Below are 70982 nucleotides of genomic sequence, written 5' to 3' on the forward strand. Positions count from 1 at the left end.
CCACCACTGCTCCACCAGTGTGGAGCAGGAGGGAGAGCAAACGTGAGATCAACCTCCAGAGCAGCTGCTGGAAACCCAAACAGAGCAATCCAGCAGCTCCACAGAGAGCTGGGCTGCTCTCCCCATCCCTCCTTTCCAAACCCAGGGGACGCTTCTCCTGCGAGCCACCACCAAAGCCATGCACCAGGTCCTCTGCTTGCAGAAACCACAGCTCCCATGCCTTGCACGTTCCATCCTCTCGTGGTCGCTCGCCAGACACTGCGGCTTGGCCCATGCCCCGCAGACTCAGAGCAAGTGCGCCTGTGGCCCAGGGTAAACAAACAGCCTTTCCTCTGGGGCTGTTGCCTCTTGCCACTGCAACCGCCTTTGGGCTGGCCTGGCTGTGCCGGCAGCATGGCTTAGAGGTTTAGCAAGGTCCACCCCCGTGGCTGCTGTGGGCTCGGCTGCCGCTGCTCCCTGCCACCACGGCTGGCGGAGAGCAGGACTGAAACAACAAACAAACACGAAACATGCATGGTTTGGCTAGGCCTGCACATTGGAAACAGAGATAAGCTGCTCCAAAAGCCGAATCCCAGTGAGGCAGTGGAGTGGGGAGGAGAGGACAGTGGAGCTGCCACGTGCTGGCTAGGGAGCAGCCAGCCAGCTCCCACCTCTGGCTGCTGGGGAAAGCAAGCACCCTGAGGTGTGAGCAGGAGCACCCAGCCATGCTGTGGCTGCTGGCTCTGCTGTACAGCACCCAGCTCCAGCCACGGGATGGAGGGAGGTGAGGCTGGGCTGGAGAGCAGAGTCCCGTCCCCTTGCACTGCAGCCAACCCTGCCAGAGGTCACGTGACCGAGCACACGTGGTGACGGTGGCAAAACGAAGAGCAGTAAATCATTAAGCTGCTGTGGCTGAGCTGTTAAGACCCTGCACTGGAAGCCCCCAGGCACCGTGACTTGCCTGTGACTGCACAATGACTGGAGTCAGGATCTGCTCACGCAGCTCACTGCCCTCTCCACTGCACAAAGACCCTTGTGCTCTGCCCTGGCAGGAGCAGCAGCCTCACTCCTTGGGCTCATATTTTTCTAAACAACCAATCTTGCAAGTGCAGTTTGGAGCAGAATGTCTGCTGTGAAACGGACTGGGTTATTTCTGCAGCCCTGATTCTTTGGAAACTGCTGAAGCAGGCGAGAGAATAGTTCATGGTCCCCTCGAACGCACCCGACCTCCCCGGAGGAGCTGGCTGAGCTAGTGGTTTTAGCAGGAGAAGACTTGTGCTTTATTCCCAACTCTGCCACTGACTCACTGGGTGGCTTTGAGTGAATCACTTCCCTCTGCATGTGTTTTCAGCTGGGAAGTGCCAGCTGGGGCAGGCGGATGCACCTGGCTGTCTGTAGGACAGGCAGCAAAGGCACAACATGGTGGAGAAAGGCAGCTCTCAGCTCCATCAGAACCAGCCTCTGCCCTGAGGACCAGGTCATCCCTGTTAAGGGGCACAAGGTAAAGCAGGCTGACACCATGAGCTGTACCCAGCCTGCCTGAAGTACAGCCCACTGCAGGCAGAGTGGGGACACCACCACCTATGCCACTGAGGCGGTTTCCTTCCTCTCTCCCCTGTGCCCCCCTTCACCATCCCCACACCCTTGGAACCTGACTTTGCCTTGGACAGCCTCACATGCTCCATCAGTCCAGGGCAGATGGGGCTCCCCTACCCCCTCCCCAGTGCCATGTGCCTGGTCAGAAAGATCCAGGTCAGACCCAGCAGTGGTGTCCCCAGGATTTCAGATGCTTTGGGAAAAAGAGGCTTGTTGCTAGAAATAAAACTTTAAATGTTCTGGACCATCATGATGATTCAGTGCTGCTAATGCTGTGCAAGCTCTGCATCTTCTGGGCTTGCACTAGTACAGATGCACACCAGTCAGGGGGCTGCACCCACAAGCCTGTGAGGTGTTGCTCCCACGTCTGTTGTGGCACTGGTAGGGATCACTGGGAAGAGCTTCCGGAAGAGTGGTCTCTGGGACGTTACAAGGGGATGAAGTAAGGGTAAGAAATGCAGAAAGTGGTGGGGAATGTGGGAATGTGGATGGGTGTTCCAGGCCAGACGTCCAGGGGAGGTTGGGAGGTGCAGTAGGCACTGTTGCAGTTTTCTGGAGAAGAACAAGGGTCACTCCATGAATGCGAATCCCCCTAATGAAACTGGCTCACAGTTTCCTTCCACATGGCATTACCGAGGGACATGATGTTCTCTGCATTTTACCAAAGAGAAAACTGTGCCAGTGAGAGGCAAGTCAGCTACAGAAGTCAGCAACGGTATGAACTCAGAGACCAAGCTCGGAGCACCTCCCCCCCACACAGCCTTCCCATGAGGGCAATGTTCCCCTCTGCAGGGCATGTGGGTGCCCCAGACATGCAGCCAGGCACCTTCCCTGCCACAGTGCAGGATGAACAGCCACAGAAACAGAGAGAGGAAAAATACATGCATCAGAACACAGGTATCTTCCACAGATAACACAGCTCCTAGGGTCCCAGGGGAGAAACTGAGAGGACGGGGAGGGACTTGCGAAAGGGAACACGCAGCAGTCCCCCGTGGCCAGCTTTGTCCCCAATGCTGCAGATGTTTGAGATCAGCTCCCTCCCACCACAGACTGTGGTGTGGCCCTGGGCACATCAGTCCCAGTGCCCACGAGGGCACTCCCCTGTGGGGGGATGCTCCCACAGACTGGCAGGCGAGCTCTCTGCCAGTGAGTCTGCAAGCAGCTCCCAGCACGGCCAGCTCACAGCAGAGCCAGGTGAAGGCATGAGGGCTTCTCCCAGGGTTCCACGGGCCTGCCCGGCCACCTCCAGCAGATCCACTCCTGAAGCCTAAACAGTTTGTTTCCCTCCACTTCCCAGCCGGCTCCAGGCAAGGCAGGGCTGCCTGTGTTTTGGGCAGGCGGCTCTGCCTGCCTGCAGCCGGCTCCAGGCCAGGGGAAGAGCACCCTCTGCCGCTGCTCTGACAGGTGCTGCTGCAAATCCAGCACCCAGCTCCCAGCCTGGAAAATGAGAGAAACTCCAAGGTCCTGGCTTGTTACTGGTTTAATAGGCACAGCAAAAGGAAGTTTATAAATCCGGTTCGCTTCTCTAAATGTATTTGCATTTGGCATCTCCTTCAACAAGGGTAATGAAAACAGACTTTGATATCGTATGCTATCATTTTACTAATAAAAACAGACCACAGTCACCAAATGCATCTGAGCATCTCAAAAGTGCTCTTTGAATTAAAGAGACATTGCCAAATTTAAAGTGCATGTTCTTAGTTTAGAAACTAGACTGCATCAATTAAACACGACTATACCAACAGAGACAAAGGATGCAGACTGACTACACCCAGTATGTTCCTAGATACATCTATATGTGCACACAGCTGCTTGCATATATACATGTCTGGCCTCTACTTTGCTTCTTCAGCAGTAGCATCCCTGGGCGCAGAGCAGACATCCTGGGCCCGCTCCCTCACGCACACCTGCCTGGGAGAGCAAGGCTCCCACAGGAACTGGGAAAGCAGCACTGCAGGAAGCCGCAGCAGCGCGGGCAGGCTCCCGACAGCCAGCGCGGGCTGCAGCTGGCCGTGGGCAGAGCAGCTCGCCTCGCCGGGAACCAGCACTTTCCTGCTGCTCTCCCACGGCTGTGCGGCCTTCCAGGCTGCTCCCACCTGCAGAAAAACCTGGTGGGTGAGATCACCTCGGGATCAGCTGGCCGCTGAGGTGAGTTCACAGCACAGAGCTGAGAGCCCTTGGGTTTCAGAGGGGACCTGCACTCAGGTGGGAGCCAGCAGCTTTCCAGCCCTGTAGCATCTCCTCCAGCATGGCTGCCTGCAGCAAGACACAAGATAAGGAGAGCAGCCCCCACGCTGCTATTGCCTTCACCAGCTAGCTGGTCAGGGTTCAGCACGCATGCAGGGTTGTTGATCAGAGTATAGGGGCCCTGCTTTTGGGGGAGAATGGGGGACCATCAGCTGGGATGGTTACAAAGCCTGTCCCTGCAGATTTCTGTCTCTGAGTCACTGGCTGATGCTGGCTAACAATACAGTGAGTTATCAAAAAAGCAGTTGTCAAAAGGGGTAAGTCTGATTGTTCTTGTCCCTGTCTATCTAAACCTGTCTGCATACCTTCATATGCCATGTTGACACAGTCCCCAAGGCTTGGAAAGGCTCCCACTTCACAAAAGTCAGCAGTTCTGAGAACCGCTTTGAGAAGTCCCAGCCTTTATTCAGCATGCAGGAAGATGCATGGGGACCAGCCATCACTCCTGCTGGCCATGTCCCCCGAGGAGACGGGACTTCTGTGCCAGCTTCCCTCTGGAGATGCCCAACTCTCTCCATCCTAGGGCTCCCAATCTCAGCTCCTCAGGAAAGGGCCTAAAATTGGGAAAGGTAAATCACCCCCTTCCTCGTCCCTAGACAAAGCTGGTCAGGAATTTTCTGTCATTGTCATTTTCCTAAAGGAAAATCCACTCGTGCCCAGCCATGCTTCTCAGCTCTGTGACCTTTAAGACTGACTGTCTGCTGGGAAAGCAGGAAACAAACAGATTTGTTTGGTTCAGTTTGATCCGACTCGAAATATTTTTGGTTGTGGTCCTGCTCCAAAGTGTTTCATCTCAGATCAGTTCCACATTAATCTGTAATTCCCTGGCAGGCTGCGCTGCCAGCAGCGCTGTAGCTGGGATGCTGCTCCCTCCTGGGGCCCCACTCCTATGCCAGAGTGGATCTGTGTGGCTGCTCCAACCAGCCCTGGCCAGGTGTGCCATGAGGGTCACACGCAGCTCAGCTGGAGCGCTCTTCAGAGGTTGCAGGCCCCTGACTGTGAGTGCAGGTCTGTTACAGTCCCCCTCACCACTGTCCCTGAGCAGTTCAGTACGCGCATCTGTTCACTGGCTGAGAACTTGGCCTACAAAGCATCAGACAGGCCTTTGTGGCTCAGCGGGAGGCTCCTCTGAAGCAGCTCCTCACTGTCTTCTCTGCAACTTTTATTCACTTCTCTCTGCTCTAGGACTGTCCCATTTCTTTCCAGCATTTGCCCCATCACCAGCAATCCTTGTCTTCTTGACACTGCACTCCTGCCCTGCTCATAATGCTGCGTGTGAGCATGGTGGGAACCCAAGCTTTCTGTGAACAGACAAAAAAAACTTTGCTGACTCTTGCTGCTGACCTGATCTCATCAGTGTAAGTCAGTTAATGTTTCAGGACACAGAGACATGGGGGTGGAGGCCAGCACTGCCAGTAGCAAAGTGAGGGCATCATGTCAGGGGCGGCGGCAAACAGAGGCTGCAGACAACCAGTGGCTGCGTGTGCTTGTCCCACACCAGCTCCCTCGGGCAAGCCTGGCTCCAGGCAGACGCACTCCCAGTGCAGGAGGTGTTGATGGAGCCGCGGGCCTTCATGGGGGCCTGCTCACAGGCAGTTGTGTCTGAGACAGAGGGTTGCTGCGACCAGGTGAGCAGCCACATGCAGGCAGAGTGCTCAGCCAGGAAGGCAGGGTCAGGTCCTGATGTAGCATAAACTTAGGATGCCACATGGCACAACTGTGCTGCCCCTCTATTTCAGCCCTGGTTGTCCTCAGCCCCAAGCAGAAAGGATTTGCAAAGCCTAAGGATACCGTCCTTCCCTTTGGCAGGGTGCATGTGTAGGTGTGCATGTGCAGAGAGCTGGTCTGCAGCAGGGTCAGCTACAAGAGTGTCTCTGCTGGACGTGCACACAGCTTGCTGTGCTCCGCCCTGAAATTGCAAGGGAGGACTCAGGCATCACTCACCTCACCTTGCTGCTTACTGCAGAAGTTTGTCCAGACACCAAAACATCCCAGCCAGCCTCAGTGGCTCTATCCGGAGGGTAGGAAGGAGCATCTCAGTGAACCTCTGTCCCATTAGTTACAGTCTCCTTCCTCTACCTCTTACAGAGCAACTGCAGGTGATGTAGGAGCCAGCTAGTGTATGTCCTCAGATGGGAGGGAGCAAAAGTCATACTGAACCTGAGGACAAGTCAAGGCAGCGGCCTTGGGTGGAGCCACTGAAGAGCAAGGACCCTGATAAGCACTGTGAACCTCTGTGGTCCAGCACAGCCTACAGCCCACAGCTGGGGCAGTGCTTTCAGAGGGAGGACATGTTTCCTCCAGCAATACCTGTGAGTTACCTCAGCATCTCTGTTTCCCACAGCCCTGCAAAATGGTTTTATAAACGGATAGTTCTTGGCCATGGGAGGCTGGTGTAACACAGCCTCCAAGACAGATTTTCAGGTTGGTACTGCAGAAAAATGTTACAGTGTCTGGGTGTTTCAGCCTGGCCGGCTGAGATAACAGGCACACACTATCACCTCAGGCAGGCCAAGGCTCCCAGGAGCAGCATTACGAAGGCAAATATTTGGAAGCTTGGGATTGAGCTCCATGGCCCCTAGGTCCATCTTTGCTCTCTTGTTTGTTTCTGAAGCACTCCTGGTCTCCGGGTCAGCTCCTGCACAGGGGCACAAGACACCCGCTACACACTCAAACAGTTTATCACTTGAGTACCCAGATCCCTGAGTTCATTTCCTGGTAAAAGACTCGCTTCAATTCTCCTCTCTGACTCTCAATACTTAAGACTGCCAGCCGCACCAGGGTAGCATCACTTCACAGATACAGCTTCCGTGTGCCACCCCACCTCTGTACTGGCACATCCTCCCCTGCGGAGCAGCAATCCTTACTTCATAGAATCACAGAATGGTTGAAGCTGGAAGGGCCCTCTGGAGGTCACCTTGTCCAACCCCTCAGGGTGGGCACTTGGGAGAAGGGAGACCCACACGGAAAAGCACGTAGTTCTAGGGCAAGGCTATTCTGACATGTCCACAGGCAACCACCACAGGACTATGCTGACGTGCTCACAAGCAACTGCATTACTGCTGCTTAGCACATTACTGCCAGCTGCCATCCATGACTATGCGGGTGCTGCAAGCAGTGGCAAGTGCATGGAGAGCTGTGACTGTGAATTGACTCCAGAAACAGCTGCATGACCGCAGTGCACAGAGCTGCCGTGAAGGGACTTGTGCCAGGAACTGCACAAGGAACCAGACAGCTGACAGACAGTGTCAGCGTTGCAGGAGCCATGTCCATCCCTGGCAGCATGTCTGCTCTCTTGGCATCACAGCACTAGGGAGGCTACAGGAGTAGCCTTTCAGTTCTTCAGTTCTTTCAGTTCTTCAGTCTTTCAGCTCTTCATCTTTGCCACCTCCAAGGGTTTCAGTGCTGGGGACTGAGAAGTATGAGATAGTCCAGAGAGACAGTAACTGTGCCTAAACTGCAGGACCCAGGAACACCTTTCAGCACCACTATTTGGTGGGAATCTAGTCACATCACAGCTCCACAGCAGAAGGATAACACAGTCATCCCTCCCACTCTTGATGCCAAAGTAAATCAGTCAAGGCAGCAGGAGCTGAGCAGTCAGCACACTGTCCTGGACTCACATACAGCCCTAAACAGCGATAGACGCTGCCGTTAGCAAGACCTCAAGGTGCTGGGCAGACATTTGCAGAGTATCAAGAATGTGAAGATGATGTGCTGGGGAGCTGTGCCAACTCACCTTCTTCAGGCTCAGTGGAGGTCACAGCCTGCCCAGTTGCTCGTGGTTTCTTTATTCTGGCTCCCTTTTAAAATTTTTGCAGTTCTTTGTCTAGAAACACCTTTGCTGCTCTCAGCAGTTGTTATTCTTCCTAACTCAACTGTAACTTGCTTTGTTTTGTTCCATTTATCTTTCCAAGGACAGTTTGCCTGGTTTTCCTTACCTCCTTTGTTCTTCTTAAAGAGCCTTGAATCACACCAGAGCAGCTACTCTGCTCACCGTTTCTGTGGTTCATAGTATGTTGCTTGTACCAACCATCACTCACACCAGCTACAGACTGTTTGACCTGCCCTCTCCCTTGCTGAGTTTTGTGGGAAGGAAAGCTGGACACGCAGCCTGGAAGAGAACTGTGACATGCTCTAATCCTGCAGATTAGGCACAATTTATTGACATAGGGTGAAGAACCAAAGCATAGTACTGTGCTGCAGGGGTAGGCTGGCCTCCAACTTCTACTTTACTGCCACAAACAAAAATCCCAGGTAGCCAGGAAAGCTGAGCAGACCAAAAACTACTTGGATCACCTCTCCCAGCATCTTCATCCTGCTGCTGGCTGGCTGGAGTCCAGTGGGAAGGACCTGTCTTGAGCAAGGCCACTCCACCAGGGCCAGCATACCTCAGGCTGCTCTGCTCTGCTGTGACTCACTTTGAAAGACTCCAGCACCTGGGAAAATGACTGGTCTCACTTCTGTGTCCCCACTGTGTTCAGCGGGGCTTGCTCTCTGTTGGCAGAAGGCCAAGATCAAAATCAAGCATTTCTTAACCCAGTTTTCTCCCCTGGCTACCTGTGCGTGTCTTAGCAAAGTTCTTTGAAACCCCAGTGCAGCAGGATCTGCAGTTTCAGGTCAGCTGCTGCAGATTAGCATCTGTCAGTTGGTTCCAATGGCACAGAACTACCTTACACCAGCAAAAGATCCTGTCCAGGAACTGGGAAGCATTGTTCTCATTACCTCTGCAATGTTTTCGGTTGCAAGCTAGCCCATAGGGAATGGTGGAGCTGGCTGCTTCAGCCTGGTTTCCAGTAGAAACAAAACTTAAGCAATCACGCCATTTGCGTTTGTTCACCCATCCCCAACAGCTTGGGAACCCATCGACAAGTTTCACTCAAATGTGACAGAGGTCTCAAGAAGCTAATGGTCTGACTCCATTTGTGACACAAGGTCCCTCTCTCCTACCAATTGCATGCGAGGAACCCACACAAAAAGCTGCTATGAGAGCTCAACTTCTATCAGACACCAGAAAACAGTACACAGAGCTTCCCCAAATGCCCTCCTCATGCAGAAGCTTTAGGTAGGACTCACACTTTCCAGAACACCAGAGGATCCACCAGAGAAGACAGAGTCCTGGGAGAGGAGGTTTCCTTGAGCTGGCTGCTCAGACTTGCTGCCTCTGGTTTTGCACTGAGGCTGCACCACCATAAAACAGAGAGTTAATGCTGAGAAACAGAACAACCAAGAATGCGAGTACCTGATGGAAAGAAGCAGCACCCTGCCTTGGGAGACCAGCACCCAAAAATGCCAGGCAGCATCAACCATGCCCAGGCCCCAGAACAGCAGGAAGGGCCACAATTTTCTCACCCTTCCAGGCAGGTTTTAAAGAGAATGGTGTCTTTTCTCCAGGCTTCACCAAACACTCAGAACAAAATCCAGAGGAAACAATTGATGTCAGTGACTAATGTGCCCACTACAGCACTTGAGCTGTTCATAGGAAGAAGCACAAAAATAATACAAGTTCACTGTTTATCTAACACCAGCCAAGGGCAAAGTCAACAAACAGCCTTGGTATCTCTCAGGAGACACAAAGCTCTCAGCCCCAGCCTGCCCCAAATGGACACGGGATGCATTGATTTTGGCAGCGCTGACTGCTGCATGCTGTCATGTCAATAAACATCCCCACACAGATATCTGAAGGAGGTGAATGGTCGTGGGATGTGGAGAGGAACAGTGTTTGCTATAAAGAGACAAGGGAAAGAGAAAAATCAGTCTTATAAATAATAACATTTCACTCTATGATATGCCCATGAAAGTAGGAGTGCTGATGGGGGAGGCTGTCCCAGATACTGGCCAGAAGACAACAGTATTGCTTATACTGCTGTGCAGCTGCGTACAGCTAAGGAGGTGGTGGTGCTGATGATGTGCTCTCACCATCCTTGCTGCTGCTTTCCTGTGTGCTCCCAGAAACACTTTACCTCACCACACAGTGTGGACCTCTTTGGTTACTCCTTTCTCAGAACACGGTCCCCATGTGCCAGTTTGCATGGAGAGTTTGCATGCCAGGCTATGGCTGGAGAGCTAACCTGTGGCAGGGTTCCTCCGAGCCCACACCTCCTCTCAGATCCAGCCCCTTTCCCACCTCACGGCTCATAGGGAAGTCATCAGCAAAACTACATTAGGCTGATACAGTAGCTTACACATGGCTCCTGGTGATGCTGTTACTGTGGGAAACCCACAAGCATGAAACTATGGCTCACTGCAAATTTCACTCACTGAGACGTGAGTCTAACACAATCCCTTCAGCTGCTTACTTTGAGAAGGGAAGCTTGTTTCCAACATCTTCAGGGAAAGAAGGCTGCCTGAAATGGAACCAAGAAGCAAACGCGCAGCCCAGGCAGCAGGAAGAAGCCAGGCTATCAGCCCTGAAATGCACATCACAGCATAAAACAGACAACAGCTTGTGAAGGTCCCTCTGAATAGCATCTGTGCCCTCCACTGTATCAACTGCTTGCCCCCAATCTGGTATCGTCCACAAGCTTGCTGAGAGTGTACGCTAAGCCATTAATAAAGACACTAAACATTATTGGTCCCAGTGTCAAAAGAGCATTGAGTATCTCTGCCTTTCCCGTGTCCTTTGTTTCTAGGTCCTCTTTCCCTGTAAGCAGCAAGCCCACACTTTCCTTAGCCTTCATTTTGCTGCTGGCATACTTGAAAGACGCCCTTCTTGGTGTCTTTCACATCTGCTGGCTCCAGCACTGCTGAGCTTTGGCTTTCCTCACTCCATTCCTGAAAGCTCAGGTAATGCCTCAATGCCCTCTGCAGGTAGCCTGTCCCTGCTTCCACCGCCTGTTCAGAAGTCCCCTCTTGAGCTCCTCCCCAAAGCACTGCTCTTACATCAAGGAAGCTGGTCCCTGTCCAAGATGCTGCTATTTCAGTGGCTCCAGGATGAAAAGGCAGGCAAAGCAGCCTGCCAGTCTATCCAGGAGGAATCAAGGGTGAAATTCCACCCTTCCCAAAACATCTAAGCTGCACATACAGTACAGAACCATTTTAAGAGCAACAATGCCCCCTGCCTGTCTCCATCCCAGTGCTCTCTTCCCATTCCTTTGAACTTCCTGGCTGCAAATCAGTTGATTTAGATCTCTTCCCTTCTCTCATACCACAGCTAGGACATGCAACTCCAAGTTTAGGGGAAATGGGACTGAAAGTCCCAATGGACTGGATTCTGCTTCAACATGGTGTAAAGTAAGGGTGGGTTCACTGAAGTCTCTGCTGTTCAGCACGAACCAGGGCTTGGCCATGGACATGTCAGGTCACTTTCAGAGGCCCACATCCTCAGGAGCATCCAGAAACTCAGCTCCTTCTGTTTTCAGTTTCATAATCCATACTGGTAACTTCATCATGCCTCTCCTTTCAACTCCTTCACCTTTTCCAAACTCCCACTGTGCCAGAGAGAGATTATTGCCCAGATCTTCCCAATGACCTCACTAGGGTGCTCCGTATCTTCTTGCTCTCTAAGGGTAGCACCTTGTCTTGACTCACTGCTTTCTCCATCTGGAGAGAACAAGCAAAGATGGAGGAGAGGCAGGTCATGGTGCCAAAGGAGGCCTGCTGGGCTGGAAAGGGACAGGCATTTGTGGAGTGGGGTGATATGCTCTAAGCCATGACCTGAGTCCCCACAGGGAGCTGGTTGCCTGAGTACCCTTGGCTGTGAAAAGGACTAGGAGAGCCCGTCCCTGGAGGAGATTGTTGTGACTCCATGGAGCAGGGCAGGAGAGCTGCCAAAACTACTCTCTGGAGAGACAAGGGGCTGGGATAGGATCACAGACATCCCTGATGCAGAGGAAACCGGGTACTGGGAACCTGGAACAAGGGACTGAGAAGCACAGCAAGGGAAGAGTTTGGGGCAATGAGTCACAGACTGAACGCAAACACAGGAACAGGCTATCACGCGGTAACCAGTTACTGCATGTGAGCATTACAATCCATGTGCATTCGCTTAGTCCGTGCAAATAATGTCATTTCAGCCAGCTTAGTGCGGTTCTGTCACGTTGGCTAACTCGAATTGGCTTACATGTGCCATGGATTAAGGGTGTGCACACAGATGCCCCCCACCGTCAGCTGATGTACAGCAGCATATTCCTCTGTGATAACTTGTCCAGTCTGTCCGTGCCTCCAGCTTCATAAAAGCTTCATCAGTGGGACAGGGAAGCCTCAAGAAAAAGCACCTGGGGCATGTGAAGGTAGCTAAGGAGGTCACACAAACTGGGCTGCCAGCAGGGTTATGTTCAAGCACAATGAGGATCCATCCCATTCCATTTCTGCCTTCCATCTTGGGCGTGCCTTCTCCAGGACCACAGCCTCCCATGTTCCTCTCCTAGGCTGGAGCCTACTGGGCTTGGAGATGGCTGCTTGACAGAACTGCCTCATTAGGAGGTTTCGCAACAAGTTCCCTGTGACTGTATTAAGTGGCCTGCATCATCTGTTTTGACTTTGCTGGATTTGTCTGTGTTCAATATATTTCTCGCAAGGGTCCCAGTTCAGCCCTCATTGACGTCAATGGGAGTCAGTCCATTCCCTTCAGTGAGAGCAAAAGCTGTCCCTTGATGCTTGTATCTCGGCTGTTTCATTTCACTGCCCAGCTCCATACACCCTCCTACCTTTCCCATCCCTTCAACATGGCTGGCAGCTCTAGCCTGTCCCTTCTGGCTGACTAGCAGATCCTGTCCTGAACTCACTCTTTGTTCCCTGACACTGTACCACTCTCATTTGTTGTTCACCACATATCTTGATTTTCTGAGCACCTTCAGCATCATATTTCCTCAGCTGGACCCTCAGCAATGTTTCCATTTCTTAAACATAGACAAAGCAAGTTTTGTTGGTTGGCCTCTCCACCTGGGCAATATCCTCCTTCTACAGCACAGTCATCCACCTTGACAGAAAGGAAGGCTTTCACTTCAGTTAGTTGTATTTCTGCATTAGCTCCTCAACAATCAGTTCCCATCCTAATTTGGATCTCTGTGTGGGCAATTATCAAAGAGGAAGGCTGGACAGTCACAGGAGTCCAAGAATCTGGTTTCAACACCACACTCTGTTAAGGATTCTCACTGAGATTTCGGATAAGCCTTTTAAATTCTTTGCTCCCTCCTGTAAAACTGGGAATTGGCTATCCCTCTCTCCAGTCTTTTTTGATGGTGAGATATGTCCTCACAGTACTTTTGAGACCACTACTAAATCTCACGCAGAGAACTTTACATCCCCAAGCCTTTCTGAGTCAGCACCATCACTGCTTCTAAAACACTTAAAAAATGGACAAAGAAAGATGCAAAATATTAGCTTATCACCCACTAGATAAACCTTTCATCACATCCATGGACTGCCAGAGAAGAGGCAGGACAACACATGCCATGCATGCATTGTTTTAAGCCCTTTCCTAGAGCACTCACTCCAGCAATGCTGGGAAGAGGATCCGGCACTAGACAGCTCCATGGTGTGACCCAGTACAACCTTGCTTACATTCGCACGTTCATCCTGGAGCCAAACTGTCTGTCTGATTTACATTATCCTAAGGAAGATCCTGAGTTAATGGCACTAAAGTTCTTCAGAGAAGACCCATCTCATGGAAGAGAGAAAAAGATAAGGAAAGAGGGAACAATGGGAACTCTTCTCCTTCCACATCCCAGCTGGGCTTGGCTGGAGCTGGCTCCAATTATGCTGGTGGAGCCCAGCGCTGCGTGCACTTCTGAGGCTGCCCCAATATCTCCCAGTGCCAGAGACACACTCTCAGGCAAAGCAGGAAGCAGATGGGCTAAATGCAGCACCCCCACCTCCTGGTGGCAGGCACAATTTTTGATTGTTTTTTCAATAACAGATACTCTGCTGGAAGGGGGTAGGGTTCCTGTGAGCTACGGCAGCAAGGTTGGAATGGCAAAGCACTCAAAGAGCAGTCAGCCATAGTTCCAGGGGAACACTTTCAAGATGTGGTCTGTCCCACTGATATGCAATCACAGACAATTCATCCTCAAGAGCAACCCTATATCCCACTGGATTTAGGGATGAGAAGGAGGAGAGGCAATGCCCTGCACATCGTCTCCCTGAGTATCTGCTGAAGCACATTAACTCTGTTGCAGGGAAAGCTGCTCTGACTGAGGCACTCATACCCGGCTCCCATCTCACAGGCAAATCATGGGAAATGAACTGTCAAAGCCAAGGCCAGCCAGCATCGCACTTCCTCACTTCATCTGCACAGCACTGGTACCAGAGATGGGCAGGGGATGAAGACATGCAGTGACACGGCTGTCGGACTAAGGAGGAACCAGGAATATGAGGAAGGGGAAGGAGGAGGGATGGAAAAGGTGAACATGGGCTGCCAGAGCCTTGCTCAGGTGGGAGCTGGGCAGAAATGGCAGCGAATCCACTATTTATGAGGAGTAAAGTGTTACAGAGCACAGCTGGGCCTGGACTACCTTCACCGACACCACGGCCTGCCAAGCTGCTAATAAAACCCAACACAGGTTGACTTGGGTTCTCGTGGTGCTCCAGAGCAGAAGCTTCCCCCTCCCACCTAGGGCCCCCATGCACTGTGAAGCAAGCACTTCCCCAGCATCTCACCACATCCAGGGCCTCCAGGGCTTCCCCACCCACCTCCACAGCCAAGTGGAGCAGCCCAGGAGTGGGTCCATGCCCTCACTGCTTAACCTGCCCTCCGCAGCCCCACCTTGCCACGCATGCCTTCCCGCTCCGAGTGGGGATGGAGTACGCCCACAGTCTGTTGTTGTTGGTTTTGGCTCAGCAGTAGCAGGCTGCTTCCAGCAAGAGTGGTATGAATAATTGCCCAATTAACTGGAGGAACTTCCAGATGTGTGTTTGCTTTCATACCCATGCAGCCCGCCTCAGTCCCACGTGCCTAACACTATGGAGAGCAGTGGGGGTGGGAGAGCCAAGGCTCTGCTAGCGTGTGCAGCAGTGTGGGCAGGGCTAGCCGGCTGCCTGGCTTAGCTCCCCTTTCCATCCCCACCTCCCTCCCGCTCTTTAAATGGGGAAATGGTCTTTTTTTTAACAACCCCGGGGAGAAGGAAATTTGCCCTGCCTGCCAGAGCTTGGTTACACATGCCAAAAGCCAAACAAGCAAAGAAGAAAGCTGATCCCATGTTATGATTTTTTTCAGGTGCACATACAGTGAACTCTCTTTAAGACAGGTATTTTTTGCCATTTCCCCCCACTTTTCCCATTGAATAATCTCGCACTCAGCAGAGGTTTTGTTATCAGCCAAACTGCTTTCACCCTGCAGGACACACTGAAGCATTTCAAGATTGTGGTTCTTCTCTGTTATCAGAGAGATCCAGCCTTAGCATTGCCACCCATCCACTTCACACCATCTGAGAAAGGGGGGCTCTTTCTAGGATCCAGGTGGAGATTTGACCTGGGCACAGGGTGTCTGGAACTTGGTCAACAGAACAAGGCCAAAAGGTGGCTCAGACCCCAGAGACAATGTGAGCTTCCCACCATCCCTGGCTCACAGAAAAACTGCAAGGGATGGCTTTCAATTCCTCTGATTTTAGCACCCAGTTCAGCACCTGAGTATCTAAGCTCCAGTGAGAAGAAACAGAAGCAGCTCCAGAGCGACCTGTTCCATCCAATAGACAAATGAGCTGATTCACCCATGGGAGGCTTCAGTCTCTCCCCACTGTACAGCACAGATGAAGCTTAAAGGACAAAATTACACCAGATGGCAAACTTCTAGACAGCTACTGTTTGGGGGAAATGAATGCCATCCAAAACACATGCTCTGCCCAAACACAGCATGAGTGAAGCAACTGCAGCTCAAGGCATTCTCCCAGACCAAAAGCTCAGCCTTGGGACCCTTTGGACAGGATCTCCAGAAATAACAGCAGCTAGGGGTGATGACTGTGTTTGGAGGTGGCATTAGCTTGGTACTGTGGGCATCACACAACTCCTTGTGTCATCCAGCTCCCAAGGTTTTATCTTGCAAACCTTCAACAGCAACTGGCAGAGAGTAACTGGGACTTATGCACCAACACAACCACAGCCAGAACATCTCCTTTAGCACCAGCACACGGATACACATACAACACTGTTGAAGCAGAAGGCTCGTAAGACCTGCTTTTCACTCAGCAGCTGGCAAAGACTGAACCCAAAGAAAGAGGACAAACTGCCATGCTATCCTTCCTTGTAGTATACAGAGAGCCTGGCTCACTGCAGGCCAAGCAAACGTGAGAACGTTTTCTCTAACTAAGCAGCTTCAGGCAAAGTGTGCTCCTGAAGCTGGCAAAATGGTTTGGACAATGCTCTGCTTCCCCATCCTTTGAATCAGGACAACTGGACAGGGCAGATAGCCAAGCTCCAAATACCTTTAAAAGATGAATGATGATGCTTTCCTGAGAGAAGCTCAACAGCCAACACTAACTTTTCAGTAATCAGCAAATAGCCTAGTGTCAAAAACACTTTTCCATGACAAATTTCCGTACCACACACACATATATATATGGTATAAAGTTCCATTTCTCACAAGTCTCTCTTCAATCACTGGAAAAGTCACTGCTGCCAGGAATGACTTTCCCTTGCCCCCTAGATTGCTATTCAAATCCAGCCCACCTACAGCAATGACAATTCATTTGTCCCCTACTCTCCACAGCACATTTCCAGGTCAATTACAGATGTGGTGAACTAAGTGATAGGGTTGTTTGCGTCAGACAGAGCATGAACCTGGTTGCTAGAGAGCAGCTGACCTGCTGTAATGCCTTCCTTTAGGCCGAGTTATTCACAGCTCCTGTGCTTGATCTGCTGCACACGGGGCAGCTGAGCAGTCTGGCATTTGTTCTTCCACAAAAGGACAGGGTGTTGGAGCCTGGCGAGGAAGGAGGAGGTGCCTCATGTATAAGGAACAGGAGGAAAGTAAGGTCTGAGATCCTGGCCTGAGGGGTGAGACTGCACAGGACCAGAAGCAGTAAACATGGGGAATTCAATAAATGCCCAGAGGGAGACAAAATTGTGTGTTTCCTGAGGACAACAAGGCCTTATGTCTGTCCTGGGCACTGGTGTCTCAGCCTGGTCTGACATCCATGGGGCCGGGGCACTGAGCCTGCCCGCCCAAAGCATTGCTGTCAGAAGGCAGAGGAAGCTTTCAGGCTGTGCAGTATTTTGCAAGGGTGGAACAACTGGCTTGCCCTCCGCAGCCATCGCCCTCCCCACCACCCCGCAGGGCTCTAAGTAGGCCATAAATGTTTTCAGCATGGCATTTTACCAAGCATACACCATAAATTACAGTCCCGTGCCGATAATAAGTCAGGTAATAGCACCACTTTTTTGTCCTGCCAACTGCACAAAAGGTGGCAGAGGGGAGGGAGGAAGGCGGGGGGAGACGCCTATTAGCACCAGGCTGGATTTTACACATGATGGAAAGTGTTTGTTCAGCTGGAAGTGAGAACGGTCCTTAACCCAAGAGCACACACTAATGAAAACAGTGTGCAGTGGGGGTGAGGGGCACCGGCACAGAGTGGCAATTCACATTCCAGTGCAGGTGCGAGGGCTGCGAGGACCGCGAGGACCAGGCATGGGTCAGAGCACCCACCAAGTATGCTTTTGCTCTGGCTCTATTTCACACCTTTTGGAAAAACTAATTGCAGGTTCTGCTTTGCCCTAAGGGAGAACACAGACAGGTCTGAGAGCACCCAGTGCCATGGATTTTGGTGCAAAGCCCACTTGACAGGCTGAGTTAGGGACCTGCCCTGGCCATTTGGCTGGGACAGTGAGCAACCCACTCCAGCCAGAGGCCCTCTGGGCACCACACCCTCTTCTCATCCTTCACCCAGGTGGGTTTGGCCTATTCTCAGGTCTCCAGAAAGCAAAGCCATGGGATCACAGCCTGGTTTTGCACATGTTTGTCCAGCCACCTCTGCTGTGAACTCTGCAGGCCCCTGGCTGTTCCCACTCCATCACGCTACGTGGTAAATGCACGCAAGACCCAGAGCCAGATGCCCAGGCAGAGGCACAATGCTATGAGGGACATCACTGCCTGAAAAATCAGACCGTTCTTTGCATGGTGAAAGACAGTAAGTCCCCTGAGAAGATGCAGTGCTGCATTTGGGCTGTTGCAGAGGAGTACAGGGGGAAGGAAGGGACCAAGACAACATAAAAGACAGCACAGTGTATAAATCAAGCAACATTTAGTTATCCATCCATGTCTGTAGCAAGTGACCCTCAAAAGTCGCTGGAACTTATATGATACACCTGCACTTGAGAATAAACCAAACTCCTTCAAAATCACCCTCTCAGGAAAAGCCCTGGGAAAATAAGCCATTCCCTAAGACTCCGCAGGTCATCAGGCAGGCACTCCATGGGTGGAGGCAAACTGACACATGCAAGATCCCTCTGCAATGAACTCTCTTCCTCCAGGTAGTCAGGAGCTGGGAATTGTGCCCCAAAGGTGCTCAACAGCCAGAGGGATCTCTGTGGCCCTGACCCTACCGGGTATCTAATGCAATAGCAGTACGTGCAGCCAAAGCCAGATGCTAACAGGCAAATCATCACACATTTTGGAATACCTGATGCAATATGCTGAGAGAGTACTATACATGTCACCACACAGCTATATCCTGGTCCCCTCATGGAGGAGGGGGATTAAAGTCATCCAGAAGGGAGGCTGCTAATTCCCTCCTAAGAAATCCCCTGTCCACACCAAGAGGATCACCCAGTACCAAAAGTAATCCTTCCCATGGTGTTCATGGTATGACAAGATGACTGCCTGGCCCTAGAAGGCAGGAGGTACCGTAGCTGGGGAGAGGGAAGGGACAAAGAAACAGGAAAAGCTGGCTGCAACCCATCCAACCAGATGAAAAACATAGCATCCGCAGAGCACTTCTAGGAGCCACAGACAAACACCTAGCTGCCTTCACGACAGTGTCCCTTTTAGTGTCATTAAAACATCTACTGGCACTCTCCCAGTTCTGGCACCTTTGGCTTTAGCCTCACCCTCACTTCCAGAAGGAACATCAGCAGCTCACCCAGAGGGGCAGAACCAGGTCTAGCTGCTGCAGGTGGAAGATAAGATGATCCAAACCACTGGGCAAACCTCCCATTAAGATGCTGGCATGTGATATGGAAAGGATTTGCTTAATTATCCATGGTAATTCCCAGTTTTACCCACAGGAGGTCACACTTTGCCAGGCTTATCAGCTTTCCACACAAGCAGCCCTGCGCAAACAACACTTGCTGTGGGACCAGCAAAGCCACAGTTTTACTAGCCCAGCTCAGGGTTTGGCCTAAGTCCCTTCTGCGCATCCTGGCATTCTCTGCTCATACTCCAGCAGCTCTCCTGCCCCACCCTATGAGTGCCAGCCTCCTCTCCAAGGCTGTTGGGACACCCATATGGACAGCTTTCCTGTGTGATGGCCCATTCCACCCACTCAGCCATTCCTTGCTTTCTTTTCTTTTCTTGCTTTCATGCCCTTTCCCACTCCAGCCTTCCAGTCCCTCTATTGCCCCTGCCAAAAAGACTCCATTACATCCAGTGCCTAGACCATAACTCTAGCCTGAAAACGAGAAATGAGAAAGAAAATGAGAGATATACAACTGCATGCACTGGAGAAATCTCTGTTCCAATATGCTTCAGGAAAACTAAGACTTAGGTAGAATAGCATCCACACACAAAGAAATGGTTTAGTATGAGCTCACCCATTACTAGTCTTCAGAGAATAGAGAGAGAAGTCACCCTGAAGACACAAACTCAGGAAAACAGGCTTCACTGAACACTGCACTTGTGGAACTACTTATTTCATGCCACAGGAAAGTTCTCCAAAAACTCAGGGAAGTTGTTGATTGGCAGCCCTATAAACAAATATCCTTCATTTATCCCTAGAAAGCCCTTGCAGGCTCACTGCCCTCAGTGCCCAGGGGGTCACTGGGTCTTGCTCTTTATTTGAGCCACTGCAGGGTTTAGTACTTAAAGCCTTAGCAATCCTTGGCTTCTGTAAAGCTGCCAGCAATGAACAACCTTTCTCCAGAAAGAAAAGTAGATGCACTCAAACATGTTTTCCATCAGCCATCAACTAGCTAGTCAAGCATGGGTTTCACCCTCTCTCTCACATAGTCACAGACAGTCCAACAGCTCGAGTACAGGCTAATGAAGATTATTCATATGGCCATGCAGTCTCCAAGGTTTTAAGACAGCATACAGCATCCACTCTATCCACATCATCTGCCATTTTTTCCAACCTCTACTAGTCCACAGGCTGCTGTCTCCTTTTATCCTACTGTCACACAGGCCCCCCTTCTGAAAGATCTCCCTGCATTGACCTTATCTCTGTGCCCGGCTCTGCCTCCTTGAACACTACCCCTTATGGCACCTGGGTTACTGGAATGGTAAAACCATCAGGCAACATAGAGACTTTGGTGACAAAAGTTATACTCCTAAAATATCTCTTGATAGTGCACCACAGAGCCTTCAATTATTTCTACTTTCTGAACACTGAAAACAATTCTTTGGCTAAAGGGTATGTTCAGTTCAAATCATGGTTCATACTTCAGCAGAGCAGTTCCTGAAGTCCAATCCATCTCGCTGTGCCTGGTCTTGCTTTCCTAAAGCCTATCAATTCCCAGCTTTGTTCACACCGTGTGAACACCTTCTCTCTGCCTCAGTTTCCCTGGAGAAATACGGGAATACCAGCACTGCTTTACCTCAGAGGGGCACCACAAGCCCAAACATACTACATAGGACCCATGTGTACTACAATGAAAGGATGCTATAAATACTGAACACAGGGGGAAGCTTTTCATCTTCCTACAAAATCTTATTAAATACTGGCCACACGTATATCTGTTCCCACACCTCTCCACCTACTTTCATTCTCTTCTAAACCTGCTTTCCTTGCCAGCTCAACTTCATTTGGCATAGGCAACATAATCCTTTCCATGAGTGTAAGTGCCCTCTAGGACCCTACAGAACCAAACACAAGTGAATGTAAAATAATGCATTACATTTCCAACTTACATTTGGATAAATGAATGATTTCTCAGTACAGCTTCTGGAAATGGCTCTGTTGTGTGCTTCCATGCCACAAGTTCATTGCTCTCCACAGCAGTATCAGCCCTGAATGAAAAACATGTTAGCAGGTCTGCTTAGTGTTTTCAACCAGTTATGAGCTTAGCCATTCTTTGAAACAGTGGGACTGCCCCACCTTCTGAAGCACTAGCCATCAGAGGTGGGGTACCCACCACCGCCTGTCACGGCAGTGCCCATGACCCTACTAACCATTTGTCCCTGGCATGATGGGTGCTAGTCTACTTGCTTTTGATCACTGCCCAGTAGCTTTAAGATAAATATAAAAAATACTCTTAAGACCCTGTTTAAAATCCAGCTGCAATGGCTACCACTCCTCTTTGTGTTTTATGTTTCATTGTCATGTCTTGTGCTTTCCTTGTGGTCCTTTGTGGTTTCTTTTAGATTGTAAACCTTCCACGGAAGGGATTTGTTACCTGTTTGGCAGGAGCTTGTGTTACCAAGCTGTGCATGTTTACAATGCCATATAAAAGATTAGTACTTTATTGGTCACTTAAGCATTCCTAGTTAATAATCTTTAATGTGGCAGTTATTTATCCAGTCATAAACAGAGCATTGCTGCCAAGTCAAGTCAAATAAACACTATGGGAAGAACCCATTTCTGTCCCGGCCATTTCAGTCTTTGCAAAAAAAGCAGTCACTTTGTTACTGAGCACAAAACTATTCAGATCTTAAAGTGTTCTTAAAGCAACAACTGTATCTAATATTTGCACCGAGCTTTTCACCTGAAGCCTCTGCCAGATTGCTAAAGAGTGTACTCTCCAGTGCAAAACCACAAGCTCAAGACCTCCTCACCTAATGCTGCCGCGCCCAACAGCCCGGCCGCCCGCCTGCCCGCAGCACCAGCACCGCCCCTCGCCGCCACACCGGCCACCCACCACCCGCCACACCGCCCCCTGCTCGACGCTCGCTCGACGCTCGCCCCGCTCCCCGCCGCGGCCGCGGCCGCGGCCCCGCCCCCGCCCCAGCCCCCCATCCCCGCCGCGGCGCCGCCCGCTCGGCCTCAACGCCGGACACGCCGCGCACGTGCCCGCGCTGCCCGGCGGAGCGCATGCGCGCGCGCGCGCCCGTGCCGCCGCCGCGGCACCCTTTGCGCATGCGCGCGGCAGGCGTTCGCTTCGCCGCTGTCCCGCCGGAGGCGGCCTGACGGGCGCGGCGGTGGTAAGGGCGGCCCCAGCGCGGCCAGGATGTGGCGGGCGCGCCTCCGCCGGCACCGGGAGCCGGCTGGGAGGGGTGGAATTCGGTGTCGGGCGGCGGGACCTCGGTGGCGTCTTCCCGGCGAGCGGCTGGGCAGGACCGGGAGGCGGCCTGCCCCGAGCCCGGCCTTCGTCGGGTCCCCTTCGCGGGCGCCGCGCTGGGACTCGTTCCCGGTGCCGGGCCGTGGGTCGCTGGCCGTGCCCGTGCGGGGCCGGCGTGGCTGGGGAGGAGCTGCCGGGGGAGGGTCGGGACGCGGCCCCGAGCTGCTGTTTCCCTGGGCTCTGGTGCTCGCGGTGGCACCGGTGGCACCTCCGGGAGCTGTCAGTGTCCGAAGGAGCTGGCGCTCTCCCCTCCTCCCTGCTGCGAGCCGGCCTTGGGAGGCTTTGGATTTAGCCTTTTAGTTTGTTCCAGTGCGTGGAGACTCTCGAAGGCATTTAAACGGCTTGTGGGCACCTCTTGGCGTGAATGCACAGGTCAATACTTTCTGCTGTTATGCTTGCTTTTTCTGGAAAATAAGTCAAGACCTGGGGATGAGGCAAAGACAGATCCTCTGATTAGTGGTAATGCTCACCCAAATACAGTTTATGCTTACTCTGCCAGCTGGTCCCAATGCAAGGGGCAGTTTACGTTCACATGAAGAGCTCTCTAAACTCAAATCTTGTGTTCTGCAGCTTCTTCCTTGAATATTTTAAGATTTCTATCATGAAAGTAAAATTTTGTTATGAGTTTATTTTCATGTTGGTCTTTACCTAGGAAATGCTCTCTGAAACATATATATATATATGTACAGCACATACATATATAAGTGGATGATTGCTGTTGGGATATTGGGGCTGCCACAGTGTTACCCAACTGAACACTGGATTTAAGATGCCCACTAGAACTTACCAAAATGTTCCTCGGCCTTTCTGGGCCTATGAACAGGAGAGCAAATAACCAAGTGGATGCAGTATGCTTAGTTGGCTCCAGCCCCAGGTGGTGTCTGAGGGCAGCAGGAGGGATGATATCTTGCAGGTGCTGTGTAGCTGTGATAAGAGGGAAGTAGGTGGTTCCATATGGAACTGTATTGTCTTAAAACCTTGCATTTTTATGTCCAATTCCTACAGGAAGCTGGAGCATCTGAAAGCTTTTCTGGCTTACAGGAAATCCCAGTACGATTGTCAGAGGATCCAGGAATAGCCACAGCACAGAAATTACATGGATCACATCTAGGGCTCTGTATTACCAGAAAAGGGAATTACATGTTGTTAGAATTTCCTTCTTCGTGCAATCACTAGCAGTTAGACTGTGTTACAAAAGACTTCTTTCTAAGATAGTTACTTTGCAGGAACAGCACTGGTAACTCGAATCCAAGGACTCAAGCAGCATTTTAGGTTAGCTCTTTGTTGCTTCCAAGCAATACATGATACTTATGTCCTTCGTAATTTGCAAAACGGCTGTGGATAGTATTGCACAATAATTAGCTATTGGGAATCTTTGTACTGAATGCCTTTTCTGGCATTAATACTTGAAAGTTTGCAGGTGTTCCTTAATTTGAACACAAGGGAGAGCAGCTTTCTGCTTCTCTTTTTTGCTGTTAATAATGAAATGCTGCCAAGTAAATGTTTCTAACAGGCTATCTGTGGACCCATCACATATTTAAGCACCTCTGCTCTTCCCAGCTCTCTCCTTTTATTGCGACCTTTGTTTTCTCCCCTTGGTTGTCTTTACTTCTTCATTCTGTTAATTTGAAATCTTGAGCGAGCCTCCTTCCCCTAGTCAGCCTTGTCATCTGGACTGTAAAGAAAACTGAAAAAAAAAAAAAAAAGCTATTCCTGCACTAAAATTACCCTGTCCATAAATTTAAGGCAGGCAAGCAAGCAAAGCAAACCAGTCCACACTGCACGTGTGTCTCACCATCTCCAACACCAAGGTTATTGCAATCTGATAATACTACCCTGGCATTTGTTTAGATCGTAAGTGCCTTTGCTTCAGTGCCAAAGCCAGACAGAGTTAGTGACAAGCAAATTATTGGCAACAGACCACGAATTTAGTCCTTACTATTCTTCTAGCTCTTTAGAATACACCCTGCCCTGCCTGTTAGGTTGGAGGGGCCATTAAAACTGCTTGTGTTAGGCTGCATGGATGAATGCTTAGAAACAGATAGATGTATGTTAACACTCAGATAAACTGTGTTAATGGTCTGAAAGAAAAATAGCTATTTATATTCCATCTATACATAGCTTTGAACTGTGACTGAGAACTAAAGAACTAAAATTTCTTTTAAATGTCTGCTCATTTGGGAATGGCTTTATTGTCAGGTTTATTTGCCATGTTCTGATACATTTGCATGGGGTGTGTTTTGTGGGGGGTGGTGGTGCAGTGGAGTTTGTCTAAGTAATGCTAGTCTTTAGCCATTTATTCCTTTTGTACTTGACCAGACAGTCATGTGACCTTTCTGATATAAAAACAGACAGACCTAATTGCACTATATTAATGATTGACTTGCTTAGAGTCAATGTGTATTGGTGGGAGTATATGGTGCAGATGTCCAGCTGTGGAATCAACTCTTCTAAATTCTCTGAGATTAATATATGAAAGTGCGCATATCTGTGGTGTTCACACTCTTAGGCTTTACCAAATCTCATTTTTGTTCTCCTCTTGCTTAAACTTCTAAAGTTAGAGGACAATTACCTGAGCTTTCAGACATGTTGCAGAAGACCATGTCTTGTTGTCTCAGGAAAGAGACTTGGAAGAAATCTCATGTCTGTATTAATGAGCATGCTTATTTGTGCTTGGATTATATGCGGCTACATTATGTTAGCAAATAGGTGTAGCTTTGGTGTAGCTACACCAGAGCTGGATTATTTTGTTACATTTTTCAAGGGAAACAACTTAAGAGAGCAATAACTCATACACAAATTTGTTGTAATGACTGTATTTTGCAGGAAACTAGAACTGGATTATTTCAAAATCTGCTAGGCTGAATATCATTCATTTGAAAAGAAAAATAATGTTCATTAGATTAGTTCAGACTTTTCTACCTAATAGGACAAGGGTCTGGTATATCAGCCCTCAGCAGGTCAGCTGATCTAAGCCTGTACTCTGTTGCATATCTTCAGAATATATTTATTTTTGTTTGGGAACTGGGGATCTAAATACTGTAAGCTGTAGAGCTGGTGTTCTAAAATTCCCTACCTGTGCAGCAAATACCTCTATTAGTTCTGGGGAGAGAGACGGTCTCCAGAGATTGCATGTTTAATGCAGAATTTTGTACTTCCTGTCGAGAAAGGGGGATGGGGGGGAACACAGCAGTAAGCTACAATGACAATATTAGCTAAAAGTATTTATGACAAAGATGCCACAAATAGTAATCCTGCTTGTGGTTTTAGAGACTGAAATGAGTTGTTTATGCTGTAAGCACTTTAATAATGTGGTTAATTAGCTGCTCTTCTCTATTGTGAGGATATTTGTCCCCATGTTCTCTATATTGCAAATGCAAGTATGAAGGTTGGAAGCCACGCAGAAGTGCAGGCAGATGCCTGCCTTTTTTTAACAAGGGTTGGAGGTCAATGGTGCACCTGGTGCACGTGGATGTTGCCCAATGCATTGTTTTAAAAACAGTCTAATTTTTTAATTTACCACCACCAACAGGCCCAGCAGAAGGGAGTAAGTCATAAGAAGATCTATATACAAGGACAAATTCTAAGGTAAGAATTAATAAAAGCACTTCAGTCTGGGGGGTGGAGGAGTGTTGGGGTTCTTTGGTTTGTTTGGGATTTTTTGGTAATATCTTCACTGTATGCAGAAAATATTTGCCTTATAATCTGGTTCCATGCGGAGACAAGATTCCTGCTCCTGCTTTATGTTTCAATATAACTGTAAGCCCATTCCTCCAGTTGAGAGGCTTTGAATCTATTGGCCAGTGCAGTGACACTTGACAGAGGAGGAGGAGGTGTGTATTGCCAGTCTTTGACTTTTAATAGAACATAACTTTGGAAAGACTACAGAAATAAGTATCAAAATGAAGCGAGATATTGTTCAAGTTTCCTGAAATGCAACTGTTGGCATTCTGCCTTAGGTTAGATCCTCCTTTAATTGTAAAGTGTATTTGGAAATGGTTTGATGTTGGTGTCTGAGCTATCTCTTGAGCATAGGATAATCTACCCTGTGTTGTTTCAGGAGAGGGGTAATCCATTATCAGGGATACCAGATTATTGAAGCTTTTCTTCTGAGCAATCTTGGGGGAAAGGGAGAAAATCTGCAGGGTTTTGCAGAGCTGGAAGAAAATAAATCCTGTATAAAATTACAGCTTTAACTTTGTAATTCTCATATGCTCATCTTAGTGTAAATTGGCTTTTGTTTTCCAAAAGAAAATTTCTACACCCTTAGCACTTAGTGCAGAGAATAATGAAATAGTCTGAGATGATAAGATTTTCTTAGCCCATTTTTACCTGCCAGCTGAAATTATGGGAGCACAAAACTTAACCCTGGAATAAACAAGATCTAGTGATAACTGCTGGTGTGAATAGTGTCCCTCCCCATTTGCTTACTACAGAGGCAAGGAGTGCATGCAGCAATTTCCATAGGTGGACTAAGAGAGTAAGGACTTGTGTGCTCAATTAGCCCAGGTTTACTGCTTCATCCACCCATCATCTAATTTAGGTATCCCTTAAACTCTCCAGCACTGCCAGATTAAGGCTTAGTATATTCATAAATTGTACTGGGAGGTCTTACATCAGTATAAGCATGTCCTGTCAGTTAATTTAACAGAATAATTAAATTGGTGTAAGTATCCACACTGATACTTGTGCTGGTTTGATTAAATTGTCTTTTTGTTTTGTTTTAAAGCTGATGTGGGGAATTGCAGCATTGGCCTGTTTCCTTAACAGACTTTAAATGGCATGGTTCATATTTTGAAACTTTTGCAAGAGAGAATGTACAACATTCATCTGTGTGGACATGGTTTTGATAAATGTGAATATTGTAAAGAATCTGAATTTGATCATTAGTTTTAAAAAATGGGATATCCATTTGTCTATATATTGTATATATACAATATGTATAGGTGCATGCAAGTTTATGTGCAATGTATGGTTTGTGTGTTATATGTATTTGAATGGAAAGTATATTTGTATTGACAAGATACAGGCTGAGACTGTGATGAGCTAGTACTGCTTGTACATCACTTGAACAGCAAAGGCTTCCCTGTAGCCTGCAGACAAAGGTCCTGATTCTACCTGGCCCAGCCTAGTGGACATATTGTTAAATCCTACATGAAAGAGGCTACTATTTTATGGAACAGAAGGATAAAAACAAAAAAACCCACCCCAGTTACAGTGTGGTACAGATCATGACTTGGAGAGAGCTGAGATTGTCTGTAGGAAAGCATATGGGGCTTTGTAAAAACGTGTGTTCATCTCCATAAAGCAGCTTGCTTTCTCTTTCTCAGTACTATACTAACTGTGGCAGTCCGACGCCAGGGGGTTCCCATTGGCTGGGAGGCTTTTTATGTTGTAGTCAGGCTGCATTAGTTTTGGGACCCACACTCACTGCAATTTGGGATGCTAAGTGTTCAGGCAGCTGCACTGTCATGTAAAGACTCGCCCAGAGTAGAAACCATGGAGAAAACTCTTGGACACGCTGTTGTGATGCTTGGTCACAAAAACTGTTGAAGAGGTATAATCACATACTGTTGAAACTGGTCCAACAGTGGGAGCAGTAGGTCTAGGAGGTGTGTGCTCTTTAACCTTGGAATGGTTTTCTCATTCTAATAAACCCATAAATATTGCCATTGCTTCTTGGCAAATGTCTCTCTTAGATACCAGAAAAGGTCACACCTAAGATTGTGTCTTCTACTTGTAAAAATCTATGTGTAATTCCATTCGTGCTGTCTGCTGCTGTTGTGGACCTAAAGAAACTCTTAACACGTAAGAAATAAGACATGGTTACATGTACTCTGTAGAGAAGGTTTAGATAGGAGGAAAAGACATAAATCTGCTTTCAACATAAACAAATGCAGACATGTCTAAGAGGAGAACATTTCAAAGCACAGACGTTTAAAGATATTTTTCTGCCAGTAAATGTTTGTAGTGGAGACAGATCTAGAGGTGATAGACATCAAACTGACAGCATTCAATGCAAGAGAGCAGGAAAATGGGTTGTTTTATTGCATATGGATTTGCTACCTTGTTGGAGCTTTTCACGACAGTTATGCTGCATCTTTAGTTGTACATAGTAGACTGTACTTCCAAATGGGGAAAGATATAAACTGAGGTGTCTAGGGAAAGGAAGAAGGGGGGGGGGGGGGGGGGGGCAGGGCAGGAATTGAAGACTGAAGATTGCATGTCCAGTGTAAAATTTTTATCAGAGCCAGAGTTTGCTGTTGAAGGGAGTCCTGTTTCTAGTTATTTCAGATTTTGAAACAAAAGGAAGAATAATTAGCACAATGTGAGGGATTTTTTCATTCTTACAATTTGGAAGAAATCAGAAGGAAAACACAGTCAATATAGTAGGAAAATTGTATTGATTTTTCTGCACTACTTTGACAGATTTTTTTTTTTAAATGGATCATTTTTAATATATCGTGTAAAATAGTTTTGCTGCTTAAATGCAGTTTTCTTTTGGTTTGGGGGGAAAAGAAGATTGGAATTCTCTCATCTTACTAGTTGTTCCTTGGGGTTTTTTATGATGTCAGCTGGACAGAAAGCTCCTGATCAACATCTTTGATAACATTTACCATCCTGTATCCTCTTACAATGCTCTGTTCTTTAGCCTTTTTCACACTTTGTGGAACCATTAACCATTTCTTTTCTTTTTTTTCAACAAGAGTGTATTGGGTTTTTTCTGCAGACTTTTGTCTTGGTTTGGCGTTTGTGTCTTTATTTTGTACCTCTGTGGTACCTTAGTGATCAGTACAGCTCAGAGTATCAACAGTGATTGAGTGTTAGAAGTGCTGGTGTCATCCCAGGGCAGGGGATGGGAAGGAGAGGGTGCTGCTTTCTACTGAAGTGCTTGCAGATAAAAGGCATACGCATTCTCCTAAATATAAGCTACTGTCGTTTATCTGGCCAGCAGCGAAGAGCTCATTGTGTGTCTGAACTTTTGACTGTAATAAAGTACATGATAGATTCATCACAGATAATTTAAAGACCCTGTTTGAGAAGACAATAGTACTTTCATGAGAATGAAAGCATGGGATTCTAGGACAAACCTTCTGTGACTGTGCTTCATGACATCCCAAGAGAAATCATCTAGATGCCTAAAATTATTTACCCTGTAGTGTATTCTTCTATCAGGTCTTTATCAGTTACTCAGGAAAGTGAGAGGTTTCTAGACTTTGTCCCAAAAGAATATCAAAAAACAGTGGGGAGCAGCTAACTAATCCCCTGTTGTTATTGGTAAACTAGTATTAGAACATTATCCAGAATTGTATTCCTGGAGGCCTGCAGTGCCCAGGGCAAATCATAAAGAGATCGAACTGCGTTTAACCTCGTTAAAGCAATCCATCGAACTCTGTGTACTCTACTGAAAAGGCTCATCGCTCCAGAATGCATCAGCGTGGTCCAAATTGCTCCTCTACACAAGATGAGCTAGTTGTGTTCAGCTTGTTTTAGTGCTAAATGGAGTGCTCAGTTTTGGCTCTGATGCATATATCTTCCTCAGTGGTGTGTGGCATAGAAGTAACTGAAGGTGTAAACATAAGAAAATATACTTCTGATCAAGAGGTGTTTGGGGGAAGAGGGGGTGGCACTGTGGTGTCCAGTCTTGTTTTCAGGTCCATGTAGCAGAGAAGTCAAGGTATGCTGCTATAAGTCTGGGCTTGGGGAAGACTGCAGGATGCACTGAAGTACTCGGGGAGGAGAGAGTAACTTTATGCTAGTTGTCTTTTATTCTGCAGTTATTACTGTCTTGATGTGTTGCTTTGATCTTCTGCCAGATTCTTTGGTGTATGAAGCAAACATCTCAGATGTGATTGAGTGTTCCTCAAGGATGAGAAGTCATCTACTCAGAGTTTTGGGTTTAATGTTCTCTTACTGGGATGAGGACTAATAGCTAGCAGTCCTGAGGAAGCAGTTCTCATTATCTGTTCATGTGCCTTCTGCACAGATTAGTTTAATGAGGTTATGAAAGAGAGTAGACTTGAGTCTTTTCCCTGGCTACATCACTACTTAACAGTATAAACAGGAAATTATGTGCTGCAGGTCTGGGAGTCTAGTGTTAGTCTTGATTTGTAGAGCAGCAAAAAAAATATTTGCTTTCTATTAGCATGTTATAAAAATGCATGCCATAATTGTGGTTGTTGGTATCTAGCTGTATTTGTACAGTACATAGCAAATAGCTGAATCAAAGGTGGTGTAACTGCCCATGGTTAAGATGAAAAATGTTATTTAAAGAGTTTTGGTTTCTTGTTATAGAGCAGCTACACTAGATTTGAGTGAAATGTCTTAAGCTATTAATCTGTAGTCCAACTTTCAGCACACAAAGTTGCAACAATATCTAAATGGAATAAGGGACAAAGTTTTCCTGATAAATTATAATTTGTTTTTTTAGGAAACTTTTCTGTGTTTATTAAAAGCAGCATCAAATCCCAGATTTTAACCAGACTTGGAATTTATTTTTAAAAAGTTCAGAATGTAAATATTTCATTACTGTGGAGTACTGCATGTACTCTGGATTTGAAAGAAATAATTGTCATCTGGGTTAGTTGTACTTCAGATATTTCAGTTTGCTAATTCCTGCATTTTGGAAAGCAAAAAAAAAATATTCAAGTTGGCGCTAGCCATGTAATCTTTAGTTAAATTGTAGCCCTATATTCCACTTAATGAAGATGAGTCATAATTCAAATCTTCTCTTTTCCTGCTGATGTATTTTTAGACACTTTCATAGAATTTTTCTTCACAGGCAGTATCAGACTTTTGACTCTCATGCTTGGCTTCACTGCTGAATATTGTATGCAAATTCAGCATAGTTTTCAGCTGTTTTCTGAAAGTAGCCCAAATGACAATGGGAAGAACTAAGGGAATGGAATGGAAAACATGGCTAGACTAGCAAGCTAAATATTTCCTAAAAAGTTAGTCACTGTCTTGAAATCATGCCAGTTCTAGTTACCATGGTCATTGCTTGGTTTTGAACTGTAATGATTTGCTTGCTTCATAGTTTAAACTTAACCTTGAAAAATCTTTTGCCTGTTCTGGAGCCATTTTTGGCATATCTTCAATATGCATTTTTCTTGTTCTACTTTTCACTTACATGGTGGGGTTTTTTTTATATTGCACTTAACTGAAAAGCTCCATTATAGACTAATAGATCTAACAGTCTCAAAATTGTTTGGCAGTTACTAAGAAAAAAGCTTTTTCTCCTGGTTCTGTTCTTCTGTGTTAATTCCTACTGTTTTGTAAAAGTCAGTCTGATCAAAGGATAATGGCTGCTTCCTCTTAAATAAGGTATGCATAACTTTCAAGCTTTGTCATTGCCCCTTATAGTTCTGTTCTAACAGGTTCTTGAAAGCATTTCAGTTCTGTGCAGTTCAGGTGCTGATCCATTCTGTTGTCCCCATGTCCAGTTAGAGGATACTTAGTATAACATGATGCTAAGTTCTCTTAAAGTTACTTTAGAAAGAGGGAAAGAGATTTGTTGCAAATAAGGAGGTATAAATGTGTGTCTCTGCCTGCCATTAACCATATCTTTATTACATTCTGAAATGTTTTTTCTCTTCTGCCTGTGTCTTACCCCTTCTTTATGAGTTAAACATTGCTCTTTACGTGGTTGCCAGAAGAGAGAGAATTTGCCCAGAGGGACAGAGGAAGTTTTGGAAGGAGTAGGAGGAGATGAGGGCTGGCTGGAATTTTCCTGAGATTTCTCAGGCTCTTCTCGTTTGGCAAGTAAATACTCCCCATTTGAGACCTGCAGGCTTACAGTAGCTGTTGGCACAGTGTCAGGAGCTATGCACCATTACACTGAAGCAGGTTAATTCTCTTGGTTTTGCAAGCACAGTTAAGAGCTGGTCATGCTCTGGCAACCTTGACAATGCCCATTTGCTTTGTTGTCATTTTTTCTTGCAGCATCTAGAGCTTTGAAAAGCATACATAGCCAGACCTAGTTGCAGACCCAGCAGATTTGTCCCAGCCAAAGTATGTATAAGACTGTAAGCTCAAATCAAAAGTTCTGGCAGTCTGACGTCCCTCCTCTAGCCACGGACTTCAGTGAGCTTGCTGAGGAGCACATACTCATCAAATTCATTAGTTTCTGGAATGGGAGGGAAAAATGACTGTTTGATGCAACCTCTAAATATGCTTGTGTTTCTGAATGATGGAAAATAAGACAGGAAAGAGTAAGGGAGAGGGATAAGAAAATTTATAGGAAAAAGGAAAGCCAGGATGTAACTCTGAGTATCTTAGAAGTTGTCTCATATGATGGATGTTTTACTTAACCCTCCCTAATATAAATATAAGCAGCTCCCAAGGGATGATGGCAGAAAGGGGAAGCTGTTGCATAGTGGAGACTCCAGCAAGCGCAGGATAGTAATAGTTTCTACACTGAAGTGACCATGAACATAATGGTTCGTCTCTCTGTGCTTTAGTCACTGCTAAATAGGATTAAATTTCTCTTTTCCACAAGGACCTTATTCTAGGATTTGAATTAAAGATAATGAGTTTCCCTATGATTCCCAGCTGGAGAATGACAGAAAAGTATTAATTTCCGTGGAGCTGACGTTGACTCTGCAACAGACTGGTATCCTACTGTTACTGTCTTTGCATATCCCAAAGACATGTTGTCAGCTCACACTGAGAGGCATCATTTCCAAACATCATAAGATACCTCCTTTTCAGAACTGAAGTTGGGACAATGTGTTGCCTCCTTTAATTACAGTCTGAGAATTAGTTTCAAATATGGAAGGATAAAACAAAAAGAAATTATGAGCATTTCTGTATTGCTCTTACATAGTACAAAGATGACTCAAAAAGAATCTTCCTTTTATTTAGGAAAAAAAAAAAAAAACCAACTGAAGTAAATATTTAGTAAAGAAGAGCCATCTAAAAGCCTTCTCTGAAAGGCTCCTGTGTGTTGCTGCCAACCTTTTAAAAGAGGAGTTAAATTCTGGAGTTTCAGCATGTAATTCCAAAATACCCAGATTAATATTTAGTCAGAATCTAAAACTGTCTGAATTAAATGTATGGCTGTCCAAGCTAATGCTAATTGTATGTTTATGAACTTCCATCTACTTGAGGCAGAATGTTCGTTTTACTTTCCTGTAGTGAAGTAGGGACAATGAGTTGTCTGTTTTGATGGTGTATCTACCTTATGACTTTCAAATAATTTTAATGCACCTGTTGCACAGAAGACCATGCTGATAAATGTCAAGTTTCATGCATTCTCCAGTCTGTTGACACAGAAATGACTGAGCATTCTTTGGAAGTGTTTCAGTAACTGGTTTTGTTGATTTAACCTTGCTACGTAATGTCTTAATTGTACAAAGCGGCTTTATAGGCCTGTTGTGTTTTATGGGGAGTATCTGCCTTTTAGAGTGTGCAGCATCAACAGGCATGTGCTTCCTAGTTTTAATCTGGTACTGAGGACACGCTGGCAGAGATGTTCCAGCATGGGGCAAACCTGTTGCCTGCTGTTATTAGTGCATTTTATTGTATCTCCTCTTCTAGTTTTGTGCTGACTTGATTAAAACTGATTTCAGGTATGGCCATTAGTGGTTGTAGTCATGCTGTCTGCTGGGACACAGGTGTGCTTTAAAGCTGGAGTCAACTGGTAGATCATGTATACATGTGGTTTGAGGAACTAGAGGCCAGAACCTGGTCTTTCAGCTCCTGGTGCTATTGCAGCAGTTTTTAGTATCGTCTAATGTTGGTGATAGCAGGCCCTCTAGAGGGTGATTTGATCGTAGAAATGCGTGCAAGGTCAGGACCAGAAGTCCAGTGCAGTACTCAAGAGAATTACGAAGTAGTTTCACGAAGCTGTTTTAAGCTGATGTGAGCCAATACTGTAATCAGAAAGGGTGGTTCTGTCCTGCACTCATCTTTGTTCTGGCACTAACATTGATCTGGCTGACCATATAGCTGTGCATCTTGCTTATCCAATGGAAAAGAAAAATTGTATCAGATTAACAAACTAATCTCAGTGACTGTGTGGCCACAAGAGTGCTAATACCAGCACAAAGAAATGATTAAGAAAACATGGCTGTGGCTAGCAGGAAGTCAGCATGTCTTGTCACTGGCCGTGCAGTCTTAGAACAGTGTAAGCTTCTCGTGAGACTGCATCCTCGTAGTGTAAGTAACAGTTACTTCCCCAGAGAATTAGGAAGAGAGACTGCAAATTGAACCATGGGTATTTTTGAGGTGGGAGGCGTCTGTTCTCTAAGTGAAAAGTTAATATAAAGTTCCATGCCTCATCTTGGACCTTCAGTTAGGGAAATCAGTTTCTTGTGGAGATGTCCTCAGAATCAACCTCTTGGCTGGCCACTGACAAAATTACTTCAGCATGAGTTATTGACAGAATGGAAGTAAAGTTTGGCTTAAAAATAAAAAGGCATGTATCTTTAACTTTCTTTGCTTTAGAAAACAGTTTTGGCATTGCAGGAACAAGTTGAATGTACGTGTGTGTTCCTAAAGAAAATGAGAGACTACCTGTTACTCAAGCCTCTATTTTTTACTTTTCCAGGAAAAGCTGCAAGTCATTTAATAACCAAATAAGGTCTCCATTCTCATGATTTATCTGATATGCTTCTCCTGGAGCCATGGATGAATACAGCCGCTTTGTGGATTGGGACAAAATGGATGTTACTGTCCAGAGCCAGGATGCGAAGGAGCTAACCTGCACAGAGTTCCAGGAGCTCAAGCAGCTGGCCCGGCAGGGCTACTGGGCCAAGAACCACTCTCTGAGAGCAAAAGTGTACCACAAACTAATAAACAATATCCCATGCCGCACAGTGACCCCAGATGCAAACGTGTACCGGGACATTGTTGTGAAGATTGTTGGAAAACGTAACAGTAGCTCCCTTCCACTACCAGAGTTTGTGGATAACAGCCTAGTCCCCACATACTGCTTGAATGCAGAAGGCATCGGGGCAATCAGGAAGATTATATTGTGCATTGCAAATCAGTTCCCAGACATATCGTTTTGCCCTGCACTGCCTTCTGTGATAGCTTTGCTCCTCCACTACAGCAAAGATGAGGCAGAGTGCTTTGAACAGGTTTGTCGCATCCTTGCTTGCAATGACCCATCTAAGCGGCTCATTGATCAGACGTTCTTAGCTTTTGAGTCCTCCTGCATGACCTTTGGTGACCTGGTTAACAAGTACTGTCAGGCGGCACATAAGCTGATGGTGGCAGTGTCTGAGGATGTGTTGGAGGTGTACTCCGACTGGCAACGGTGGCTCTTTGGAGAACTGCCTATGGTGTACATTGCTCGCGTCTTTGATGTGTTTCTGGTGGAGGGCTACAAAGTTCTCTATCGTGTTGCACTGGCTCTTCTGAAATTTTTTCACAAAGTCAGAGCTGGGCAGCCCATGGAGTCTGACAGCATACAGCAGGACATTCGAGCTTTTGTGAGAGACATTGCCAAGTCAGTGTCTCCGGAGAGGCTTTTGGAAAAAGCCTTTGCTATCCGCCTCTTCTCGCGGAAGGAGATCCAGCTTCTGCAGATGGCCAATGAGAAGGCTTTGCAGCAGAAGGGCATCACAGTCAAACAGAAGAGGTAGGGCTCTCACTACAGGTAGCCTGAGTGATCTCGTGAGGTTTCCCAGCATGATGAGCAGTCAGTCAGTCCTGGGTGACTACTGGTCGGGAAGGAGAAGGGCTCTACTGGTACATGCTGGTATCTCTGGTGATTTTTTTTTCTCTGCAGAAAAAGTCAGCAGCCCCAAAATTAAGCAGTGTGAGCACTGTAACAAGAAGTGTAACTGAATGTTATGATACAAGAGAAACAAAGCAGTTTCTTGTACCTTACTCAGTGATGAATTTATAATTACTTTTTACAGGTACATATTAATTGCAAGTATTGTATCTCAAAAGTGTCTTTCACAAGCTATTTTTAAACTAAAAGGCATTTTAGCAAAGCTGGAAAAAACACTGATAAATTGCTTGGAAGAAAAGTACCCAAACAAATGTGAAAATCAGTTCTTAAATATGAGATTATTTGTATAAAATGTCAATTTCATGCTGCCCAGTACTGTGATTTCAGCAGTTCATGCTGGCACATGCTGTCCCAGCTGGTAATGTTTTGCTTAACTGGGGAGTTATTTTAACAGAGCAAGGAAGAAATAAGTCGTATTTACAGGTAACTTTTAAAATTACTTTGACTGCTAGCCTCCTGAAAGTCAAGAGTGTAGTAGTTATAAGTAGGAGTTGACCTATTTTATGACAGGTCCATGTACTATTAGAAATAATGATTTTCAAAGAACCGTGGAAGAGAAGAGTGAGGATACTGATCCAAATGATTGCATAATCACAATTTCTTTTCAGAAATGAGGGGAGGAAAAGCCAGCTGTAAAACTAGTAAGTGCAATCCTGCTCCAATGTGATAGTAAAAGCCACAATAATAAAAAGCTTAGCTGAAAGACCTCTCCATGTAAATAGAAAAGGCAGCAATATATTAATCTAAACAAAATTAGCATCTTGCCAACTGCAAATGTGTGTGCAGGTAAATACTGGTGTTGTAGACATGTTCTGTTTCTCTTAAGGCCTTCTGTGACTGCAGAAAACTTCTCCCAGCCACTTTTGAAATCTAAGTTTGTGTTGAAAGTTTTATCAACTGTCCTGACCTCTGAGGGGAGGATGACTTCTAGAAGTCTACTGGGGTCAGTAAGTGTGATATCTAGAACTTGGTATACTAGAGGGACAGTTTCATTTTCTCAAAATCTTTAGAAATCAAAAGGTACCAGCCACTGATGTATTAGGATCTTACAGCTAATTGTGTTGCTGAGTTGGTCACAGTAGTTGCAAACAGATACCATTCCATGGTATTGAAATTATATACTTAACCAGATTTCAGCCTATAAAATAACATAAATGTTAGCTGAACCTCTTTCATGTGCCCAAATATATGTAAAGTTCCCTCCAGTCTTTTCCAATGGTTTATTTTTAGACTCAAAGTTTGGTTTACAATGAGGTTGTAGTTTATCTTGTTTATATCTTGGAAAAGATTGCTCTGTCAGTCTCAAATATTTCCAGGTGTTTAGCAACTGGAATGCCACATCAGGTAGAGTTCAGACCATTGTATCTGGGACTCGCAATCAGCAGTATTAACTCTTCCAGTGTGTAGCTTTTCTTCATGTACTGAAGTTCAGAAGAGTTGTAATGCCCTTTCCAAGTATATTTATTCTTCAGCAACAGAATGAGAGCTTTAAAAAAAAAAAAACAACCAAAAAAAACCACAACACCAAAAACAGGTTACTGTCCTACCAGGCAGAGTTGCTAGTGAAAAACTTTTATTCTCTCTCAGCTACTTTTGTAAACATACTGAAACTTCTCAGTATCCCCTGATACAGTACTGCTGTGAGCTTGGCTCACTTTAGGCAGATGTGGGTGCTGAAGTGAGCTTTTCTGCAGTGCTCTATAGGATATGAGTGAGTTTTCTTGTCCAGATGTGTCTGGCCTGTGCAAGGAGATGATTTATTTTCCAATCGGGTAACTACAAGCAGGTAGCAAAAAAGGGAAAAAAAAATTAGAAATAGGAAATATTTTAAGCTGTTTGTTTGTTTCTCTTGTGCTTGGTGATTCGAATCAAACCTTACTTTGTTTCTCTCCAGGCTCCTTTCATTCATTTTGTCATGGACATAGGAAATCACTGATCTTTTCTATCTTTTTTTTTTTCTTTCTCCTTATACGTTCTCCTTCTGTCAATTCCATATCCACTGCACCCCTCCTGTTTGCAGTGTTGCATCTCCCAAAAGGTAGGTTAAAACACTTGAATCTTTGCACTTTGCTTGTTTCTTCTGTCTTTGGCTGGTTATTTTTTCTGAGGCAGTCATTATTGCTAATGCTGGGGCAGGAGAAGCAGGGCAGCAATTACAGCATCTGATTGCTGTGTAACATCTCCTGAATACGCTCCTGCAAAGTTAGTTCAAAGCACCTGCGAAGTTGTAAGATAAGGGATCATGGGCCCAGCTAGTCAACGTAACGCTTCCATACAGCAATATAAGCCTGTGTTTTCCAGAATGGAAAAGTGTAATGTTAATGGTGGGATATAAGTCCTTTCTACGTTGGAAGAAAAAGTGTTATTTTTTTAAAAACATCTAATGTAACATGTCTTCAGAACTGTTAGGTATTGTCCCACATCCAGACCTGGTATATGCTGTTGCAATAGATGTGAGACATACTCAACTTTTTTTCCACTTTGCAAGCTTTCCACAATTAATTGGAAAGATGTTGGACTGAACCCAGCTTGGCACACTCTTAAAAGTGACTTGTCTCTATTCATACTATATTATATTTATTTTTAAGTAGATCAGGGGTTTTTTAGAGGAAAGAAGACAGACTTTTCCTGTGTCAAGGAGGTCAGAGTTACTCGGCCATATAGCATTAGTGGTTAATGAAGTCATTCATCAAGTCTTGGCCTGAAAAACAAATCTTGAAGAACAAAACCCAGTGGATTGTGATACTTGATAAGTAGAGAACTTGGAAAGGAGACTGTCATGTGAGTATTAAGTACCACAGATGTAAGAGTTTAAATTAATGCCTTTGAGAATCTTCTGGCCTTGTTGCAGGTGCCCTGAGTTAACTTTAGTGAGTGATGCATACTAACATTTGTACTAATTTATAAAATCAAAATTGGAATTAATTTCCTCATGTTTTCATGTCTGAAAGAACACCTTAAGAGACTTATCAAAGCATGTTCCATATCATATCCTGTGTTTTGAGGATTTTGCCTCTTATAAATCAGCAGGCTGTTAATTCCAGCCAAGCAAATCTTCAATGTCTATGTATTATTTTACTGTAGTTACAATGTTCTGAAAGGAGCAGAAAGCCTTGATTTCTGCTAGGAAGCACATAGTTTGGGTTTGAGGAGACTTAGGGGGTGTCCATTGACTGAATTCAACACAGGTTTAAGTTTCAGGCTTATACACCACATATGGCTTATTGCCATTTATAACTAAGAAACAACATATCAGTTCTGCCACACATTTATGCCCTAACTGAAATTATAATGCATTTTAAAGATAATGCAGGTCCTATAAAATTTGACCCAAAACAAAGTAGAGCAGGAAGATGTAATTTAGTGAGTCATACCTTGGAGTGTGATATTTGTTGTCTTGGAATGCATACAGAGCATATCCACTGTGACAGCTGCTACCGCATGTCATCAATGTTGGCTTTATCTTCAGGAACTTTGAGGTCTCTGAAGCACATTGTATTAATGATATAGCTGTAAACACAACATTCCTATGAAAACAGCAAATAAGCTGCTTTATTAAACATTTAAATTGTGCCGCTTTTCTAAATCTAATTTCCTTTGGGATAATAACAGTTGAACATGTCTTTCCAATATCAGCAATCAATAGAAAGTTGTCATGCCGATCCCAGTAAGCCAACGTGAAGAATTGAGGAAAACACTAATGCAGGGTAAAATCTTAATGAATTTGTTCAGTTCTAGTGGTAGACTTCAATGCAGTGCCAGTCCAAATTTAGTGTTCTCTCAAAGTGCTCTTTTCTTACTGGGTAACTCTGAAAGACCTCTGGTGTGGTGAAGGGTAAACTTAATTTTCATCAGCCAATATAAACCAAAATGCTGGGTTTTTTCTTAGCCATTTTGTGTGCTGTTCATTTTCACTCATCTGCTACTTTGAAAAGCAACTACCCAACTGAAGTATATGATTTTCAGTGTCATTAAAGAAACACTGTCAAAAATGAGGGGATGAATATGGGTTAGATACTTGTAACTCTAGTTGCAATTTTCTGAACACCCCCTGCAACTTGTATTTTTCTTAAGCAGCAGAGAGTTTGGTTTGATGTAGGTGCAGGCTGTGTATTGACACTGGTCTCAACACAGGATCAGGTTTCAGTGTTAAGCACCTGCAGCTGTGATTTATGACTGGGAAATAGCAGGTCATTTTATTTCAAATCCTTTGGTCAAGCTATGGTCTAGGTTTTACTAAGTGAATGGTGACACTAAATATAAAATGATTCACCATGATATTCAAGGGGCAGGAACGGTGTGCCAGGAATAGTTATAAATGGCCAATACAATGGTAAATGCTTTCTAATAAATCAGAAAGATCTGTTTATAAAGGTGATATTCTACCTACATGGAAAAGTTGTAGGAAGGCACAGGGTACTGGAAGTGATGTGTTACTATGAACACTGCTAAACATAGGCATCAAGTGGGGTCTGGGTAGGAAAGTCCTTAAATCAGCAGTTCATAGTAGCCAGGAGAAGGAACAGAGGCAAAAGGTACACTGAGGTTGAGAACCTTTTAGGAACAAGTACTTAAGTTTAGTTGCCCAAACAGATCACATGAGTGTGAACACTGTACAGACCAAGCATACAAACAATTATGAGGCTTGCATGTTTGAGGTTTAGTAAGTTTAAAACTGTTTTGATATTTGCTACTAACTCTTAGCCTGTTTATCATCGTTACTTTTCCTCCAGAAATTCACTGTAATAAACTAGTTTACTGCCCTGAATATTTTTTAATTCCTTGAATGCCAGAAAAATCTGATTTCTGATTAACTGAAACCAAGGCTTTGTTTCTCAGCTCTGTTCCGTAATGCCACTAGTCTTTAGCTGCAGACCAGATAGGACCAGGAGGGCTGAGGTCTAAAGTAACATTCTGAAGATGTGGGTTCAAGTCTTGGCTCACACTTTGCTTCAGCTGATCTCTCCTGTGCCTCAGCTTGCTGTGTTTAAAAGCACAAATAATGTCTTAGTCAGTGATACTGTAAGTTAAAACCTGTTAATAGTTGCAGCTTGCTTAAATAGGTGTCCATATAAGTTCCTTGCTAATTAAATAATGCAGGGTAGCAATGCAAGTAGTGATTTGGTTCATTTTTCTAGAGGAAGCAGAAATGTTGTTATTAGTCACTTTAAAAAAGTGACCTAAGGAGTCACTTCATTAGAAATGGTGACACTAAGAGTTACAATGAATTTCAGAAAGCATTTCCCAATGTCTATAAGCAAACACCGCTCTAATGTACAGTGCAAATGCTGCTGATTTCTTGGTACTACGAGCAAGAAAAATAATTAAAAGTTGTAGTTTTTGTGTTTTAGGGAGTGAGCTAAGCTATTCAGATACATGCAGATATGCAGTATTGAGGTCCTCTATGTTCCATGAAACTGAGAGGAAAGAAATGTGTAATTGTCAAAAAAAAAAAAAAAAAAAAAAAAAAAACCACACCAGAAATCAGCAAATACTTGCAACTGAACCCTTGCATGCAGAGCAAACTGCCTAAAGCTTCATTTAGCTAATGACTAAATAACCCAGTAATTTAGTATCTCGTGTGAGTTCCTGTGTCACTTCCACCATATACTTGGCTGTCACCCTTGCATTTTAAAAGTCTTTAACGTAGGCCACGGATGCAATAACACTTCTTTAATCCCCAGGCTCTGAGTTTGTGTGCTTATTTAATCTGAGAAATAAAGGCTGGTTAAGATGCTGATGATGGTGATTATTATTATTACTACCTTCAAGCATTTAAAAGTGATGAATCAGTTCTTATAGTTGTATCAGACTCCTCTGGGAGGTATGGGGGTTTGCTTTCTGGTGTGAGTGTCTAGTGTTCCTTCATGACTAACCATGAACCTAGGAATTTCTTTGGTTCTTAATGAAGTGGAAGTCATTGGTAATTACACGTTTCCAAGAGGTGGAACTTCCCAAAAGCTTCAAATGTAGCTTGCCTTGGATTAAAATTGTTTAGCCTGGTAATACTGATTCCTCTAAGATTTCTGAGGGTTTTAGGAATTCTCTAATTCCATGATACAGGCAGGACCTCAGAGGAGGAAAAAGCACTACCTCTTCCCTTCAGATCCTGGCTGTTCCTTTAGGTATTCTGCTCTCTATGTTTAAATGTTAGTGCCAGTGAGACTGTCTCAAACAGCAAATATAATGTGATCTATTTAAGGTCATGGTCATCCTAGCTGGCTCACCATTATGTCCTCTGTATATAAAGGTGCAGGCCACAGCTGCCATACAGAGGAATTGCTCCAGGTATTTCAGGAAGGCCAGATCACTACCTCTTGAGGATTATGTTAAATTACAGTAGTTTATTATCTTCACTAACCATGGCCTTCTAATCCCATGGGCTGGAGCTTTGAACAATAGCATATCTACTAGCGTCTTTTCATGTTCAGCTGTCTTTGCACGTTATTGATGTTAAATTACTGTTTCTCAATGTTTTGTATTGTATTTCTCAGGCAGAATGTGCACTTAGCAGTTCACGCTGAGAACTTCAAGTCTGAAATTGTCAGTGTGAAAGAGATGCGAGATATCTGGTCGTGGATCCCAGAGCGATTTGCACTTTGCCAACCCCTCTTGCTTTTCACCACCTTGGAACATGGCTGTAGTCTGAGCAGGTAAGGAAAACTTTCCCCACTCTTCTCTACTGTTGGGCAAAAAAGAGCAACTGGTGAACTGTTTGCTGGATTGACAAAAAGGCCGTGCCTAGTCAGAACTTAATCTGAAGAATATTACTAGCGATGGGATGTAAATGTGACAAATTCCTTTTCGCTACAGCATTTGACCAGGATACTTCATATGCCAGAACATGGCAAGCCATTTTAAACTGTTTGTGAGACCAACTGGAAAAGTCAAACTTCCATCAGTTCACAGAATATGCTGGTCTGAGACTGGTTTATTCCCCACTGGGTATGAATGGTTTAACTCAGTGGCTGCTCTGCAGGCTTTTTTGATAGGTAGCCACATTCAAACTGATCCAAAGAATAGGGGAACTGGAAACTGGAGATTCCTCTACCTATGAATCTGATTGTTGTTATTTTTAAAGTGGGATAAACTAGATACGAGTTCTCCTTGCACTTGACACAGAAGACTGTAATCCTATAGCTCCTAATAATGACTTCGATGTCTGCAGTTGAGGTACTGAGGTGGGGAGTGGTCTGCTATCCCAGCCCCATGTGCCTATGAGGAAAAGCAAAAGCAAGCAAAGAGAATGCACCATAATTATTTTCTGTGAAAACCAAAAGTTTTTCTCACACAACCATCAGTCCTCAGGACACAACTTCCTTTAGGTTGTCTTAATTCCAAATGCTGTAAAATGTCACTATTGTGATAGGTAATCTTCTCGTTATTCTGCAGAGGCATAAACAGCTATACAGAGAACTGAGTAGAGAAGAACTTGCTTGATAATATTTGTTTACACTCAACTCTTATTTATAATGAACTGTAGAAAGCATTTGCAGGAATATGCTTAGTCTTTAGATGTCTTTTTTTGCCATGCCATCAGCTAGAGGAGGAGGTGGTGCCTGATGTTAAGGAGGAAAAGAACTGCAGTTGATGGTAGCTGAGTGCTCATTTTTGTATACTCCGCACTTTAGGTTCTATTCTCACAGTGAGGGACATGAACCAACTCTTCTCCTCATCAAGACCACAGCAAAAGAGGTGAGTGAGGTGAAAGGCAAATGATTAAATTAGGTTTTAGAGGCAGTTATGTAATGCTGTATTGCAACACGCAACTGTTTATAATAAAATAAAGAAGCAAGGGACCTGAAATTGCTTGGGGTTTTGATTTTTTAACAATGCATGCTCTAAATGGTTCCATTTGATTATGGGGCTATGCATTCTTGGGTAAATCTTGTAAACTAGGCCTCAGTCAGCTCTTCTTTCTCTTGTAAGTAATGTGGCATGATGGACTGAGTAACTCATTGAGCTCTTGGACAGACGCTCTTCACTGCAGAATCAGGGGGAGAGGCTGGGGAATTGTGTTAAGAAACTTGTGATTCATAGAAGATATTTTCATTTTCTTCAGGATATGAGGAGAGAAAGTAGCAGAATTTAAATGATATGAATAATATTGGACTACGTAATGTGGAAACAAAAGTTTTAGCTTCATCTCATCCTTGTTTGGAAAAAAAAAAGAAAAAGAAAAAAAAGAAAGCTCTGAGAACCTGAGGAGTGCACACAGGTGCCTTATCTAATGAGTGTTGGTTCTCTGCTCTACTGTGTATGACAGTATTGGACAACATAATGTGACAACAGAAACATTAGCTTCGTCTCATGCATGTTAAAAAAACGTGTAAAACAAGAAAGCTTCCCAGAACCTCCAAATGAGGGCACATAGGTGCTTCCTGTAATGAGCGTTGGTTGTCTGTGCCACTGTGTATGACTTCTAAATATTCTGTGTATAAGGTTAAGCTATTACTGCAGCCTGTGGGCTTATATTTCTGCTTATATTCTTGCAGGATGACTGTCCATGAAGCAAGCCCATTTCTAGTCTTAACTGCATCTACCTAATGCTAAAGCTCCAGGCTGTTTCATAGTTCTGCGTATGGTTTCTGGTCATCCCAGGCCTGCATTGACATGCCAATGGCTTATAGAATGCCTGTCGTATCTAAAGGGAAGAGGGAAAATATTTATTATTTTGCTTCTTGTCCTGGAGCGTGGCCAAAGTCTAGCTTTGAAAGAAAGTGATGCTGGTTTTTATAGTATGGTTTGTTTCTTACCCCTCAAAAAAAAAAAAAAAGAAAAAAAAAAAGGGAAAAAAGAGATAGTCCAGAAGTCCAAACAGAAAAGTAGGAGAAAAGTATGGGGTTTTTTCCTTGGTCGTTGTGGGCTTTGGTTTTTTTGTGAAGGATTATGTTCATCCTTTATTCATATGTTTGTAGTTACATTTTAGAAATAAGAAAATTTGCCTTCTGATTTTCTGGCTCTCAGGTACTTCAGGCATATTAGATCAAATGGAGTTCTGGGCCATCTTCTTGTTTATGCAAATGATTTATCTATATTAAAAAACCTGCTCTTTAGTAATTTTGTCCTAGGAGCTCTGCTTGTAATGCTGGTGGAGGCTAAACAGCAAATGTACCTTAAACAATTCTGTTTAACCATAGTTTCTGGAAAAAAAAAAACGCGGGGTTGCTTTCGTGCCATTCTTATAGCTTCATTGTTTGGTCTAGGTTTACTTGGCAAGGATGCTTATTGCTGGTAGGAAGAAATTCTTCTAGTGCAAACAAAAGACTCCACAGAAAAGCTCGGCCCTCTAAGGCTGTGTTTTTCTTTATTGGAAACTAGTGAACTCTATGCTGTTTGAATAGGCTGCTTTAAATATCTGAGCTAGTTAAGCATTGGCTTAGCTAAGTTGATTTTAATCTACAGTTTGAAATTGAGAAAGCCACCAAGGCTACTGTTTATGACCAGAAAATGTTCAGGCAGAACTGCTCATACTGTAACTTGTGACAATACTGTTGCTTTGGATGCCAAAATGAGGAAGTGGAAGTCAGGCTTTACAAGTTTGGAGTGATTTGTGTTTTGGTACCTGGGGTTGTGTTGGAACATTTCTCCTTTAAGGCCTCAGAGATGTGAAATAATTTATGAAACTCTTAGGGTTTAAGGGTACAATTAAAGCAGTTTAAATCTATCTTTAGATATAAATACTTGCGCTGCCTTAATCCACTGATGTAGAGATTTTGAAAATCAAACTGAAATAAAACTAATTTCTAGACTCTGAAATGGTGGTATCAATTGGTTTAACACACTTTCTTCTTCAGTGGAAAGCCTCCTGACAGTGCTGTTTGTGCTAGGTCTGTGGTGCTTATCTGTCAACTGACTGGAGCGAGCGCAGGCGAGGAGGGAACAAGCTGAGTTTCTTTGGAACTGGGGAGTGCTTTGTATTTAGGGTGAGTAAAATTTTATTGTTGCTACCCAGTAGCAAGGCAGAACTGCTGCACTGGTGTGAGTAAGTTCTACTTCCCTTCCACTTGAAGAGGCTGGATTGTATGCCTTCCTAGTTTATAAAGTCTACTGAACTCTTAATGTGGAGGAGAAAATTTTACTTTTCAGTTTTGTGGTAACTCTTGTTCTCCCCTTGCACAGAATATTTTCTTAAGACGTATTATGGTAACTCATAAAACACTGCATCATTTCTTCAGTCACCTAAAAAGCAAAGGTATAAAGACAGACAATAATATCTGGCCCAAAAGACAGTTTGATCCAGTCTTTACCGCTAATCATGAGGGTGGAGTCTGAGGGGCTTGAATGTTCTTTGCTGCGCAGAGCTCTCTGTGTAGTGCATGTGCACTAACCAAAGCTTTGCTCTTCTCTGCCTCGATGCAGCTGCAGCCAGAGGTGGAACGCTATGAGTGGGTGATCATAAAACACCCAGAACTGGCCACAACTGGTTCAGAGCCAGAAAATCATGCCTCACCAGCTTTCAGCACCCTCTCTTCCAACAGTGTCCCATCAGACCCCTCAGATCGCCTTTCCCCCTTCTTATCAGCTCGGCACTTCAACTTGCCTTCCAAAACAGCCTCCATGTTCATGGCTGGCAGCAGTGAATGTATCATTATAGGTAAGTCAGTGTGAGAATTTGAGCATATATCCTACCAGCTCTTCCTGTCTGCCTTAGATAAGAGAGTCACCTATATTTACTATGTATGTATTTCAGTTTCACCACAGTTAGAGATGAAAGTGCACAAAACCTGATATTATTACTCAACAAAAATTTTCTGTGGGAAAACTTGCATATCAAGCATTTTAGAGTAAAATAGTAACTCATAGCTTTAAGCACAGCCGTACCTTCATACTGCCTAATTCATGATGAGAAACAGTTCTTGAAGAGGAACTTACTTTGCACTGAGGCTTTTGAAACACAGGGTAAACTATAAAACATGTTAATTCTCCTAGAACTTTATTGGATCTGTGGTGCTGCTGACTTTGGCAAAAGCCTGCTTAGTGGAGTTGTCACCTAAATGGGGTTTACAAGGAACAGTTATAAAATCATAGTTGTCCTTTCCCCAAAAAGCTTTACTTGACACTTGTTAGGAGAGCTACTAGCCTTGTGATTTCCTCTGTAACATCAAGTGTTGGCTGATTTCCCACTTAGCAGCATGTGCTCTAACTGACAATAAGTCGGGCTGCTCCAGTATCAGCTAGGCTGGTGAGAGCTTCAGTGCACGTGTAACTGAATTAGAAATCACTGTTAATGATGTATCACAAATATTTCAGAAATCTTCACTGTTGAGCATGTATCCCACCAGCTCTTCCTATCAGCCTTAGATAAGAGAGTAATTTATATTTACCATATATTACACTATGGGTAGTAATAAGAGAAGTACAAGCTTGGGTAGTAGGTATATATCTAGAAGTGAGTGTTGTACACAGTTCCAGCTGTAGACCAGAATTTCCACCCTTTTGATTCTTCGGATGTTTTTGGTAGCTATTCTTAGATGGTTGTCCTATAAGCAACAGGGGCATTTTCCTTTTTGTTTCCCTGACATATTTCTGTCTAAATTTTTCACTTCACTACATTCTCTGACTGTAAGCTTTGTGAATCTTGACACAGACCCACAGATAATCAAAATGTGTTTAACTCTGATGTGTTTTATAATGATTTAGAAGACCAAGCCAGTGCTGTTACTTACTGATCTTGTTCTTCTCCCAGCTTTGATTTTTGACTGCTAACAGAATTCTTTGTTTTTTCTTCGCTGGAGGGAAAATATGCAGTTGGTAGCTTCCAAGATCCTCCAGCACTGAAAAACAAATCTTAAATGCAGGCCTTTGAGTCAGGCTTCTTGTTCTTACCAACTTGCATTACTGGGTTTTTTTAAATTAAAAAAAAAAAGTCATCCAGTTCTGATTGATAGTGTCATTTAAAAGCTATGCATTTGATCATACTCTGTGATACCTGAAGACAGCAAGCAAATGTCACTTAGGGCTTCCAGTTGTTCCCATGAGAAAAGCACTTAAGTGTTTTGTTTCTGTTGTTTTGTTGTGGGTTTTTGGTTTTCTTGTTGTATAGCAGTTTCCCATGGTAAGGAATGCAGACACACCCTTACGCTTGTCTTTGTCTCTTCACAGGAGGTGGTGATGGCCAGGCTCTTTACCTCGATGCAGATCTGAACCACGGAAGAACCAGCCACTGCGATACTTTCAATAATCAGCCATTGTGCTCTGAAAGCTTCCAGATCTCTGTCTTGGAGGTGTGGGGCTTCAGGGACACCATGAATGGTTGATGTGACTATCATTAATCAACTAGTTTTTCAATTGTCCTAGGATTTCCAAAGCAAATTCTAATGCAGGAGCCAAGTTAGAACATAATTTCTGCTGGGCTCAGTGTTTTTCAGTAATTACTAAGTGGTGCACTTGAATGCAGGGCTTAGTTGTTTACTCTTATTTTATTTAAGACAAGTCAAGGTGAAGTAATGTATTTGATTAACTCCTTAGCTCTTTACCTCTAGAGATCTGGATTCAGGTCCTACTATTAGGTGAAAATGAAAATGTAATGATTTCAAACCACCCTAAATGGATACAAGTCCATATCACAGGATAGGTTTGCAGTTTGATGCAATTCCTCAGAGGCACAGAGCTGACTAGGGTGTACTGTAGAGCTCTGTGCCACTGGCACCAGTATCTGGCTTGAGCCAGGAATATCAAATGTCTGCTCACAGGGAACATTGATGACCTCAGATTTGATGTAGAACAGTAATTCATAAAATCACTGCCCTACTATAAGCAGACATTGTGCAGACAAATCAGTACCATTTCATAAGTTATGAAAGCCCTCAATTCACACAAAAACCATGATTTGCTAGTTATCTTTCTCCTTGTACCTGAACCTTTGACATATTCCAGTTGCATCTTTTTGAGGAGTCTGCCTCTGAGAAAGGCATCCAGACTGGACAACAATATCTCAAAGGCTTTATTTTGTTTACATTCCTATTCCATATCAGTATAATGACTTCAAACTGACTCATGTTTCAGGCAGCTGAAAGCCAGAGCATATATGCAGTGCTCAGAAACTTCCCTTTCTTCATCTTTCTTGGAAGCTGAAGTGGAGCTTTAGATCTGAGAATAACTGTGCTGATATCCCTACATGTTTGGGGAATTAGACACTGTGATACAGAACCTTAGTTCTCTCCCCACAAGTAAATAAAGGGAGGTCGGAGAGAAATCTGTGTAATATTATTCTTGGAGTGGACAAGTTTCCCAGGAGAACTCTAGGTGATGCTGTTTATCCATATCATGAGTGATGAGATCCTGAAAAAGGTAATGCTTTTTTGCCAGCAGTGTTGTTCTGGTAGGGTTTGGATCATGCAAAGAAGCTTTTTCTCATTCCTGAGAATTCATACAGTTCTCTGCGAGCATGTCTTGTGCCATGCGATGTCTGGAGGCAATTGCCCAATGTCTTTATCTAAAACTTGCAGTATATGCTATAGAACTTCTCCCACATGAAGCACAAGTACATAAACATCAATGGATAGTCCAGAGCATACAATAGAATGCTCTCAAAGCTTCAGTGGGTGATTCGCTAGTAAGAAGACTTACCACAACAGGTAAAATGAAGGGAAAGAGGAATTGCTGCTTTATTCAGCAGTTCAGTCTAAAAAATTGTGTTAGAGTGGGGGAAATGTTGTTACTACTTAAACTTGAAGTTCATTAAAAGGAAAAATTAAAAATTTGTAGTGATAAAAATCTCGGCTAGGCTGGACAGGGTCATTCAGAGGTCACAGGTGAGTCTTGTTGGTAATGTTGGCTTGTTTAGTTTGCCATCAATGAAAATACCATGTCTCTTGGTAAAGTGTTGCCTCTTGCAAAGTACATGAACAAATTTGGCAAAAATGTAATTTGTGCCATTTTGAATTTTTGTCAAAATAACTCTTTGAAATATTAGACTGTGTATACCACAGTCTAAATGGTGCAAAAGACATATTTGCAATTAGATTATTTCACCTTGTTTGAGAGTCAGCACTGGGCCTCTTTCTTTCCCACTTCCCACTAAGTGAGTTCTATCCAGCTGTCTTTTCATAGGTTTACTGTAAGCTTGATTGAACTGAAAGGGGAGATATAATTCAGTTATACTTGTGCATTTTGATGGGGAAGAACTCAAACAGTCATAGCTGGCTTTTTACAAATACTGGCTGATGCTGCCTTCTATTTTTTCAAAGCTAGCTGTACCACTTTGCACTTGCTAGTATCCCACAAGCTTCCTCAGACAAAAGAAATCACTCAGAAAATGTATCCCATTTAGAAGGTTCTCTTAAATGTAGGTGGGATTTCAGTTTTGTCTAATTCCTCTCTTTTGAGCTTGTCTGAGGTGCCCTTGGGGGTGGAGGACACAATAGCATTAATTTTCAGCTTGTTAAGTTGTCAGAAATTCCCTCAAGCTCTGTGTTGGCAGGATTTGTGGGACTTTAGTATTACACTCAAAATGAATACGTTTTATCTGCAAAATCTTTCCTGCAGCTGGCAGTGGTGATGTTCTCCCCATCCCTGCTGGATGCAGCTGTCTGAAACCTGAGTACTATACCATGTCTTAAGTCGTATCTAAGAAACACTTCCTTTCCTTGCTCTGTTCTTGTGTTTGAAATCAGAAATAACTCATAGTTGCTCAGAAGTTCATCATAGGATATTAGTGTGAGAATCCAAGGAGCAGTACTGAAAATCAGTGAGATTTAGGCATCTGAGTCTTGAGTGTCTTTCAGAAATCAACTGCAGGCCTCAGCTCAGCTTCCCTTGTGCCAGATGAGTACAACTTCTGACCTCCCTGTCAGCAAAGGTCCACAGAAGACCCATTTTTGGTAGTTTATCTAGATGGCCCACCAGTCTTTCGCATGGGACTAAAGTTAAATCTTCATTCTTGAAGACAGATGTTATGCTGGGTGGCTGGCAGTGTCTTAACAGCTGCTGTCTGTCTATGCATTTGCAACTGGTGTGGGTGTGCTTGGAGCACACACTAAGCCCACAGCAATTTGAGCTATGATCTATATGAGTTTGCGAACCACAGCAGGCAGTAAAAGGGTTAACAGGTGATGCTCCTTTTGCTGACTGTTGGTATTCATATCGACCTTGAGGCACATGTCACAGGGATGGTTTTAGTTTGATATAGTACTACCGTGCTGCAGACATCCTGCAGGGCTAGTATGTGTGTTTTAAACTTGAATAGCCTGAATAACCAAGAGGCTGCAATAATCTAGCAAGAGGAATTGTACAATGCTGTGTCATCTTCACACAGTCCTTTTGTTCAGTAAAAATGAATGTTCTTTTTCTTGTGCAAATCCTCATGTGTAATTCTTATTATGGTTGTGAGACACCTTAGAGGAATAGCATTGTGGCTTGGTCTTCTTTCCAGTAGCAAAGAGGCTTTTGTTTGTTTGATAAATGCTTGGTCAGCAACAACCATTAATTACACAAAGTTAATTAAGGTAATTAATTAAGGTAATTAAGCCAACAGTTTATGTTACATTCAAAACTTTTGAGGTGGTGACCAAAGACTAGTTTTCAAGACAATGACTACAATAGGCGCCTTATCAGAAAGTTAAAATTATCTGAAGTACCCCAGCTGTGAAGTGCTTTGGTCATGTTTTAACTCTCAACAGCCATGACAGCGAGGGTGCCAGCGTCGCTTGATTAGCTGCTCGGTCTGGAGCCTGGAGAGCTGAAGGCTGCGTGTCAGCTACCACAGTTCTTCAAGAGCATATTTGCTTTCCTAAGAAGCCATTTTTGCTTTGTAATATTCTCTTGAAGGCAGAAAAGACTAGAAATTCCTGACATCAGAAACTTGAATTTATTGTAAATAGCATCTAAGCTGTTTCCAGGCCACAGGAACTGTTTCCAGCTGTTAGCCAGGCTGGACAGACTTCATCACTGGACCTAAAAGCTGTCATTCCTACAGATCATGTACATTGACGCACTCCCTTTTCTGATGAAGCATGTTAATCAGCCTGTTATTAATAGAGGCCAATTAACAAAGGGAAGGGAAAACCTCCCATTTCCTCTGTGTTGAGATAACTGAAGACAAATTGGAGGGACAGGCAGTACTGTTCTTTAAAGAAACTCATGCCAGTAGCGATCTGTGTTTAGCCATGGAGGGGTGGCACTTGCAGATTAGTCAACTGCTATTCATGTGTGTGCATTGAAATTGTGTACTTTGTCCTTGGATATCCGTCCTCATTTTTGATCAGGAGTGAGCTCCTCTGCCCACTGACCACACAGCCACCATAGTGATGTGGATGCCATGGCCAGCAGGGACCAAGAGCTCACCTGCAGCCATGGTGCTGGAAGAGCTCAGCTCCTGCAAGTGACACCTGGAGTCCAGTTGTTGGACAGATCAGAGGCTTGGGCACCCAGCTGAGATGCCTTTCTGCCATCTCTCTCACGGATTTCAGACTATTCATAGTTGAGATGAGTGCACATATTATTTGGGGTGATGATTTTCTTCAGATGAGTGGTGGTGTGCTGCTGAATTGGTTTTCTACCCTGTCGTTGGAATCGCTGCCCTACGTTGATGGTGTTTTTGTCACTGTGCAGAATCTTGGATTGTATTAAAAGGTGTTTGACTGTGGAGGCAACTGACTTTGTCCTTCATTCAGTTATTTTCCTTCCTGTAGACCTCATAGCAAATGGAGTGCTGAAACTGAGAAATAAACCTTGGAGCATGTGTTCTCTCACATGAACTCTTCACTATAGTGAGGCGATTACACAGTTTCTGACTGTTTTAGGAGATCTTCCACCAAGATCAGGTGCCAAACTGACTGTAAAAAAAAAAAAAAACTTAGACTGACAAATTCTGAAATGAGCCACCTTCCCTTTGGCAGGGCCAAAGAGCATGTTTTGCCCCAGCCCAGCCTGGGTTTAAAATGGGAGCTTAGAAGCCTGGGTTTAAAATGGAGCTCAGAGGTGTCTTCCGGCCACCAGCACTCGTAAGTTGTAGATCAGACCAATGGTGCCATTGCATCCTCTGCATGTAAACGCCATCATTGACTCAGTGACAGTCCTGCAGCCACTGTAAGTCAGCACTGCTCTTGCTAGAGGCTGTACCTTCCTCGTGCCAGCACAAATGTGACTGTTGGTGGCAGGCAGGCAGCTCAGTCAGGGAACTGCTTGTTTAAAACTAGTATTTTTGTTCCTCTTGATGGCTTGGTTTTAACCTGGATCTCTTCCCTGCCCATGTCCCTGATCACAGCAGATATACTTTTTGCTATGGTTGAAAGGTGTGTTTCTAGTTAGCAGCACTGGTTTAAACAAATATTCCTGTTACTTAAGCCTAGTCTTTGTGAATGCCTGAAACTTAAAAGTAAGACTTGTGGGAACCGCAGGAACTTACTGGTATAGTTGGAGGATATCAAGATTCTCTGCACAAAATACCTTTGGAAAGTCCCCACAGGCAATGACCAATAAAGTAAAAAAAGCTGTTTTAGTTTCCAGTGAAATTCCACTAAATTCTTGGGGTTTGAGTGAAACTGCTGGCAGGCGGGGGGAGGGGAATACGTATGTATATATATACATACACACACCTCATACACAACACGGGGGCATCCTGTGCTGCTGTAAACGGGTTTTTCCAAGAGCAAAGGTGTAGTCTAAGGCGATGCAATGTGGAAAAGAGGGACTGCTGAGCTTACAGAAACAATTTATAGATTATTTTCATGCCAGCTCTCTGCACTGCCATGATGAGGGTTTGCTGCAAAGAAAGCGTGTGGTCACTAGAGGTCGCCAGCCTCGTGACCTCTTTGCCTGGTCGTCAGCTTCTTTCTCCCTCCATTACCAATAAATCAATTGTTGCAAGCCAAAAGTCCCAGAATTTAGTAAGCATCATCAGACTGAGTACTACTACTTAAAAAAAAAAAATGGGAGTAGGGAAAAGGAGTATGAATAGGCTTTCTTCACTTGACTTCCAAAAGTGAGCTTAGCATTAAATACCATAAATCACAAGTTTACAACTCCCTTAAAGACCTTAAGCTTAATAACAAAGGTGCTCAGTAGCAGGAAAATGTAACTGAGGGATCTTGAGGAGCTGAGCAGTGCAGGCTGCTGGTTTTGAACCTTACAGCTACTTTAAACTACATGACTGAGGACCTGAAAAGAAAACAGTATCATAGAATCGTTTGGGTTGGAAAAGACCTTTGATATCATCAAGTCCAACCATTAACCTACACTACCAAGTCCACACTAAACCAATCAAGGGTAGACTAGACTAAACCATGTCCCAAAGTGCCACATCTACCCGTTTTTTGAACACTTCCAGGGATGGTGACTCCACCACCTCTCTGGGCAGCCTGTTCCAATTCTTGACCACCCTTTCCGTAAAGAAATTTTTCCTAATTTCCAACCTAAACCTCCCTTGATGCAGCTTGAGCCCATTTCCTCTCGTCCTATCACTAACTACTTGGGAGAAGAGACCAACACCCACCTCACTACAACCTCCTTTCAGGTAGTTGTAGAGAGCAATAAGGTCTCCCCTCGGCCTCCTCTTCTCTAGGCTAAACAATCCCAGTTCCCTCAGCCACTCCTCATAAGACTTTTGCTCCAGACCCTTGACCGGCCTTATTGCCCTTCTCTGAACACTCTGCAGCACCTCAATGTCTTTCTTGTACTGAGGGGCCCAAAACTGGACACAGTATTTGAGGTGTGGCCTCACCAGTGCCAAGTACAGGGGGACAATCACCTCCCTGCTCCTGCTGGCCACACTATTCCTGATACAGGCCAGGATGCTGTTGTCCTTCTTGGCCACCTGGGCACACTGCTGGCTCATGTTCAGTATGCTTGATTGCATCAAGTAGTGGGAGCTCTTTATCGTGCCTGGAGGGCTTGATGGTGGGAAAGCTATGGGTGATGTCTCATGGGGCTGGTAGTTCATAATGAAGTTGGAGGAGCCTTAACTGGGAAAAGGAAGGCTGTCCTCTGTTTTGCTGTGGTGCTGCGGTATGGGAAGACAGTGATGCTTGCTAGTTGTGCCTTTCTTTCCTGGATTTTCTATGCATTTCTTTTATGTAAATGTGACACAAATACCTGCTTCCTTGGGAGATGTTTTGTAACCAGCTGATGGCACAAGGCTCTTTCTGGCAGCAAACTTAAAGGTTTTCCTGCCTTTTAAAGCGCCCCATTGCGTGTTTCCAGACCTGCCTTGCTGTCAGTCTTCCCAAGCATGGCTTTGGGTTGCAGAGCCTCTGCATGAGCAGTTGGGAGGATTGTGGCTTGACTCCTTGGCCATGCTCTGGTGTCGTAGGCTGCTTCTGACTCTGTTTGCAAATCACACAGCTGCTCAGTGGAACTGGATCCAGACTTTAGCTGGGCGATACTTGAGAGCATTCAGCTCCTGTTTTGCTAACCTGGTGCTGGCTTCTCTTGTGCAAATGTAGATAAGGTGCTATGACTGTCTGTGCTGTCCCTGAATCTGGATACACACCTCCCGTTGCTGACACAGCTTCAGTTCATTGCTTGCTTGGTAAGTCATATCCTTTTTTGTGGTTAGGTTGTCCTCCCAAGTTAAGGGCTGTGCCCTCCATCTGCCATTGACTGGCAGGGTTTCTGACTGGACTTGTCCTCCTGATCTCTTGCAGCTGCAAGGTGAAGGAGGCAGCTTTGGAAACCTATAGGGAAGAGTGCAAAGCCAGTGATCAGTGCCTCGTCCTCCCAGCCTGCATGATCCTCCATGCCATAAACTACTGGGAGTCCACATTTTTGACCTGCGAGTGTTGCAGATGGAGCAGCGCCAGCATTGGCTCCACCAGCTCAGCAGGGCCAGCTGGCTGCAGCCAGCGCTCTCCCGCTTGTGGTGGCTGGGGTGCAGTCTATTTCTCTTCCTCAAATGTTCCTTCTTGTGCTGCAAAATCCTGCTTCCTTAAAGCTCTCTGGGTTAATGAGAAGACCCACTTTTGACCCCTCACACTGTGAAGCTCTCTGCTGTGCTGCAGGGATTGCCTCAGGCAGCCAGTCCCTTTCAAGAACCATTGCACATGGGCTTCTGCATCACTTACCTTCTGCAGGGGTCTGAGTATGCCGTGCTTTGGTAGACTCATCTTGTTGAGGCTCTGAATTCAAGCCCAACAAAGACCGCTGCTAGAATGAGTTTAGTTGCTTGCTATGAATCTTGCGGAGCAGGAACTTGTCCAGTTTTGCTCAAGGGAGGTTTGTGACTGAAACTCAAGAGTTATCACTGCTGAGCTGGGTAGAGGTGCCCATCCAGGCTGGTATTTTGTTCCTTGACCTCTTGCATGTTGATTCATATATGCTCAATGGAGATGGCCCTTAGCAGCAAGAGGGCAGCTTCTGCCTGCTCAAGCAGCACAAGAGCAGTGCCTATGGGGGTCTTGCTGAGCTGCAGTGCCTTGCAGCAGAGTTGTGGCAGCCAGCTGGCAGTTGACTGGAATTTTTCAGCTTCCCATGTTCTGCCAGGTACACAAGAAGCTGGGAGGGGGCACAGCCAAGGCAGCTGACCCGAAGTGGCCAAAGGGGTATTCCATACAATACGATGTCATGCTCCGTGTATAAACTGGGGGGAGTTGGCCAAGGGCAGCAATTGCTGCTCGGGGATGGGATGGGCATCAGTCAGCGGGTGGTGAGCAATTGCATTGTGCATCACTTGTTTTGTATAATCTTTTATCATTATTATTATTCTATTTTCCTTTGCTGTCCTATTAACTGTCTTTATCTCAACCCATGGGTTTTACTTTTTTGGTTTTTTTCTGATTCTCTCCCCCATCCCACTGGGGAGGAGGGGTGTGAGCGAACGGCTGTGTGGTGTTTAGCTGCCTACTGGGTTAAACCACAACAAGGACCTTCCTCATGGCCACACTCATGCAAATTTAGTAGGGGGAAGAGGCAGCAAAGTCTCAGAGATGCTGAGTTTCTCCAGGTTTGGCTGCCTGTTTCACAGAACAGGGAAGCCAGTCTCTATTACTGCCTCCCAGAGGGAAAGGCTGCAGCACGGGTGTAACCCATGTTGGATAGTAGAGTGCCCTGCCAGTTACCCACCCTTGAGACAAAGTCAGAGGAAAACTGATTTCAGCAGTTCCACAGCTCACAGGAGTACTTGTTGATACTCTCTTCCTCTAAGGAGCTGCCTAATTTTTACCAATTGTCATAACCTATACGCATAAGTTCACTATGCTTTCTCTTATGCTACAGGAACGTCAGCCACAGCTCCTACATAACAGTGTGAGCTTGCACTATTTTGGGGCAGATAAAAGCAAATCATTTCTCAAAGTCACAGCTTCACTTGCAGCCACGCAGTGGGTTGTGCACCAGGGTTTGTTCCCCGCTTGGTTTCTGTTGACTCTAGAGGGAGCAGTTTAGCTTCAAGGACTGCAGGGTTCTACTCAACCGTAACTCTCAGCATTTCTGAGGGTGTGGGTCTTCTTGGGACAGCTTCCTTCCCTAATGAGCAATAACAATCATGTACATATTTTTGAAATTGCAGAAGTGGAAACCACAGGGGGAATAGCTGAGTAGCAGAGGAAATTTGATTAATGTATGTTCAACACAGCCTTGAGGGTGGAGGTAGGGGCAAGTGTAGGGGTTTCCAAGGAAGAGTCAAAGCACATCTCTTTCCAGGACAGCTACCTAGCTTGCGCTCAGCCCTCTGACAGTTTTGGAGCTGCCTCTAGCTCAAACTGGCATCTTGGAGGGAATTTCTAGCCTGTATTTGGGAGGGAAGATGTGCTGCTCCTTTGGCTGGTGGGAGCAGATGTTCATTCAAGCCCATTCCCTGGGTCAGAGCAACCTCCAGCTGGTGCTCGCCCCAACTCACTGGCAGCCCTAAAGAGCTGTTTGGAAAGAAGAGAGGCTCCCAAACGAAAGGGGAAGGGCAGACTGTAAACCAGCATTAACAAGCTCTGAGCAGAAGTCTTTGGCCTGAATTGTGTCTCATGACCTCTGCCATGATCCGTCTCTCACACAGCCAGAACCTGCTTGCAAGGGCTGGATCTGTTTCCTTGCACACATGACAAGGGCATGCTTTCATGACCATCCATACTAGCCAGTTCCTGCCCTGCCTTTACACTGTTTTTTTTGAGACAAAGGATGTTTTCAAGGGCTTAATGTTTAACCTGTACCCTACTAACCAGAAGAACTTGCAGAAGTTAAACAAGACTGGGAGAGATGACTGCACAAGGTCCTCTTCCTTTCCAGGGTCCATGTGCCTCCAGCCTGGGAGGTTTTCAGAAGCACAGGTATATGAAATCCAGCTGCTTGCTGGGGCTGGTGAAAAGCACATGATGAACAACCACCTCCAGGGCAAAGGAGTTGTTCTGCGAGCACAGGAGAGAGGGAGAATTAGAAAGTTTTTAATTTCTGGGCAGTGTTTTTGCAGAAACACAATGCTCTTGGCAAAGCAGGAGCAGACATGTTCAGCAGCAAGCCCTCCATGGCCCTGGGCACTGCTGCAGCAACGCCTTTCTCCCCTTCTCCCCTGGTCATGCCAAGGCCGTGGGACCACGTCCTTCCTGCCATCAGGCGTGGGCTCTTAGACCACCTCAGGGTGGGACTGCATGGTCTCCTCTCTCCCAGGGCTGCATCACTGGGGTTTGTCCAGCAGGTCCCACTTGATAACCCAGAGCCAGCTAGTGTCCTCTGAGTGGCAGCTCTGGCCTGGCCTCAAACAACCCCCAGTGTTTTCTCTGAAGGACCTTATCTCAAACAAATCTTCCCCACTGCTGGTCACTCACAGTCACTGAAACAACCATGGAAGGGATCTGTCCTGAAAGCCCCTGGGGGTCAAAATTGTCTCAATCACAAATGTTTCCTGCTGCCTTTCCCACAGAGGCATACACAGCTGGGTTTAGACCATGTCGTCGCCACGGGCTCCTCGATGAAGTCCAGAGCATTGGTGCTGCTTCACCCCATCCAGCTACCCCAGCAGGGAGCTCCTCACCTGTGTCTCCTGGTGAGTGAACATCGAAGAGCCGAGTGCCACAGACAGTGCCACAGGCTCTGCCAGGGCTGCTCCAGCACACGGCAGCTTTTCCAGAAGCTTGGAAATGGGGAGGGTTGGGCCACAAGGATGAGCAGGGTGCTGGGACAGAGCAATAGCTTGAGTGAGCGTGGTGCCTGTGCATCAGCAAGTATTACTAATACATATGTAGCTGTACAGACATTCTTAAATAATGAGCTATTCCTGAGCTCAGGCTGTCCCATGTGATCCTGACTGTGTCAGCTGATGGGAAAAAATCTCTTTAGGGAAGAAATGGCATGTTCCTCAGAGAGGCCCAGGAGTATGCACGTCCCCCCTCTCATCTGTGCTCAGCCAGCTTGGAGCCAGCTGCACGCAAGGGATGGGGTGAGGCCAGAGCAATGTTGAGTCCTGGCAAGAGGATAGAGGAGGGACCAAACTCAGCTTTGGCCAGAGATGTTTGGCTGACCAGAGATTTACCGCCCTGACCTTAATTAAGGAGCTGGAATCTAGTCACAGCCCCCGTGTTGCTGGGAGGTGTCCTTCCTTTCCCAGCACATGCCAGGGGGTATCTGGCCACTTTCCCCGTCCAGGGACAGGATGGTTGTTGGGAGGGTGAGTCCAGTGTGGGGCCAGGCTGCAGGAATGCCACAGGGACTGCGCTCATCCCTGGCTGTCCCCAGTTTCCATCAGGGGACTAAAGATTTCCCTCTCTCTTAAAAGACAAAAGAGTCACAAAGCTGGCTTTATTCCCACTGTAAAACCTCTTGGTTTTATAAAACACCCAAAGCAGTGCTGGAAAGCACAATGCTTCATCACCTGTGTTGTCATCTGGGCCTCATGCAGCAGCTGTCCTTGCCTCTGGCTTTCTGAACCATGCCAGTATATTTCAAAACCTGACAGTAAATAAAATACATAAAATCAGCTTCTTTTAATCTGTTCCACATATGCTGCCCTTTAATTTCTGCACTGTACTTACGGGATATGGTAGAAAGAGGAACTGATTGTTTTCATGTGTCCCCCACATATTTCCACTGAGTTGCCTCTACCTCTTCCCCTTTTCTAAGCCAATATCCCTGTGTGATCTTTTGTCATCCACAACTGCTCTTGCCGTTTTAATCCTCACCCACTGAACTTTGCTGTCTTGGCTGTGTCTTCTTCAAAACCCAGTGGTTAATGTAGTCATGCCTCTCTGCCCCCAGCAAAGAGTCCAAATTCAAGATCTCCCTGCAGCCCTGAGATGCCTGTTGAGCCCATGATGGATGGCCAGCCTAAAAAGCACTAAAAAGCAGAGGACTGGCCTTTGGAAACCCTGGGGTCATGGTCCAGATCCGCTGCTCCGGTGGCATTGAGGTGAAGAGGTCCATGCTGCAGGACCATGATGCAGGTCCATGGTACACAGTAATTTCTCCTACCAAATATCATCTTTCTCAGCTATTTTGTCCTTGAGGGCAGTCTGGGGGCAGTGGGCATGGCTGGACCCTGCCTTTGGCTGATGCTTGGGGTACGCCTGTGATACAACTATAAAAGGACAGTAGGAACCCGCAGGTAACCAGCCCACTCCCTGTTCTGCTGAAAACTTGCACTGGACCCTTTGCAGGTCTCTGGATTTCTTTCTGGGCTTTTCTCTTTGCTAGGATAGCAAAGCAGTCTGATTAAGACCATCTTTGACTAGGCATGGTGGAGCTTCCTCCAGAGGAGGTGTCTGAAGCCATGTCCAGCACAGCTGAGGATGAGCATGGGCAGAGGAAACACAAGCACTGTCCCCAGGCCACCTCTAGCACCCCGGGAAAGGCTGTGACAGCCCCAGGCTGCTGCAGACCATGGTCCCGCCTGTACCTGCCTCCGCTTTCCCCAGATGCAGTGGCCAGAGACATTCACTGCTCATTCGCTTTTGCAGGCATGTGCAGAACTGGCCCAGCCGACCCCATCTGGCAAATCCCAGCCTTGGGGCTGGGGCTGATGGGGAAAGTCTTGTGATTTTTCCTCTCTCTCCTGCAGGGTGGCTCTAAAATACAGTCTTCAGGGGCTGGGTATAACCCTGGCTGCAAGCACCAGTGCTTTTTCTCTGGAGGTTTAGAGGAGAAGACAATGCATAAAGCCTGGGACAGTGGAGACCCTGAAAGCTCAGCCCAGCCACTCCATCTCGGGATGTGAATTTTGCACAGTGGGGTTTTGTGATCATTTTCTGCAGCCCAAGAGGAAGAGAAACTCTTCCCTCCCATCGCTGGGGCCTTTCCTGCATTGCTGTGGTCTTTCTCAGTCCTGATGAGATGCTTGTTCCTGATGAGGTGCCCATGCTTTTGGAAAACAGGTGCTGGCCTCTGCAGCCAGCATGCCGGCACAGCCTGGTGGGTACCACATGGCCATCTGCCCCAGCGCAGGGCTCCGGGCAGCTCAGATAAGCAGATGTGCGCTTTGTCCCCGTGATTAGCTAACCATCCTCTGCTACTGGCATGATGTTTCACATCGGGTGTTGTAGGAGAGGAACTGCTTGCAAGAGAGATGTGAAACCCAGGAAACAGAAAAATTACTCCTAAAATACAAAGGCCTTGTGCTTTGCCTGGTAGTGGCTCTGGACCCAGCCAGGGCTCAGCAGGCAGCTCCCATTCCCCAGCAAACTGAGCAAGGAAATAATGGCCTGAGAGGGAAATAACAAAAGCAAAGGAAAACACACTCCTTCTCCCTTTCAGTTTGTCTTTGCTAAAACAAAGTGGTAACCGAGCACTGTGTAATTTGGCTCGTCTGCAGCATTTTGGTTTGGGTGCTCCTGGGCAGCAAGGACATGGCTGGTAAAGTGGAGCTGGCTGCCACATCCTTTGCCCGACAGCTGGACAGGGAGGTGAGGCTGTGGGGATGTCATGCCCCATCATGAGTTAACAGAAGCTGCCAGGGGCTGGAGCATGGTGCCTGTGGACCCCCCAGCCAGGCGGAGTGAGATTGGGGTGCTGCCAGCACCCGCACCCAGACACACATCTGCAGGAAAACTGTTTGCGCCAACTCATGCACAGAACAGTTGTTGGTGACAATCTAACCCTGTTTTGGCAAAGTTCTTCACCCAGTCAAAAATAACCTTTTCTATATGTATTAGTCAAGACCAGCAGAGAAGTGTGTGCAGGGGGAGGGTGCGAGGCAGTGCTATACCACATCCAATGAGCCCTGGAGGAGAGGAGCTTTGAGGGCTACCAGCTGGCCGCCACCAAGCTGCCACTGGCACCGACACCAGCTCAGTCTCATCTCTAGTTGTTGAGGGGTCCATAAGCATGAGAAGCCTGGAGGAGAGGCTGGCAGAGCTCAGCGCAGCCCAGCACTGCAGCCAGCCAGAGGCAGCATGCTGGAGCATCAGAGTGCAGGAGCCAAGGCTGGAGGAGCCAAAAGCAGAACAGCTATGCAGGAATACCTGGGAAGTGCCAGAGGGATTGGATTTAATTTGCTAATTGGTAGTGGGGTACTCTGATGAGAGCTGAGCCAGGCAGGGAGTCAGAGGAGGGGAGGTTCCTGCCTTGGCACAGCTTGGATCAGAAAGACAGCAATTTTCTCTTCTTCCTCATCACACAGCATTGGCAGCTCTGCAGAAAGGCGGTGTGTCCTGCCAGCCAGCCAAGGTTTTATTTCCCTCTCTGCCTGCCAGCTCTGCAGGCTGAGGGAGAGCTGGCAGCATGGAGGAGGAACGGGTTTGTGGAGGGGGGCGGGCGAGCAGAGCCATGGCACTGTCCCAGCCCAGTGACGAAGGACAGATTTGGAGCAGCCCAGCACACAGCTCTGAAGCAGCTCCTGTCCAGGCAGCAGAAAGCATCTGCACTCACCTTTCCTGGTAGAAACCAATCCTTTTCTCTCTAAAACTGAGTGTGGCGCTGAGCAACCACCCAAAATCAGGCTTCTTTTCCTCAGTGCCCTGTGGCTGCTCTTTCCTGGCATCCACCAGCAGCTCCATCCCCAAAAAGATGTACCCACGCAGACAGAGTGTGGAACCCCGGGCTTTGCCTTGCCCTGCCACATCCTACCCCCAATGCACTCCTCACCCCCAGTGCCTGCTGTCCCCTGGGCAGCTGCTTGTGGGGCAGACAGGTTACCAGCTCCTGGGGCTGTCAGGGAAATGTCTGTGGGCAGGTGAGTCCCAGCTGCATCCCAGGCTGGCTCCTGGCTCTTCCCTGTGGGATGGTGTCTGCCATTGCTGCAGGGAAGATAACAAATACCACCTGCTTCCATAAGTGTCTGGCAGGAAAATCCCATGGTTTGGAGTCTCTGGTGCAGGACCACCCTGCGCTTTGGGTTTATGCCACTCTGGGTGTATCCTCATGGGAGCACAGCCCCACGTGTGGCTCCCTGCCACCGAGCATCCCTCCCACTGGCTTTGCCGGAGCTCACTTCTGCCAGGTCCGTCATCAAGGACAAGCTCTATCGCTTGTGCAAGGTAACATAAACACGCGCAGTGCTTTACATGCTGAGCTGCTGGTCACTGTTGATTGAAGAGCCGTCACCGCCAGCTTCCAGCCCGCGGGAGAGCAGCACCAAGCATCATCTCACCAAGCATCATCTCTCCAAAAGTGTCTCTCCAGGACACATCAGCTGCTCCAGTCCCCCATTTGCAGACTGGCTTCCTGAAAACCAGGTGTGGGGTTGTGGCAGGGAGGTTTGCCATGCTGGCTCTCAGTATTTGCCTTCAAGAGCTCTGAGATGCAGCACAAGTACAGGCTCAGCACTGGGAAAACTACATCGGCTCCTTCTAGCAATGCAAACCCAGTGATCAAGGACCCAAAATCTGCTATGGCACTGCAGGTGCATCGAGCACTTTAAAGAAAGGGTTGCTGAAAGGTATGAGGGGTGGCTAGGGCATCCCACACAGAGCTCGCCCAGCACCCAAGAAATTCCTGAGATGTTGATGGGTCCATTTGATGGTAAAATTAGCTGGTCGTGCTGCATCAGAGAGAATTGCCCAACCAAGCAGTAGAAGTGGTGCCGTGCAACTATTCCACATGTAACTATGGTAACCCAGAGCAAATAAATGCTATTTTGAAACCATGGGCAGAACCTCCTTGTGGGAAGCCCTGGCTGATCCCAGCTGCCAGCTGAGTGCTGGGGTCCAGGCATGGATGCCCTGCAGAGGGAGGGATGGAGAAGACCAGCCAACACAAAGCGCATGGTCATGGAGAGGACCAGGAGCTCCTCCTGCTTGTCTCCTGGCATGTCAGGAAAAGGATAGTGGGGAAAAAAAAAAAAAAACCACCAGCTTTTCTTTGCACTGTCCCCAGGAGCTGAAGAAACTGTAGAAACAAGGATGATTTCCCAGCTGTGTTCGCCCACAAGAATGGCATGGAAAAGAGGGAGATCAGAGGTTTTATACAGGGCAGGAGACTCCTGGACAGAGAGATGAGAAGGGAACAGGGTTAGATTACATTAGGTGAGAACAGAACAGGGCAGGGCAGGACAGGACAGGACAAGACAGGACAGGATAGGATAGGATTAGAGGCCCTAATTTGTCTCCTCAAGAAGTCTAGCACCAGGTAGTGTCCCAGATAAGAAGGAGTTAACAGCTCAGGTTGGAAATCAGTTAATTAAGACCCAAGTAAAGCAAGAGAAACCTCATTTGCAAATCACCCAGGGTCCTGACTTCCTGGGAGATGGTGCTGCTCCAGGGACATGGGGAGCAGGGAGGAGTGAGGGAACAGTGCCCCCAAAGCCCCGTGATTCCAGATATGTGATTTCAGTGAGATGCCACAGGAGATGCCAAATGAGGAAATGCTCTCATCAGGGTTGCTCCATTGCTGGCATTTGCTGCCAACACTGAGGGCGACAGCTCTGCTGCCAGCCCTTCTCCCATCCCCACTCCTGGCACCAGCTCAGCTCTGCTGACCCCTTCAGACCCCCTTCCCCAGCGCTGGCCAAGAGCCCACCCAGGCTTGTCGTGCACTGAGCTGTGGGGCCCTGGGAAGTATAGAGCATTTTTAACACATTAACACCAAATCCCCTCAGGAAGACCAGGTGGCCAGAGCATCACCTGCCAAAGCACCCCTGTCCCACAAGCAACGTGCCTCCGTGCTAGCACCTCCGTGCCCAGACCTGCTGGAGGGCCAGGGTGCTCCCAGATGGCTTTCCAGATGCCTTCCAGCCCTGCTTCACAACACAGGTGAAGCCGCCAGCATCACTGCAACATTTAGAAACAGGAGCTTGGAGTGGGTACAGATCCTCTGGCAAACAGCTGATCCAGCTTGCCGAAACCCAGCCAGGGTCAGGGCAGAGAAGCAGCCCTGCTGTCCTGGATGGCAGCACTAAGCAGCATGCAGCTGGCTCCTGCTTGCTAAAAGCGGCTGACAAAAGCTGGAACCCTGTGTTAAATCGCTCTCTGGTGCGTTTTGTCCATGCAAAGACGGACACACGATCCCAGGGTGGTGGGAAAGGCATCTGCCATAAGGCCAGTCAGAAAGTGCACCCCAAAAAGGTGGTGGCACCCAGAGCCTGCACCCACTGGGAAGCTCATCTCAACCCTCTACTTCTTTCCTCAGGATGGGGACAACCTAAAATCACCCTTTGGTTGCATTTGGTGCGATGCTGTGCAATACCACTGGACATGCACAGGGAGCAGGGTTAATCCAGCCCAAAATTAAAAGGCAAGACTGGAGATGACAAACTCACAGCCTCCACTGCAAACACATGCACACATTCGGTGGCAGCCTGGTAAGCGTCTGCCTGGCAGTGTGAGGAAGGTGAGTGCAAGTTGCTGTGGGAACAGTAATTTGGGTTGTTCTGCCTCTGGGTTTCTGGCTGTTTGCCTTTGACATCGCGTGTGTCTCCCCGTTTTGTGTTGAATTTTGTTCCCTCCTTTCATTGCCCTTTCCCTGAGGAAGAAAGAATCCCTGCACCTCCATGAGGCAGAACCAGTGCTGGCATGAGACCCTCGGGTGACCCTGCTTAGGGGTGGCAGTGGGGCCAGTGGCATGCTGGGGTGGGCTGGATGGGGTGCAGCACCCATAGGGGCAGAGCTGACCCACCTCCAAGGAGCAGGATGAGAGAGACCCCAGCTGAGTGGTGCCCATTGCTCGAGGGTCTGTATGGGCCAGGAGACCCAGCTGCAGCAGCAGAGTGTTAGCGACGGTGGAACTATCGTGCTTTTAGACAGCAATAGTGTGGAAAGGATTTAACAGCACTAAATAACTCTTGGGTACCCCCTGCAGCTTGCCTGGCACCTGGGCACGACAGGGAGCCAGGCAAGATTACATGTGCTGTCACCAGCATCCAAACAGTCCTTCCCCTCCTCTGGCCCATGTGGGCTTCGTGCATCCTCATGTCCACTGACTCCACCCATCACAGCCACACCTGGGGCAACCAGTGTGGCTCAGCGGGCATCCCAGGGGGATGCTTGGCACATGGTCCCTCTGTTGGCTGTGGTCAGTCCAGGGTCGTATGGGTCAAGTGAAGGAGGACCGGGCAGTCCTGGGTGGATGGAAGGAGATGGATGCTCCTGTTTCCAGCACCCAGGCGTTCCCTGCATGCATACTTCAAAGACAGGAGCATGTTTGCACTGGGACGCATGGCAGGAACCACAGCCAGCCCCACCATGCCTGGCTGGCTCCAGCAGCCGGGGGATGAGCGGAGCATATGGAGGCTAAATAAATACAGGGCACAGGAGAAAGTGTAAAATTAAATATTTTAGAATAAAACATTGTCAATAGCATAAAAAAAAATCCTTTCTCTGAATCAGCAATTTCTGGTGAAAACCCGGTCAATTTATTAGAACTTTAGTGCTGGAGAACTGAGACCCAGAGACATTGAGTGAGTCCCAAATGAAGAGCATGGGAGGAGGAGGAGGAGGAGGAGGAGGAAGAGGGGAAGAATGAGAGGGGTTGGCTCGAGGCACTTGTCCCCCCAGGATTTTGGCTGCAGCTGCAGAACAGGGGCAAGGAGGATCCCGGCATCCAGCAGCAAAGGGTGGAAGGAGGGAAGTTTGTCCCTTGGGGGGACCATGGAGCCAGCGGTCAGCCCTTCTGGAGACATGGCAACCCCAAAGCGCTGCCACAACTCATGAGCTTACTGCTACAAGGAGCCTCTTTGTTTGCCAGTGATGTCTGTTCACCAGGTGGATGGGAGCAACAGTGCAAAGACAGTGCCAGATGACTTGTAGGAAGCCGCCAGTCAGCAAGGGGCAGCAGGGCCAGGGCAGCCAGCTGGCATGGAGCTGGGTGCAGGGAGAGAAGAAGGCAGCATTGCAGCACATGGGGTAACAGGAGCCAGAGCTGCCCAGCAGGACAGGGAGACCTTGGTGGCAGCAGGCGCCCAGAGGCACAGGGGGAAAAGCATCCTCTGAGAGCCCCTAAAATCCACTCTGCTCCCTGGGTCACAGCTCAAAATATCACTGCTGGTATTGCCCCAGTTCACCGCTGTCCTTGGGGCTTTCTTTGAAGCCTTGCCTGGTGCTATGTCAGCACCCATCAAGCAGCGGCTTCACGGATAAATCCCCTGGAGGCAGACGACTGGGCTCCTCCCTGCTGGCCAGGATGCTTGTGCCACGCTTTGCGCAGGCTCTGCACCCCACAGCGACCCCCTCGCTGCAGCCAGGTCTGACATGGTGATCGGAGAGATACCCACTCTGGGCGAGAGCTGGCAGCAATACAGACAGACAAAGCCCAAGCAGACATCAGGCTCAGCTGGCAGAGACCTCAGCACGGGGAGTGGGATGGGGCACTGCCGGTCCCCACTCCCCTCGCCAACCCAAACTTGGTGAACAAACTGCCAATGCCGCCAGTGCCTGAGGGATGAGAAATTCACCCAAAGACCAATTGCTCTGGACCTCTGGGGCAGGGATTGTCCCACCCTAGTGAAAGGCTTCCTGATGTTAACTGGGGCTGCTGGAAGTGCTCATTAGTAATAACAGCCACCGCCATAGCAACAATGACAGTACCATGCTGACAAACTACACATCCCAGGGTGCAATGCTGCAGGAAAAGCAGCATGGTGGTGGCGGTGATGGTGGTGACAATGGTACCAGTAGTGGTGGTGCTGATGGTGGTGGTGGAGCACAGGTGAGACCCACAGCCCCCATGCCCAGCTCTTGGGATGGGGTCCCTCTCTGGGGCTCTGCCACCCCACCCCACCCCACCCCCCCATGCCCCACAGCCCTCCCCTCCCACCAGCACTGCGCTTTTCAGCCAGTCCCTGGCAGAGGCCATGTGCTGAAAGCCCCCATGAAGACCTGGAGGCAGAGCCTGCCACGAGCCCATCTCCTCCACTGAGCTGACATGTCCTGGAGCCGGTCCCCAGCAAGCGCCCATAGGAGCTGTGGGCTCTCTGCCGCCTGCTGCAGCCACAGGGCCATTTGTGTTCAACCAGCCAGCAGGGAATTTGCCAAGCAGGATTTGAATCCTGTTCCCACCTTCCCTGTGAGCTTTGACAAGGCTGAGGTGTCCAGAAAAGTGGCAACAATGGAAAAAGGTAGGTGGCCTTCAACTAATTAAGTATTTCAGGATATCAGATCAGCAGGATTTGTGGCAGCAGCAAAAGCAGGCACAGGCAACTATTAATGAACACCCCAAACCCAGAATTAATGTGGGTTTTTTCTAGAGTACCCTGGGTAACAGAATTGGCATCAGTCATCCTTTTAGGATGGGCTGTAGTAGTATCTCTCTGGGATGTTTTGGGATGGGGTTAGCTCAGAGGAGGGTTGCCTGCACCCTGCCTGCAGCAGGAGGTGGGTGGCAGCACCGGTTCTGAGGTGGTACCATAGTTCAAACCCAGCCCACCCGTTCCCCTCCAGCCCTGGGAGAAAAGGATGGGCCAGAGGAGCCTGTCGCCATCTCGCAAGGGAGCAGGAGGCACACCGGGGAGAGGAGCAGGGGAGATGGAGCACGCCAGCGGGATGCTGCCGGAACTAGACCCTGGGAGGAGGTGGAGTGCGGGAGCTAGAGACCCCCAGAGAGGACCCCAAGCCAGCAAGGCCCCATGGGCACAGCTATGTCCCCTGTGGTGAGCCCACAGTAGGTCAGCACAGCACAGGGGACAGGGCCCTGCAGGGGGCACAGGGTACGCTGGGCAAAACATGCAGACAGGGCACAGGGGATGTGGCACACACACCATGGGGGACGTGGCACTGGGGACATGGCACATGGGAGAGGGGACACAGGAGGTGGCACATGGGATGCACCATGGGGGACATTGCACTGGGGACACAGCACATGAGACGGGATGCAGCATGGAGTACGTGGCACCAGGAACATGGCATGTGGGAGAGGGGACACATCATGGGGGACGTAGCACTGCGGACAGGGGACATGGCAGAGGGTACACGGCACAGGGAAGATGGCACATGAGATGCCGTAGAGGACACCGAAGAGGGGACACGTCCCGGCCCCGGCCCGGGCGCCCCCGGCCCCGGGACGACCCGCCGCCGTGTGGGCGCGGCCACAGCCTGAACACTCCCCTTATGCTAATGAGCGCTGAATCACGCTCAGCAGGACACGGCCGTCGGGCAGGACTGAACCACCCGCGCGGAGGGGAGGGGAGAGCTAGTGGAGGGGAGCAGTGGGGATCGTGGGGGGCGGCCCAGCCAAGCGCCCCGCTCCCAACACGGGACAAGGAGAGGAGAGATCTCCGCTCTCCTCCGGGGCGAGACCCGTCGTGGGAGCGGGGAATCGGGCGCGGGGTGAGGGGGCGGTGGAGGGACACCCCCCAGCCGCGCGCGCGTGGTGGCGGCCGAGGGCGGGGCGGGCGGGGGCCGCAGATCACGTGACGGGCGGGCGGCCGCCATTTTGTCCTGCAGAGGCAGTATTTAGAGCGCAGCACCCGGGCCGCCGCGCACTCTTGCAGGGACGGAGCTCTGCGCTGCAGCCGTCTCTCCCTCCTGCCCTCCCTCTCCCGCCCGCGGCCGGCCCACTCCTTCGCGCTGCCAGCAACCGGCCTCCGCCCCTTCTTCCCTCCCCGTCCTCGCCTCCGCCATTTTGTGGCCGAGCGCTGCCTGCGGAGGATCGGCGCCGCGGCGGAGACTCACGCCTCCCCCTCTCGCGCTCCCGCTCCCAGCGGCGCCTCGCCCCGGCCCGCGCAGCCATGTCCTCCAGCGCCAGCCCTGAGTACGCTTCGTTCTTCGCCGTGATGGGCGCGTCGGCCGCCATGGTCTTCAGCGGTGAGCACCCGTCCGGCCTCCTGGGGGGTGTTGGGGCCTGGAGCTGCCGGGGAGGGGGGTGGGGGAGAGCACGTTCTGGCTCGTCGCCGTAGCGCCGGGGGAGTGGCTTCGCTGGGGGCGCGGGGCAACCCTTTCCCCCTCCCTTGGTGGGGTGGGATCCCCGGTGGTGGGTCTGGTGCCCGGCTGGACGGGGCGTCCTCCTGGCCTGGCCACGGAGGTGGCCCCGGGCCCAGCTCCATCCGGGCTACCGAGGCGGGGGGGGGGGGGTCTGCGCGGGTGACGTCACCGAGGAGCCTGCCCCCGCTCCACGTGACTGCGGTGGCGCTGCCGCCCGGGCCGGCCCCGCGGGGGCGGCCGTGCCTCCCTCCTCCGTGGCGATGGGGTGCGGGGGCCTGACCCCCGGTTAGCCACGCGTCTGGGCTGACCTGCCGGTACGGGAGGGGTCTTACCAGCCAGAAAAACAGTGTCACAGCAGGCCCTAGTCTTGGCTCTACTAATGTGAACCTTAGCATGCGGTGCGTCAGGCTCTCGTGCCTGCTGCTGTGCCTGGCTTCCCCTCGGGTATTCTTTGGAGCTCTGGCTATTTCGGTGGTAAGTCTGCCATGGTCTCCCATAGGAGTCAGCCTTTGTGGGCCCTCTCAGCAGGGAGGGTTGGTCTGGTTCTCCTGGGGCTGTGTGCAGCACTTTTCCTGCTGTAAATAGGACAAAGTTGTTTTTTAAAACATTCTTTGGATAATGTAAGACCAATTTTTAATGGAATTGAAACCTAAATATGCAGGCATTTTAGGAGTGAAGTCAGCTTTAAAGATGTTAATGATATTAAAAGGAACTGGTAGGCTCCTGACCTTCCCTTTAAAATGGGAGATGCATGAAATACTGAAAAAGGGAAGCTCTTCTCTAGTGGCTATCCATCTGCATCTTAAGTCATTGAGCTTCAGTGCAGAGTAAATTGGGTCACTCTGCAGTATTGCTCTCCCTATTGAAGAATATTTATGTAGAGACCCATAAATGCTGTTTCACACTAGAAA

The 70982-nt window shown here is 47.1% G+C and overlaps 2 protein-coding genes across 6 annotated transcripts in view; both read left to right on the forward strand.

Annotated features, from left to right (window-relative positions):
- The first annotated feature begins 22019 nt into the window (after positions 1 to 22019).
- Positions 22020 to 52658, forward strand: TBC1D24 (TBC1 domain family member 24). 5 transcript variants are annotated; one of them, XM_075718665.1, is made up of 9 exons: positions 22020 to 22048; positions 25718 to 25773; positions 34736 to 35770; positions 36756 to 36872; positions 42424 to 42582; positions 43561 to 43624; positions 45760 to 45855; positions 46292 to 46526; positions 48035 to 52658. In XM_075718665.1, exons 3-9 carry the CDS (start codon positions 34812 to 34814, stop codon positions 48187 to 48189), a joined length of 1785 nt encoding a protein of 594 aa, XP_075574780.1. In that variant the 5' UTR covers positions 22020 to 22048; positions 25718 to 25773; positions 34736 to 34811; the 3' UTR covers positions 48190 to 52658. The 5 variants fall into 5 exon arrangements, with proteins under 5 accessions (XP_075574780.1, XP_075574779.1, XP_009485143.1 ...); XM_075718664.1 differs by lacking the exon at positions 22020 to 22048 and adding an exon at positions 22420 to 22557; XM_009486868.2 differs by lacking the exons at positions 22020 to 22048; positions 36756 to 36872 and adding exons at positions 22420 to 22557; positions 37950 to 37967.
- A 16998-nt stretch (positions 52659 to 69656) lies between these two features.
- The window catches only part of ATP6V0C (ATPase H+ transporting V0 subunit c), a 13707-nt gene continuing 12381 nt past the window's right edge, over positions 69657 to 70982 (forward strand). The window contains exon 1 of the mRNA XM_075718176.1: positions 69657 to 69954. Coding sequence (XP_075574291.1) covers positions 69879 to 69954 — 76 coding nt within the window. The 5' untranslated portion in view covers positions 69657 to 69878. The remainder of the gene's footprint in view (positions 69955 to 70982) is intronic.

This window comes from Pelecanus crispus, chromosome 11 (assembly GCF_030463565.1).
Source record: "Pelecanus crispus isolate bPelCri1 chromosome 11, bPelCri1.pri, whole genome shotgun sequence".
In the NCBI taxonomy this organism is placed as follows: Eukaryota; Metazoa; Chordata; class Aves; order Pelecaniformes; family Pelecanidae; genus Pelecanus; species Pelecanus crispus.

Bases quoted from the DNA above. Each gene is read 5' to 3' on its own strand.
- TBC1D24 (XM_075718665.1), top strand. From the start codon at position 34,812: ATGGATGAATACAGCCGCTTTGTGGATTGGGACAAAATGGATGTTACT. The intron at 42,583-43,560 runs GTAAGGAAAACT...TCCGCACTTTAG, and splicing joins CATGGCTGTAGTCTGAGCAG to GTTCTATTCTCACAGTGAGG. The intron at 45,856-46,291 runs GTGAGTAAAATT...GCCTCGATGCAG, and splicing joins GGGAGTGCTTTGTATTTAGG to CTGCAGCCAGAGGTGGAACG.